This window comes from Uloborus diversus, chromosome 7 (genome assembly GCF_026930045.1).
Source record: "Uloborus diversus isolate 005 chromosome 7, Udiv.v.3.1, whole genome shotgun sequence".
In the NCBI taxonomy this organism is placed as follows: domain Eukaryota; kingdom Metazoa; phylum Arthropoda; class Arachnida; order Araneae; family Uloboridae; genus Uloborus; species Uloborus diversus.
In genome coordinates this window covers 92,877,659-92,949,747 of record NC_072737.1, presented here as the reverse complement: position 1 = coordinate 92,949,747, position 72,089 = coordinate 92,877,659, and the positions used below count along the sequence as shown (strand labels likewise).

At 33.2% G+C, this 72,089-nt stretch overlaps 1 protein-coding gene across 1 annotated transcript; it reads right to left on the bottom strand.

The window, feature by feature from the left end:
• Positions 1-18,367: 18,367 nt before the first annotated feature.
• Positions 18,368-62,501, bottom strand: LOC129226792 (bestrophin-2-like). Its single transcript, XM_054861421.1, has 14 exons — positions 62,429-62,501; positions 60,349-60,459; positions 56,609-56,780; positions 42,151-42,280; positions 39,538-39,692; positions 39,250-39,327; positions 36,943-37,095; positions 34,317-34,397; positions 32,117-32,268; positions 30,185-30,260; positions 29,040-29,211; positions 25,351-25,472; positions 21,402-21,758; positions 18,368-18,511 (listed from the first exon to the last, which is right to left on the bottom strand). Exons 1-14 carry the CDS (start codon positions 62,497-62,499, stop codon positions 18,368-18,370), a joined length of 1,974 nt encoding a protein of 657 aa, XP_054717396.1. The 5' UTR covers positions 62,500-62,501.
• Positions 62,502-72,089: the final 9,588 nt, after the last annotated feature.

Genomic DNA, 72,089 nt, shown 5'->3' with positions numbered 1-72,089 from the left:
ATCGTTAAAAAAGTAAAAAATAAAAATGATAATTAAATAAGTATTGAAAAACGAAAATTGGGAAACAGCGTAATAAGATGGGAAAATATGCCTATAAGTCTGTCGCCCTCAAATAACTTCGAGTACGTAGTTCCTTTTGATAGGGGTGCCCAGAGCTCACGCTCCCCTCCCCCCAGAGCGATGGTGCACTTTCTCAAATGCTACAAAGTATCCTCCAGAATGAGGCCCCTCCAAATGAAAAATATGCTCCCAAAAATTTAAAAAAAAAAAAAACCTAAAAATTTCAATAGCGCAGTATGCGCCATCGATCCCAACTCAAGGGGATCCCTGCACTTAATCAAACTTATTTTTTGTTCGAAAGATCTCGTGAAGAACACCTCATTCTATATCTTAATTTTTGATTCGAACATTTTTTCCATCAATTTTGAACACTTCAAAACTCAAATATTATTGCCAAACGGGAAAATTTAAGGCTGACAATCTAAATACTGAAGCAAAGGAAAGATTTACTTCAAAGAAACTCTTTGTTTGAAAAAGTACTTAACGAAGAATATGAACAAAAACATTTATTTTTTATTTGGCAATTTTTAGGGTATTTTTGGAACGGTTCAAAGTTTTTTTAACATAAAATCCTACGCGAGAATTTCAAAGATTTTTATCTGAAATACCAAAACAAAACTAAAAATATTTCTTAGAACCGAAAAGTAATGAAAATTGAAGAGATTCTAAATATTTTAGTTTCTTGTCTAAATAAATAAATGAAAAATTTAAACAGAAAAATAGATATAACCTTTTTCTCGTAGACTTAACATTGACGAAAGTTAGAGACGAATTGAATGAACCATAGTGAAGTTAATTCAATGCGTAAGAACCCTGCAAATTATCTTTTTTATTTGGACATAAATGATTATTGATGCATAACGTCTTTAGCAATTAACTCTACCATTACTGTTAATATTTTAATTTTTGGCAAAGATTAAAAAGTAAAAGTTATTATTATTTTTTTTTTTTGTTTTTTTTTTTTGAAACAAATGACTTAAGTTTTAAAATGTATTTTTTTAAATGGTAAGAAACTTTTGGGGAAAAATAATTTTGTTTCTCACATCGTCCCGTTCAAATTAAATTCCTGTGTAAATCGCTCTTTCTTTCTTTCTTTATTTATTTTCATGTAGGTACAGCTTGGAGATTTCATTTTGCAGGAAATATTTGGAATTTCATTTGCGTATTTGGTTTCCTATTTATGCTTAACAGTTTACGAGAAAGCATTAAAAACCCGTTTTATGTAAATTTAATTGCTTTCTTTCTTCTTTCCAGAAAAGCTTTAATTCTTAAAAAATATATTTGAAATAATTTGTAGTTTAGGATTATTTCGGCTAGTTTTAGGAAAGCGATACTGACATATGCGGAAAATTGGTATCCAGTTTCGTGATTTCGTATTTTTCCAAGGGGAACAAAGAGTGCACATTGCAAATTTTATCGGAAACCAACGAAAACACGCTCATTTATGTATAGAAACACTAATTTTTCAAAACCGGTCGTGGGGCGGGGCGGGGGGGGGGTGGAGGGGTCATTGGCACGACTGACGCTTTCTACATGACGTGCCAGGTAGGCTCGTTTAGTTCTGCACAAACCTCTTCTTGATTCGAAATCTTGTACAAGGAGAAACTCTTGTTGTTCAGCAGTTTTGTTATTTGTTTCTTACATTTGTAAATGCCGGGAAAAAAAGGGGCTTGGATTTTAATAAGTAGGTTTACCAGAAGAGTCGGTTTAACCGGAAACAGTCGGTTTTCAGACGAAATCCCGATGTTCTGGCCGGTTTACTTCACGTCCCGGAAAAAAGATAAATTTGATTACAAATGACCAAAAGGATCTAAAAATAATTAACTGTGAAGGATTATTTAGGACTAGTGGCACCCGCACGGCTTTTCCCGTAGTAGAAAATTAAAAGGTCTTTTATGTTCGCCTGTATATTTACAAATAATGTATGAGGAATTTCTCTCCAAGCGGCTTGCCCATGCTACGGTTCCACGTTATGATAACTTGGTAATTTACTCGTCCATCTTATGATAATTTTGCTCGGGAAAAGTTCTTAAAATTGGAATAGAAAAAGAACAAAATCGAATTTTTGAAAAATCGCTTTGAGGTGCACACCCCCATGCTACAAACTAATTCTGGGCCAAATTTCATGAAAATCGGCCGAACGGTCTAGGCGCTATGCGCGTCACAGAGATCCTGACAGACAGCGAGAGATCCGGAGAGAGAGATATCCAGACAGAGAGACTTTCAGCTTTATCATTAGTAAAGATAATTACTTTCTCATTTGCAGCATTGACTTGTAAAATTAATACCAGATTATCTTTTGAGGATTTTAACTAGATTAAATCCAAAAAAACACTGTTTAAGGGAATCCTATAAAATGAATAGCAAATCTAAATTTTTTTTCCATTTGTGTTTTCTAACTAAAATAAATTGTAAATATTTACGTCTAAGAAGTGAAATGCTCAAATTTTACCTACTGTGTCATTTTTTATATTTTATCCCCCCTGTTTTAGGTTCATAATAAATAACCATTTATTCATAGCATTGAGAGTAATCTGCCCTATAAAACACTTCAAAAATCAGTCACAAGTGTAAATTTTGGATACCAGCAACAGGGGAGGGGGGGCATTCCGGTGTCCCGGTTGAACCTTTCAGAAATGTGACAATCCTACTAATAAGTGTCCTTTAATGAGTTGAAATACTTATACATAACGACTGACAGTTTTAAAGAATTACTTTCATGGAGTATGTTCCTTTAGCTCTAGATGAACTTTTGTTACTTCTCGTTTTATTTTTTAAAGTCAGCTTTGTTGGTTCAAAACACGAATAATTCAGAAAACGTTCAATTAAATAAATTAATGTCCATATCCTTAAATGAAAGATTAGAAACTTTACAAGCATTTCAGCATACCATCTAACCACGCGAACAACTTTTATCCTTTAAACTTCATGGCTAAAAATGACTCTTACGCCATAGCAACAAATAATGGCTGAGAGGAAGAAATTAAACGTAAAAAAGTAGACTAATAAAAGGGGTGAGGCAAAATGCATGAGCGACAGCAACAAATTTTTGAAAAATATTAAGTCGTTGATGAAAGTGCTTTTGGCTAGACTCGAATTTTGGCACCTTTTAGAAAGTGTCAAAAGTCGTTTTGTCACCAGACTTGAAAAAGAAAAATTACAGTAAAGTAATTGATGCTAGAGAGTATTCGAATTTTTTGAAGAAGTGGAAGAAATATAATTCCCCACAGTTAATGATTTAACAGCGTTGCACTTCAAGGCAAAATAATCCATTTTTCACCAGAAAAAAAAGTTTAAATCGTGGCTACGATTACTTCAAGAAAGACACGCAACGTTTATTATTATTGTGTCTAGACATTGTTTAATTTGAAAACATAAAATTACAACAGCACATGCTTTAAACAGCCACTTTGGGCGTTAACAGTAAAACTATTTAAAATCAGTTGCAATTGTTGAGGACTTAGAGACCTAGCATGGCAGATGACATTTGAATTTCCGAATCAAGTAGTTACCTAATTGTTTTCCAAAAACGTTTATACATTTTTTTTTTTTAAGGACGTGGTTGAAAATATTGGATGCGATGGTTCCCCTCCCCCTGTTTTTTCGAGCTATTACTACTGCTTAATGTTTTCCCTTCACTGTAGTTGATGTTTCTTTCTTTCTTTATTTTTTCATGCTTATGATGCAAACTCCTCTGTTCAATGGTCCAAGGAGGGATCTAGAAATATTTTGAGGGAGCGGTTGAATTTTTAACTTAAGCTTTGTATGTGTGTGGGAAGGGGGGGGGGGGGGTTAGAGGTTGCCACAGCATTTTCACCAAAAGTTACTAATATATAGTGCTTTAGCAAAGGAGGTCCCTGAACCAATTTCTTTAATTTTCCGTTGAATGTGTATTCTAAAATTGCGTTTTAGAACTTCAATTTTGTAATATTTCCGTTGGTGAAATGCTTCAAAACCCCTTCCTCTTAACATCATCGAAGATAATCTACAATTACCTCCTTGTAACTTCAATTCCGAAAAGTTTCCGAGAGGGAGATTCGAACCCCATTCCTTTCCTTTATCGTCATCAAAGGTTTACAGTGGCGGATCATGGGATTGTGTGGCCCCAGGCGCAGCCTGATCCCGAGGCCCTCACAACAAAAACAATAGAGTCGTACTAATATTAACAATGCAGGAAATCATAACTTTTTTATTTTTTGGATAAACGAACAAGCTTGGGGGGGGGGGACAGTTACATTCTTATTTAAAAGGGGAAAAAACATTTCTGACAAAAAAAAAAAAAAAAAACACATTACAGTGAAAAATTTTCCTCCTATATTTGTTCGTAATTCAGTCAGTACAGGGGGAGAGATTCTCCGAGCCCCATTTACAGGGGTCGGAGTGGTGATTTCAAAAATTTTAGCACACAATTTTGATAAAAGTTTAGTAATTTTTAGGACAACAAATATCAAGTTTTTTTTTAACTTAAACGTAATTTATAAGCTTGATTTTCGCATTGGATGATAAAATGTTTCAAATTCAATCTTGAAAATTACAATACAATGCATTCAATCTTTTATTCTTTAACACAGTGACCAGTATGAAGTAAAAATAAATGTACATATGTCCAATTGCTTCTTTACTTGCTTTGTTGTTGTTGAAAAAATGTCCTTAATAAGGAGGGATTAAAAGTAGAGTGCGAGGTGCAAGTCCAAAATTTATTGCATACTTTTCTTTTTCTCAGATAATCTGATACTTTTTAGTATCTCAGAATCATCAAAAATATCCCTGTAAATTCCAGATAAATCATTTAAAGTTGCAAATGAATAATTGTTTTTTATGACCAACTAAAACTATAAGAAAACCTCCGCTTACGAAATTTTATCTTGGAGTGAATTCGATATAAAAACTTTGGATTGCTTCATCATAACCAATTTGTTTTCAGTAGAAGACAAAGAACATGGAATTTAAAATACAGTTTGATTTTTCAAGCTACTTGTCAACCTCTTATGTCTCGCCGCATCAGCATGAGACAATACCTGTGAAAATAAAATGCTTTAAATTCATCCCTTTCTGCATGGCACCATGTGCTAATTTTGCATCTATTTCTGCCTGCTTTTCAGCCACAAGGAAAAGAATTTCGTTTCCCATATCATTTTAATAAAACAAATCACTATTCACATTTTTAAAACAAAAAGTTAGTGACTAAATTTAAAAATTATATGTGCAAGGAATTATCCAACTTCACTGAATAGAAACACACAGCACCAAACTCTTTGTATTGGTAGAACAAGCTAATGCTCAGATTACAACACAAGATAAACACTAGAAAAATAAATATTACTTCCCAGTACACCTGAGGACAAACCATTTAACATTTGTTTTAAATATACTTTTTGAACCAAGTGCTTACATTTGAGTTCTTATATTATTTTATAGCTTTTTTGTAGAAGAGGAATGACTGCAAGATTTAGAAAGTATAGATAAAAGTTTTATACTGAGCATTTGTTTTTGTTAACTGCACCCCCCCCCCTCCCCCGGTCTTTCTCTAGAAAAAAAAATTAGCAGCAGCAAAGATTTTTCTCTCTTTCTCTCTAAAAAAAAAAAAAAAAAATCTTAAGTGTCTACGAAGTTTATTTTGTCCTAAAATACTGGCATAGTTTCATTTTTCTGCACAAGTTGGGAATATAGTGTGAACATTATAGACATTTTAGGACAAAACTCGAAATTTTAGGAATTTTAGGACAATTTCGACCCCTGGGCATTTAGCAAAATCCTAGCTTTCTCCAGTTTTCCAATGCAAGTATAATTTAGTGGTGCCATCAGAAAAAAGTCCAAGGAGGGTGAGGCACTTAGCAAAAAAAAAAAGAAATAAAGAGAGAGAAAAAAACTTCTGATCTGCTAAGGAAAGGGGGGTCCGGGGGCTCTCCCCCGTAAAAATTTTGAAACTTGAGAAGGTTTAAAAACGCTCTTTGCTGATGTTTGGGGACAAAAAGATGCAGTTGTCTCAGCGGAAAGTAGAGTAGAAATTGAAGCCTTAAAAACGCGATTATAGGCCATTCAACGTTAGGGGTAAGGGATGGAGCCCAGGGAGTGCCTCCAATCATTTTTTTAAAAAAATAGATCGAAATCAATTCTTTGCCCCTCCCCTCTTCCAATTTCGAAATTGAAATTTCAAAAACGGAATTGCAGACAAAATTTACATGATAAAAAATTGTACGGGAAAGAGGCTGGGCTCTTCCGTGAAATTTTTGTTTCAAAACTATATGGTCCTTAAAACTTCAGTAATATTTTATATTCAGAGGCCATACCATTATAATATATATATTTCATACCATTATAATATATATACCATTTAAATATTTTCTAACTGTAGTTTAAAAAACTTAATTTTTTTTATGATATTAAAGAAAAAGTGTGTTCCGGGACCATTGCTCGAGTATTTTCTGAAATTCAAAGAGTTCATCGGCCTTCGGAGCCCCCTCCCCCCCCGGATGGTAATCCTAAGCCGTACGCTAAGAAATGGGGTGCTGAGGAGAAAAGTATATAATGAGTTCGCAACTATGATGAATCCAAGTGAAATTCTTACTCTCATATTTTTACTTTTCTTGAAATATTTACCACGGACTAGGACGAGAAAATTAAGGACGAGATGTTTTTTTCAATATAACTTTGTACAAAAGCTTTCCAAATCAACACATTTAATACCGTAAGATCCCCAATACGTAAGGACATGTGTAATGTAAGCAACACTTACTAAAAGAGAAATCAGAGGGATAAAAAGAAGCTTTATTGAAAAAGTAGCATGGAGCTCAATGCGACTGAAGGCCGAAACATCCCTGTGATGGGTGTCCAGCAAGAAACGTCCGGTCTTTAGTAGGGGATATGGTCTCCTCCGACTGCTAGGCAGGTTTCACAGCGTTTGCCCATGCTGAAATGAGGGTGTCAATGAGTTGTTGAGGCATTGCTGCCCATTCGTCTTGCAGCGCCAATCAAAGCTCCCGAATCGTTACTGGTGGTAAGGTACGAGCTGCCAAGCGTCTGCCTAGAAAATCCCATACATGCTCGATGGGATTGAGATCCGGAGATCGTGCCAGCTAATCCATACGTTCAATATCTTCACTCTCTAAGAGCTGTTCGGCAGCTACTGTGCGATGACATGGTGCATTGTCGTCCATGAAAAGGAACTGTGGACAAATAGCGCCTCTAAAAAGACGCACATATGGAAGAAGAATCTCGTTACAATAACGGGTCCCGTTGACTGAACCTGCGTCGAAGATGTGAAGGTTTGTACGACTACCAAGCATGATGCCTCCCCAAACGAGAACACCGCGACCTCCATACCTATCCCTTTCAATGATCTTCGAGGGATGATTGCGGCTTCCCCGCTCTCTCCAGATGAGTATGCGATGAGATTCGCTACTCAGACTGAATCTGCTCTCTTCTGTAAAGAGTACACGTCCCCATTCATTGTCTCTCCAATTCCGGTGTTCCCGTCACCACAGAGAACGCCTTCTCCGATGGGCAGGCGTTAGAGGTACGCACCGTATAGGGCGTCGTGCAAACAGACCACCACCGTGCAGTCTTCTGGCCACGGTAAAACGCGATATCGGTCGTCCAGTCGCCTGTGTCGTGTGTCTAGCGATTTCTCCCGCTGTCTGCCGCCTGTTTCTTCTGGCCTGTAAGACAATATACCGGTCATCTGCGGGTGTGGTTCCTCGTGGACGACCACTACTGAACCCCCGGATAGCTATTCCTGTAGTTTGAAATTGTCTCCAAAGTCGTGAAACGATGCTGTGATCAATTCCGAACTCTGCAGCCACACTTGTCACACTGCGACCTTCCTCCAACTTCCCAATGATGCGACCTCGGGTAAAAGCATCCAGATGTCGTCTAACAGATTGATTATTTGCCATTTCTCGCTGAGGCAGCAACTCGGTGTGATTGTAACTGCTTTACGGCGTGCAATCTCTTTGCCAGAAATACTGATCTTACACCGACAACATGCTTTATACTACTCAGACACTCCCCCATTACGTCTGCCTGCATATCTGCGCATGTGCTACCGTACATCACCTTACTTAATCTCCTGGTTGGTCTTTCTGTCCGCTCTGCCTCTTCGTTCAGCTGATATGCTAATTTTTCGACTTCGTCCTTAATTTTTGCACACCAGTGTATATACTTCTGAAATTCAAAATTCATAATTTAATTTCCATCATTTTTTCATTTACCATCATTTTTTTTTCTTTTTTGAAGCAGTGAAATATGCTCTTTAGTACATGGCAAATGTTAATGTACACTCCTGAAAACAAAACTGAAACACTTCAATAGTTGGGGAGAGCCTAACCTCGCAGCATTAAGAAAGCTACGCAGATCTTAATTATTGCATTACGACGCTATCAGGTTAGGTTTGCCCCAACTACAGTTTTTATAGAAAACGTTTGTCTTTAATAAGTAAATCAAGAAGTATGAAGTTGAAATTGTAAAATATATTACAAACAAATGGCACCAGTGAAAGAAGGAGAACACTCAAAATCAACTACTTTCGCTGCAGAGGCATTTAAAAATTTTATAGTAATTTTATGAAGTGTATTTGTAATGAATTGACAAATGGTCCTTTTCTCTGTAATGGAAATATAACTTAAAGAAGAATTAACAGTATATTCTTCATTTCAAAAGCAGTAGCTTTGTACCACTTTAATTGTAGCCTATTATATTTCAAAATGTATCATTTAACACCAAGATTGCAGCATAATTCAAAAAATTAAATAGTTATTAAAACATATTAAACTTATCTCAAAAGGAATGGTCTTGTCGTTGATTGAAGACACAGAGCAAAAGCACGCTCACGAGCACAAGTGAATCAAAATAGCGAATAACATAGGTTCTTCGTTCTTCCTACAAAAAAAAAAAAAAAAAAAATTCCCGTCCTTTTCAAATTAACTTATTTAGTTAAATACGCCATAAAACTATCTTATTACGGGTTGGTCACTGGTGGCAAAGTGGGAAAATTAGCAAAAAGTAAAGAAAGAAAACACAGCTGTAAACGACTTCAATCTGGAACCCCCACAGATCTGTCTCTTCTCCCTTCAGCATTCTAGATAAGGAAAGGCAATGTAATTGTTCGTCAGGAAAAGTGACCATTCCAAGGTCGAGTTTTACACCCCATGTTGTAAATCCTGTTGCCTGCTCCCGGTATTTAAGATAAACACCTACTAGGGCATAAAATCGCACAAATCACGACTGGTATATTTTGAGGGACTGATATAATACTGACACAAAAATGACGACTGGTTATCATTTGCTTGGGAAGGGGGGGGGGGGGTGCCTCACCCCTCTCGACACTTCCTAACTAAACGACTATTCCAATTAAAGCAAATATCATGTTTATATCAATAGTGCTTTTTTTAAAAACAAGATGCATACTCCTTGTCCTTAAGTGGTCAAAGAACTACTTGGAACGGGAAAAGTTCTAGGAAGCAGGCTCGGATCTATAAATTTTGGGGCCCCCTGCAAAAACTCTGTAGGGCCACTCCCAGAGGCCAGCAGTGTACATTCGTACCATTAATAATAACTTAGTGCTTTTTTTTCTTTTCAATTTCTTGGGACGTTGAGCCCTTTCAGGACGTGTCCCCCCCCCTGCACTGCGGGGTTTGCGGGTACGCAGATCCGGGCCTGCTAACAAGACTAACTGTGCATTTTATCAGAATAACTTTGTCAAGCATTTACAAACACAATTTTATGCTGAAATTGTGGGAAGAAAGAGAAAAATCCAAACAAAGGCACCTGAAGCCAGGGGCCCCCCTAAGCCTCTGGGGGCCCTATTGGAAGCAATCAACCCGCACCTAAAATTCATGATTAAATATCAATTTTCATGAGTTTTGAGCATTTTCCACTCAAAATTATGGCTGTCAACGGCAAATCCTCAAAACAAAAAATTTTGGTTTTGAGGATAGGCCACTTCGCAGCTTCGAGGCCCCCTGCTTTTCTGGAGGCCCCAGCTATCGCCCCTTGCGCCTATGCGGTGATCCGCCACTGTACATTTACGTTTTACACCTTATTAGACAAAATGCGCATTGCACATCCAGTCCCTGGAATTTATCAGAATCTTGACATCTTGAATTCAAGTTATGTTCTCCGAAATTATGATTGCTACAGGGGCCATTGCGGCAGTGAGGAGCAAAGGGATGAAAGTGAACTATTTTAAGTTTTGAGTAAAACGCGTTTAAAGATCAGATCCTAGGTAGGCTTTCATTGAAATTTTTTTTTTTTTAATCATGCTATACAGCAGCACGTACCAGGGCTACTAGTACAATCTCTTGCCACAAGACAGAGAAGAGTTCACCTACCATTTGTACTGGTTATCTCCAAATTTTTAATTTTGCCACTTGCATCCCTTTGCTTCTGACTACCTCATTTGTAGAAACAATAAATCCAATGAGTAGGGTGTTATTGCTATTCGCGATTATGAAAAACATTATTTAAATGAATGCCAGGGGCTGAATGCTTATTATCATTTTTTAGTCGCTTATTAATTTTCTCCACTACTGTGCATTATCTCCAAACTGATGCCAGAGGTTCTTATAATTAATTTGCTCATTGAAAACAAATAAAATGATGACGAATAGCACTAATTATTTCGTGACATATGAATCAGTGAATTTTAAAATGATTCATAAATCATTCCACTTTTTAAAATTGAAAACGATCTTCGATGATATTTATAATATAATGTGCTTATCCCTTAGTAGAACTTACTAAAATAAAACCAGTTTAGCATTTATAGTTGGGTGAAACCTAACCTAGTAGCATTGTAAAGGTTACCCAGATCCCAACCACAGCATTATGACACTGTCATGTCAAGCAGCAACCAATTATATGTTAGTGCTTCTTCTGTAAGATATTCAGTAAATGTTCAAAGCATCTTGATTGATGGCAACATAGACTCATCTGAAAATGGAATTCATATACAGTATTACTTCGATGTAACAATTTCCTCCATTTAATGATACATTTCACTGGTTCGGATTTGACTGCATTGAATGTCCACGCTCTTCGATTCAACGATAACTTTTTCCAGCCCCTTGACAATTGTTAAATCAGAGTTATACAGTACAGTGAAATGTTGTTACAACCAATGCTGTTTCAACAAAATGAATTTTCAATCCCGATTTAATTCCTATTATATTGCTTGAATTCCATTACAAAAAACTTTCTGTTACAATGAACAAAATTTGCGGTCCCCCGTGCAGTTGGCTGCAACGGGATTTCACTGTATGTAGTGTGAAATTCAAATGAGGGTGTGAATGGTTTGGACTAAAAAAAGAAAGACAGCAATCACATAATAAAATATTTATTCCAGAAAAATGATTAACGGTGGGAAAACAATTGAAAGTATGATACAGTAAATGAGATCACTTTGAAATCAAAACAAATTCAAAATTAAAAAAAAAATCATCTCATGTACACCCTGGTGTAATTTAACCAAAACCTTAACGCAAACCTGTGTTATAGCTCTTGGGGAGGATGATTACCCCTGGACATAGTTATCCTTTTGAAATACAGAATAAAATTCAGATTTCTTACTCTGTTTCAGTTCATTTACACGAGGGTGTATAAACAAAAAGTTTTACAAATGGTGATAATAGTAAGCACCCGTTAAGATTATGGCAAGATTCAGAGCAAAATACAACATTTGTTATCACAGAGGTGCTCAAATTATGAATCAACAAAGCTTCTAATGTTTCAAACAAGAAATATTTGTACTAAATTAGTTTTCAAACTTTCAATAGAAATAGTCAACAAGGATAAAATATTTTGCTTTAGGACAAACAACAAAACTATAGTTATCACAGGCAATAAAAACACTAACATAACTTATAAAATTGTAAACTGAAGAACCAAGCACTCCGATTTCTTTTCAAGCTGCATTAGCTTATATAAGTGGTATAAAATATAAATTTCAATTCACATACAGAAAATAGACTAGATCAATGTCTTTGGCTGAAATCCAAAGTACACAATTTACAAGAATAACAAATATTAATATTGCTATAGTAGATTCTGATGCTAGCCAGATTGATGTCAGTATTGCTAACATATTTTTGATGAGAGTATCAAGTTATTATTTGCCATTTCTGTAAACATAGGCAGAGTTATAAAACGCTGACCAACATTTAACATCTTTTTTAGAACACTTGCAAAAGGATGTTATTCTAAATTTAAAAAGCAACAATGAGCTAAAAAACTAATAGCAACAAACATAAGCAGACATAAAATGGTTTACTACTTTTTACACCCAACAGGACCACAAAAAACATCTAAGGAATTAATGCAAATATTTAGATAAGAAGTTCACACAATAAACATTTCTTTAGGAATGTAGGTGAAGATTTTCTATAGAGATTATACTAGAAATGTAAGTATCATCTAGTAATTTTGTTGAAGTTGCAACTACCATGATGTACGTAACACACAGGAAAAACACACAAAGACAGTGTTAAAAGCATTAAACAAGAAAAATTGCTCAAAAAATAGTAGTATTTGCTGAACACTATGAGCAAATGCAACCAGGAGCTAAAGAACAGAAAAGCACCAGTAATATGGATGTCAAATGCACTAAGTGGCCAAAGTTCATGCTATATTATGTTTAATGGTCAGTAAAATATTGCACACTGTGTTTGTTCTCAGACAATGAGAAAAGCCTGATTGCAAACTAACTAAATAAATAAAAGGCATTTTTAAATAATTGAATATTCATAATTATTCATTTTGATTAAATAAAATTAAGATTTTTCATTCACACATATTCAAATTTCCTCCTCTAAGAGAGCAAGTTTTCTCATAATAAAATAAGCAGATACAAAGAGCTCATTAGGCAAAGCAATGAAAATAACTCGAGTGTTGTTTTTAATAATCAAACATAAACAGTAAAATCCGTTACAGTTAATACCAGTGCAACAAAATATCTGTTTCAACAAATTAAATCTTATGTTCCATTTTCATTGCCTGAAATCCATTATAACAAAATTCCCCCTCACAATAAACAAAACTTACAGTCCCTTGAAATTTGTTGTAATGAGTTTTTACTCTATTACATTATTCTCTGTATCCAATACAATGCTCATTAATTGAGCCAAATTATCATACAATAAAACTTTCGGAAAACTCTAGCAAAAGAATTTTATTTGTCTTTTGGTAACAATGTTTCCTGTCACCAAGTGCAACAATGGAGCGCTATTTACAAAGACAAGGTCAGGAGTAAGTAAAAACTAAAAAGTAAATAGTTCGTTTCATAAGAAAAGTTAAGAAAACAATTAACATTGAATGCTAATATACATTCATATGATTGTTCCAGAGCTACAAGGAGTTTACTTTAACGTAAGAAATAGAGTCATGGGAGAAAAATAAGTATTTTCTCCACATAGTTCTATAACTCTGAAACACAATGTATGTAATCTTCATTGAAAATATGTAAAAAGCATAGACAGATTTCACCAAAATAACTAGTAAAAGATCATTGTATTCTCAATTGAATGCATCAAATTAAGTTTGCCATGGTTTCAAGCAAAGAAGTTTCAAAAATAAGAATTGAAACTTAAAGGAAAGAAAATAATGAAAAAGCCTAATGTTAGTTTGAAACAGAGTACAGGGTCTGTATAATAAGTCATGAGACTGAGCTGTGTTCTAAGACTTTATTGCAGATATTAATACTCACACTAAAAATTCTTCAAAATAAAACCCTTGGCCTAGCACACACTTATCCCAGCTAGTCTTCTAAGCTTTGAAGGCTGCTCTGCAGCCTGATTCCAGGATATCCTTTAAAAGTCTTGTACTAGCATTTTCAGGGCATCCAGAGTTTCATGGTGATGCCCTTTCAGTGATGTTTTCATCTTCGGGAATAAATAGAAGTCTGCTGGGGCTAAATGGAGGCTGTTGGCAGGCTGGGAAAGCATAGAGATACCATTATGGACCAGGAAGTCTTGGGGGATGCTTCTAGCATTTCTCAAGTTTTTGCCGATGATGCTGTGAACTGTCCTTTTATCAAGTTCAACTTCATCTGTAATCATTCTTACACTTAACCGGCAATCTGAATTTAGCACAACATGCACACGATCCACATTTGGGTCAGTTCTGCTGGTTGACAGACACCCTGTTTCAGATTCATTCTCAACACTCTCCCGGCCATCTTTGAAACACTTGTGCCATCGAAACACATGCGCCCTTTGACAGAAAATAATTTCAGAACACTTGCTTACACATCTCTAAAGTCTCTGAGGCCAATTTACCAAGTTTTACACAAAACTTGATCGCGTAACGCTGCTCAAATGTTCTCAACATTTTGGAGCTGGAACCGACGTTAGCAACAGAGGTACACTATAACGACGATACTGCCCAAACCAAGACTTCTAGGAGACTGCGTACCGGAGTGAGTCCTGCCAGTTACCCCCACTACCGACCTAACCAATTTGTTTGTAATAGGGAGGTACAGTTGCATCAGGAAAAAATGAGTCTCATTTTTTACACAGACCCTGTATGTCAAAAAAGTTTGAAAACTACATTAAAATAGTCCAGAAAACTATGCAATCATTCTCAGAAATCTTTAAACCAATGCTAAGTACAAAAGTACAAGCTCTTATTATTAATTTTTTCACCAAAGTATTACTTTCATAGATTTGAAAGTTCACCAATGATGTCTTGCTTCAAAATTGGACAGACAGCATGAAAGACATTCAATGAATGAGATTAAACAAATTGTAAATGTGGGTCCTTGATCCTTGACTATATCATAATGCTGCATATTACAACTCAGCAACACAAATGTGCTGATAAATTCAATAGATTCAGTGACTACCGGGAATTGGTACCTAAAATTCCTTTGCTTTTGAAATAAATTAACTTTGAAAATAATTCTTGTAGTGGCACTTGGGTCTTGTTACAAGCGATTTTAGTACACTTTTATGAACAAAGCATTAAGTAACACAATAAAGATGATGAAAGTGGACAAACAGATTTAATAGGAGAGATCTAGCATCGAAAAGTTTGCTTGTCTACGGGGCAATTCAGAACTTTTTGCTAATAATCTGCGTACCGGTCAAGCACAGGATAACACGCAAAAATCATACAATCCAGGTATTCACTGCTGCAGGCAGCAAATTTTAACAGCTGGTTCAAACCTTAAATTTTTACCTTTGATAAACCTAAAATTAAATTAAAATACCTAAAATTTTGTATAATACGTTCAATTGTATAATTAATTTGTGCCGTGCTTTGCACATTTCAGTCATTAGTTATGTAATGACATATTAATTGAATAATGTGGCATGTCAGTGTTGCATTTGTGACCAACTGTTTCTATATGATTTTTGTTTGTTATTATGTGCCTGACCTATGTTTAGATAATTGACACATAGCTCTAAATCATTCCGTACAATCTTGTGGTTATCTTGCAAATTGAGAATTAAAACTATTAATCATATAAAGTTTTTAACAATTAAGTAGCACCTTTCAATAAAAGGCACGAAATTTAGTTATTTGTGCTGAGACATACTTTTTAAGCAATTGCATTATAACAGAATTATCTTATGAAAATGTGCATAAAGATTCAAACAAACATTGACATATATATCAAGTGTAAGCAGGTTCAGAAGAGAAGAAATTTAAATATAAATGGCACAAACATTTAAAGTGTTCTTTCTTAGGAACCGAAAGCAACTAATTGACGCCTAAATATAGAAATAAGCATTTTTGAGATGGTTGAATTCTAATTTTCCCTTGCTTTTTACTTCATTTAAATGTCTTTTAAATGTTAAATACAAACAATATTTTGGCAATAAGAAAGAATAAAATCTTTGATTGAAGTTTTCTTTTTGGTGGAAAAAAAATGAAAACTCGATTGATTTTTTTGTTGGGAAGATAACTAAATAAGCAATGAATTACTTTCAGATGTAATAAACAAAGTACTTGGAAGTTCTCAAGGTGGTGAAGAAAAAATATTAGAGTTTAAAAAAATTCTAGAAAGTGAATGAATACTCTGTAAGAGTAAAATGAACAAACTTTACTTCTTTTCCGAAAGAAAAAGTAAAATGATAGTTAAAAAAATCACGGAAATATTCTCTGCATAATAGCCTGTATGCATGCTTCTGGTGTAATAAATTGCAATGACTAATACGACAGTTAGAAGATAAAACTAATTTTTAAGACCCAACAGCTATTCAATATTTATCATATTTATACCTTCAAACAAATGCTGTACACCTCAGAATCAGCACTAATTAAAACTAGAGTTAAGAAATATCTAGTTTGGGACAGCCAGAAAAGTCAATAAATAAATAAAATAAATAAATTAATGAATTAAAAAAAGCCTCAGGCTCAGGCAGTAGAAAACATGAAATATACAACACAAAAAACTGAATATAATGTACCTAACACTGGATCATGTTTGAAAGGACTTATTCAAGTTCAACACAACAATGAAAGAACATAAAACAAAATAATACAACTCTAGTAAAATATAACACGCTTTCTTAAAGGTTTTGGAAAATATTTTCCTCATTATAACACATGGGAATAGGCCTAAAAGGGTTAACATCATAAACAACAAAAGATTTAGTACCAGCATTCATCCATCTCTTTTTCAAAAGACAAATTAGACATCGGAAGATTTGCTTGAGTTCTTGAGATTCTTTTCCAAGACAAGATTATGGTGGGAATCGGTTGAGTCTGGCATCGTATCCCCTCGGCTGGATCTGCGACTAAAGAAACCTGAGAAAGCTCGACTCGGGCGTCGACTAAACAGACCTCCCTTTGACAAGGCCAGGGACTCAGTCGGACTCACCGGTTGGCTGATGGTTCGGAAAAATGGGGCTCGACGTTCACGAAATCTCTGTCTCTCAGATAGACTAGATGTTTCGGTATCATGTAATGTGTTGATGTGGAGGCTGACAGCTCGCTTTGGACGCAGTCTCGAGAACATTCCTTTTGAACTTGATTTGGGGACGGCGACAGGAGGCAGGCGACAAAGTTTGGGGGAACGATTTGGTGATGAACTAGTCTCTGCAGCCCAGACTTGAACTTGTGGATTTGCAATCCTAATCACATCTTCAGTGGCAGAAAGTATGACCGTAGGGCTTTCCTTCAGCTTCGCATGTTTGTCTTGAGCAGTACTGACAGGAGAATTTCGATTTGATTTCACATCTGGATTCCAAAAAGAATCAGTAGGACTTTGGTTCAACTTCGAATCTTTATCTGTTATGCAAAAAGAATTATGGTCAGTCAGCAGGTCGACATCACTGTCTGTCAGTTTCTCTTTTATAGAAGGAGACGTATCTTCAAGAGAGCCATTCACTGGCACCAGGGTAGAGGTGCTAGGCTCTTTGGCCATTTTCCCAAGATTACCATTTGAAGCATGGATTGCTTTGCATCCATCCTTTGGTGATCCCTCAAAAGACAATGGTTCAGATATCTCATGATCATTTACATCTGCAACAGACATTGTTTTCTATCATTAAAAGCTACAATCCAACTGTAGATAAAATGTGATTATTTACTACTCACATATTATTTTTGAGATACAGAGTTTGTGCATTTTGATAAAAAATTAAATTTAACTACAAAAGTAATAAACAGGTCATTTTCAAGCATAAAAATAACCATACATTTAAAACTGATTAAAATATTTTCTGTACAACTTTTAAAACGGCCTAGAGAACTGGGTAAGCAAAATATTTATTTTTTATTTATTTATTTTTTTCACATGGCAAAGAATTCATAAAATTTAAAATTATTGGAATGCAAATGATTTTAAGTTATGCAAATGATTTTAAGTAAGTCTTGAAATCATCATGTAATTTAACATTATTGCAGTTGTGTATTGTCAAAAACTGCTTTTAAAACATATGTGTATAAATTCCAATGGCAAAACAGGTCTTTAAAATGAAAAATTAATAAAAGGTATACAAAAGTAAGCATGAAAGAATGAAAGCTTTGACATGGCCACAGAAAAGCATAGGTCAAAACTAACTATGGCGAGACTTAATCAAATTTATATTTATGTAAACAGAACAAGAACTAAAAGGAAAACCATTTCTATTTTTTTAAAGAAATATTAAATATTCATAATAACTTTTTTTTTCAATCATAAACTCCTACTATCAGATTTAACTACAAATTTCTTTGACCATATCTCAAATCTTCTGCAGATTTTAGACATGTGATTTAGACTGATGAGAGAGTTGACTTCAATGCATAAATAAATTCAAGGCGTCTGTTTCCGTTGCACAAGAAAAATACATAAATGAACAACTAAATTCAAGTATTTTACAAAATTTTACGAACTACCTTTGTCAAAATCTTTCTCTTTTTTCAAATTCGGGAAAGATTCCAGGATTGTGATATCTTCATCTGAGTTTGCAGGTGAAACTTCATTTCCTTTCTCTGTGTCCAATCCATTGTTGGGATTATTTTGCAAATACTAATAAGAAAAGAGAAAATAAAGATTACAAATCTCATACAAAGATAAAAAGAAAACAGAACAGAATACAGAAAAATCTTTTGGAGGGGGCACAGGAAATTGAGTAGCCCCCCCCCTGCCTTTGATGTTTTATAATGAAGTTTTAATGACTTTATTTTTAAATGTGCATGTTTTTTAATTTTTTTTAGGATTTCTTCAGGTAAATGAATCTACTTCTAAATACACGAATATTATGCACTAATATACATTGAATGTGGATGGAAAACATCTTTAACATTTCAAGCCATTTAAATATTAAACCCACACCGAGCATTGTTATAATGATTATAACATGAGGGCAAGGTTATTAAATAAACCCATACGTCACTTGAGTTTTTTTAAATTAATTAATAAAGAAAATCATTACTTCATAACATATAAGTTTTACTGAAGAATTCAGAAACTATTCTTGTGTGAATTTCAAAACAGTTACAAATTTGTTCTTAAAGCCATGATACAGTTGAGGTAACATATTGATAATACATGCCGTTTCCATTAAAAATCATGTTTTTCCAAGAAACTACCATAGGATTTTTTTTTCATTTTGCATTTTTTATAAGCTGAAAAAGAAATCTATTATTTCACAAATAGGTTCCTGGATTAAAACGACTCTTTTAGGTGCTCCTAAACATTTCTTTAAAAAAACGTTAATTATTGATTCCATCAAAGAAGAATTAGTGGATGAATCACGATAATACGATCCCTTGAATTCAAAACCAGAGAGTTAAATATATTCTGCAACTCTGGGCCTCTGACACCAGTAATACTTCTTTAGGAAACAAAAATGCTTTTATTCAAAATATGCTGTGTGTGTTTTGTGTTCTTTTAAATTAACTACGTAAAAAAATGCAAAAGAAAGGTTAATGAAAAAGTAATAAATAAAATAGTGAAATTAATTCATCCTTTTGGGGAAGGGGCATGGGCCCCCTGGGCCCCCCAAAAATTTGCTACTGCCTAGGTATTTACAGGGTGACCATTAATTAATGTGCCAATGTTAAAAAATAATTTCTCGAAAGCTACTGATTCAAAACATTATATTTAAATTCTAACACAAAGTACAATACATGGGAATTTGTTTGATACATGTTCGATGTGTCTTTCATCTCTAGCTATAATATGGCATCACTCGCTGAAGGGTAGAAGTTTCAATGCTTTCAATAACAGTCTGAATCACAGTTTTCAGGTCTTCGATGTGCTTGAGGTTTCTAGCGTAAACTTAGTCTTTGATATAATTCCCCAAAAATGAATCACAGGGGTTCAAGTCAGGAGAATAGGATGCCAAATTAATTTCATTTTTAGATTTTAGGTACCCTAAAGCCAAAATCCATTAAAGTGCACTTCAAGCCAATCAAGAACTTCATTGGAATGATGAGCTGTTGCGCCGTCTTGCATGAGCTATGTGTTTTCGAAATCCAGCTCACTTTGAATTGCAGGAATGAACTGGTTTTCCAAAATGTAGACATATCATTTAGAAGTGAGTTTGTTCGTTGTCTTAAGGTTCAACTCTGTCACGAACTTTCTTTGATTCACAATTGGGCTGTTGTTATTTGGATAATACGTTCGAACCATGAAAATGCGCTCAGAAATGCCATATCTCAACATTTTCACTAAAAAATAAACAGCAAAAGCTAACTCAATAACACTGCGCAAAAAAAAAAAAAAAAAAAAAAAAAAAAATGCTAACACACTAAATCTAACCGCCTAGTTTGGACTTGATACGTCTAACAGTTTGAGAAATTGAGATTTCTTTTCAATGCGTTAATTACTGGTCACCCTGTATTTCACTTACTCAGTATGCATTGAACACCTGTGTTTTGCTCTTTACTTGGTTAATTTAAATAACTTTAATGCATGCAATTCATTTCAGAGCTATAGTTGTGTTATTTTTTTCTGTTCATTATGTTTCATACATTTATTTTTAAGAGCTAATTTGCTGCCTGTAAAATTAACAGATCATACTAACAAAATATTTATATTGAATGGGGATTTTAATCATCTAGTGAATGTTCAATTTCTAAGAGAGCCATTTATAAATAGAACAAGCAAACTTACCTAGTGTTACATGGAAAAATAGTCACATGGATTCATGTCCCACCTCTCCCCTTACCCAAGGGAAGGATGGGACTTTTTTTTTGTTTTGTTATTTTAATTGTTTTTCAAAACTATTATTGTAAAAATTACCTCCAATTTTATTTTTTTTAAGAGTGTCAAAATGTCTTAATTTGTAGTTCTAAATTTACAATGATTAAGCAGCAGAAAATAATTTTAAAGAAACATTATGTTAAAATATAGTTCCATCCCTTTTTACTCTCCCCTATGTGGCATTTTGTAAAGCATTCTCATAGAGTTGATTTTTCATTAGTTTTCTTGAGGAATAAAATGTGGATTTTTAGGATTTGTTTCTAAAATTCAGCTTTACTATTTTTGTATTCATTTTCTCTGAAGACACCAAGAACGATGTAAGAAAGTAATCATAACTATTTTTTTTTGCAAGTTTTTACCTAACAAAATCATATATGCAATCATTTATCATCAAAATCTTTGTATATGCCAGTAAATTTTAAGGATTAAAAAATTGCAAAGAAACTGTTTTACATGCTATGAGGTACCAACTGAAAAAAAAAAAAAAAAAAGAAACACTAAGTATACAACCATTTTCAATAAAAACAAATCCTCTTATTAAAATCCATTGTGAATAGTATACCAATGTAAATGGGTTGCTATAGTGTATAGTACAATTTACGAAAGAAAAAACATTTATTCTATGTATTGAGTATTCAAATTATTGAATACCTAAGCAATTTTAATAAGCATAAACTAAGCATAACCATAATAGAAAATCAAAATAAACCTCAGAATCCTCATCAGTTAGTCGCCTGCTTGATCCAGAATTCAGATGCATAGGATCTATCAGGGATTTCTGCGATCCATGGTATTTCCCAGAATGAAAAAACTGCTTGAGGCTTCCTGCTCTTTGCTTTTTCAGGATACCGGGAGTTCTGACGTTTTCATCATCTGGAGCCTCACTACCAAGAGTACGAGCGCCAGGTGTTGATACATGACCAGATGCTCGATGACTGGACCTGTCTGAACGTAGACGGCCGAAAAAATCTGCAATTTGCAGGTTGCCCAAGATTCCAGGACTCTGAGCAATGCCTGTGCCACGGGAGTCAGCCAGAGACAAGTCAGACAAACGAAAGATGTCATCCTGGACATGGTGTAAAAGAGACATATTTTGAAATTAAAAAAAAAGAAATGTAATTTAAGCATTGCACATTTGTTTATTTTTTTCATTTAATTCAGATTTCCTGCTGGCTAATAAAAATACAGACAAGCTCTCCAGTCCATCCAATGTTTTCTTTTAGTTCTATATACAATATAAAGTGATGTTAAAATTCATTTTTGCCTCCTTAACTGCAAAATGTATGCATAAGTAAGTGAGCTTAGAAATTCAATTTGAGTCAAAGCACAAAATAACTTGATACTTTCAAATTTTGATAGCTTAACTCTGGGGTGTAAAATTAAGTATGAAACATAAAAATTTGTTTGATAAAAGTATTTCCATTTGAAAAAGAAAAATGTTGATCTCTGCCTGGGTTATTGTAGACTACAATATATTTTGATCACCAGTTCACATCATTCCATTCAATATTAAAAAATATTTTTCCAGAACTTCAATAAAATTCCAGTACAATTTCAGCATTTCCAAACATCAGTATATATCATCTACGAGACAGACAACTTCAACAATCAGGGCTGTGGAGCCGGAGTCAGACTGATTTTGGAATAAAGGAGTCGGAGTCGTTAGAAAACATTCTGACTCTAACTCTGGGCTTCTTTTTTTCTTTCATTTTCACATATTCTCCTTGCATTCTTCTAAAACTGACTACCAATTGGTTCGATTACATGTATAAAAAGCTACTAATGAGAAAATAACTGCCATTATACAATCAACTGGCTTGAGTGTTTACCGAACTTTCTATATCCGTCCCCTAGTTTGCTTGCTTTTTAACTTAACTAACAGCAACTGTCAGCAAACAGTTTTGTTGCATAACATTTTCAAGTAATCACTTTCAAATAAAAATATAGTGTTTTGTTCGATCGCAGTTACAAAATAGTAAAAGGAATGTTACAATTTAGTAAGTCAAGGCCCGTAGCTCAAGTGAAAAGTTTTGAGGGTGTTTGGCAAATTCAAATAAGTTCTGGCGCAAAAGCACGAATCCAAAAGATCCGATGAAATATATCTAATGTTTTTTTTTTTTACTAAGACTAAGACTATTTCTATAAACTTTGTTCTCACTAAAAAGTATGGAACAAAATATGTGTAAATGATTTCTTGGTAAAAACACTCAATAATTGCAGTTCATCTTAAAATCTTCATATTAAGGTTAATACTAAAGCAGCCAACTAAATTTAAATTAAAAATTTAGAGAAGAAGAAATATAGATATAGCAAAAGCTATTCGTACAAAGTTGTATAACACAACATTTTGAGTAAAATTCGCTCCTGACGTGTATGTACCTGGCCTCTTTCCGCAATGAAGTGCTCTATTTTCGCTGAAAATTTATTGATGAAATATCGTTTGAAATGTAATGGGGAAAATTTACAGAATTGAAATATTTATTTTTCTTATAAACTCTGAAATTAGCTTGGGGTGTCATCCACCAGATGGGTGTCACCCGGAGCAAACCACCAGCTCTCAAGAACATAAGACTTAAAAAAAAAGCTTTTTTTTCTCTCAAGTTACAGCTTTCAAGAATTGAAAGCACATGATTGGCTCAATATCTATTTGTTAAACATTAACGGGGGGGGGGGGGGGGGCAAATTAAAAGTAATCCTATTCAATTTTTTTTTTTAATGAGATTTTTAAGTCATCTCACTTTTAACATTGTAACTATTGGAAAATTTGATTTTCAAATTGACTTTCTAACGTTGTATGCATCTTAGGTTTATAATAAAATTCAAAATGCAGAATTTTCATAAAAAGGAATTAATATTCCAATCTCTGTTTAGAGGTTTCCCCCTTTCCCCTGAAGGAAGAGAGGGAATTGAAAAAAAAAAAAAAAACAATAAAATAAAAATAAATGAATCCAGAGTCGGAGTCTGGCGTTTCAAAATCCAGTAGTGGGAGTCGGCCATTTTCCTACCGACTCCGCAGCCCTGTCAACGATAAACATTTTTCAATTTTTCTAACCAGAAATAAAATTTATGCATTGGATGCTCTCAAACTTAGATTATGTTGGATATTTAATAAGGACTACTACGAAACTCATATATGGAAGTGAATGTATATCAAACGCTAAGGTTATAGGATGAATTTCTCTTTTAAATTTTAAATTTTTATGTTGACTTCTAGTGTGAGTGGAATGTTTTAGCACATTTTATTCACCAGCCACTCATGTTAAAAGCTAAATTTGAATGTATGAAACCACAATCAGGGTTCATACTCTATTCGGATGAAAAAATTCCATGACTTTTCCAAGACTTTTTCATGACTCCATAAAAATTTTCATGACCTTGTTACATAATGAGAATAGCACTATTTAACGTCAAACTTGCCATTTTTGGAAATGACTATTAGCAAAACTGCTATGTGAATGATACTACCTCTTAGAAGCTTGCGATGGAAAAAGTATAAGCGTTCACCTAAAAAACTAAACTATTCTTATTTCTCTGCATCATATAAATTTAAGTAAAGTAAAAATAGAGTGAATTGAATATAATGATGCTTAAATGTCTCATATTTTTTTTTTATTAACAGGCAGAATAAAAATGAATGGGACAAAAATTGAATGAGTAATAAGTTTCAATAAATTTGCTTCAAAGGTTGTCTTTTAGTGTCAACAGTGCATTTAATCATCCACATAACTTGACAGCTTTTTGGTTCTTTAAAGTAAAGCTGCATTCTTTCGAAATTCATGTTTCTAAATCAGATATTTATTTAAACAAAAAATTCAGAAGTTAATAAATCTTTTCATTCAAGTGTACTTGTTTGTTTATTTGCACATTTTCAAATGCATATAAATTAATCGGTTCAGGAATTCCAGAACATAGTGTTTGATTCCTGATATTGAACGCAGCAGTGGGTCACATGGATTATTTTTGCGAACCGTATGTAGGGGACTACCGTTTTAGAGTATTAGAATTCCCCTATTTCTGTATTCTATCGCCTAACTAAAGATCTTTATTTTCTAAAACCTTCAACAAATTAAGATAAACGCTGACAAATTTAATAGTAAAGTTTCACGAGTGATGGAAATGAATTCGGATGCAATTGAATTGCGTTTTTTGAGTGGGCGTAGCAAAATCAAGAACGTGCAAGTTTTCTGCTACAGAATATAAAATATTAGAAGTGTTGAAAATAATGGTAAATTCAAGATGAGTGATGTCCAAGCAGTAAAATCACATTGCAAAAAAAGACAAGAGGCTGCTACAGAAATGGATGGAATGAGATTTCAAAATTCAAATTTGTTTTTAAGATTGTTCAATTTTCCAGTTTTATTAGCTTTTATATGATCAATACTGTTAAATAACTCCAAGTTTCTAATGCTCTTTTAGCTACTGTTACTTTCTCTTTGACCAGGACATTTTTCCCTCACTTTAAATAAATTTCCATGACTTTAAATGAAAATTTCAATTTTCCATGACTTTTCCAGGTCTGAAATTTGCTTATTTTTTTTCCATGACTTTCCAGGATTTCCATGACCCGTACGAACCCTGCACAATTTAAATTTGAATTTTATAAACTAATTTTAAAATATTTCAAACAGATGCTGAATATTTATTACTTTTACACTTACATTGAAATCTCGCTGTGTCTTGAGTTCCAGTGGTGTAGGAGGGCCAGAAGTATCACATGAAAGCGAAGGGTCAATGGTGCTCTCTTTAGAAGGAGCCTTCCAGATTCTCTTTTTCCTTCGCACTGAAAGTTATCATGTCAGTTAACAATTTTTCAATAAATTTTCCTAAGCACTTGAATTGTGTTATCAAGGACCAACTATTTTCTAAGATTTTACTGCATCTACTAATTTAAATAAGTTACATGCTAAACTAAAATAGGCAAACTATTTGCCTATCACTATAGAATTTCTTTAATAATTTGCCAAAGAATTTCTTCATGATTACAAACCTGCAAGTTGTTTCACACAAAGCATTTAATACACAGTAAGTACACAAAAACTTAGCATACATTTCTATTAATAATTAAAAAAAAAAAAAAAAAAAAAAACACACACACACACACACAAATATGAGGAAAAAGTTTGTACATTTCTAATCATTTTTAAAACACATTTATTGTATTTAAATTAATTCTTTTCAACTAATTTTCCAAAAAAGTGGCTAAACTTTTCAATTTTTGCCTTAATTTCTACCAGCTGATTCCCCCCTCCCCCCCCAAAAAAAACAGAACAAGAATTTGATTCAAAAGATGGTCAGTATCCATCAATAGAAATATATTCAATAATTCAAATCATTAAAGGGAAACAAAATCAAGCAAAAAAAAAAAGCAAAGGAGTATTTGTCTCAACTATATATCAGATTAAATTCGATAAAGATGCAGTAACAGCTAATTTTAACAGCAAGCACTATGTACTCTTTTTTTTTCTTTCATATATTTATTCCATCTTGCTCCTAGACTAGTGTAAATGCTATCCAAGTTCACTGGCAAGAAGACTATTTGTCAGAAAAATCATTGACAGCAATTAAACTACAGAACTGAAATATTTTAAACTGAATATATGTTTTTTTTTTTTGTAGGAAGTGGATTTTACAGTGAAGATTCAGAGGTTGAATTTTCTCATGCTACAAAAAACAAGAGCATTTAAAAACATCTCAGACTGAACATCATAAAACTACACTATTTGTGACTATGATTTAAAGCAGAACGGACAGAACACTGCGCCATTTTTGAGTGGGGAAATCACAGAAAATTATAGGGCAGAAGGTTGGCATGGCAGCTATTGCAGGGTCGGCTCTAGAAGTTCTGCCGCCCTAGGCGAGATTGAAAAGTGCCGTCTCCCCCCCCCCCATTGAATAATAATAATCTCTACATAGTATAAAATGAAGTCTCCAAAAAGCATCTGTGTAAACACGCAAAACTCGAGAACCACACGGCCGATTTCGCTGAAATTTTCAGTATCTTTCTTTCAGCCCCGGAAAGGTTTGCAAACTGGTTAAAAAAAAAATTGAACTAGTAGTTTTTTTAAATTCTAATTTAGGCTCAATTTTCACATAAATTGCCGAATATGGGGTGTGAAAAATTACTTTCACACATTAATATTACATATCGTTGGAAAGAATAGAATTTTCCGTGTTGTACGCAATTTGTTTCAATGCTCTAACTTAATTAGAGTGGGAGTTATTTGCGTTTTTAGCTTGAATTTTTTTAGGCTTAGCTAAAATTTAGGCACTACTTTCTTCATTAAAAAAACAATAAAAAGTGAAGGAATTGTCCAACAGTTGACACCATTGAATAGAGCGACATTTTTTTCTCTCTAAATCTACCGCGACCTATGGTTCAAAAACTAAGCTTCTATCTTAAAAGGATAAAAAATTACAAGTCTTTTCAAACAAAATTTGAAACATCTCATTTGCATTCAAGTTGTTAACCATTTTATTTCCACATTTCCACAGTTACGCTTTTTCAATCCATTGTTTCTTTCCAACTTAATCACTTTTCTTAAACTTATTTTATTTTGCGTTTCCATGGTTATGCTTTTTAATCCATCTTTCTCATTTTTAAGAGAAATTTTGCATGATTTTTTTTCTTTTATTTAAGCCTGATTGCTGAATATACCTCACTTGACACAATATTTATTTTCAAGGTAGATCGGGCAAAACCGAGAAATGCAGCTAGTAATAATATAAAATAATATATAATATTTGTTAAAATAAAATAAAAATAATTGTAATGTGCTTAAAATTAAAGTGATTTCTAATTAAATTTCAAACTCGGTTTTGCATGTCCTAGAACTGGTACACACTTTAAATTATCTTTTTTAACATTAAAGTACTGTCTCTTATGGTACTGAAACAAACAATAATTTCAAAAGACTTTTAAATCACGCAATTTGCCACCTCTAAAATTAAATTGAATTTCTTGCAGAGTTGGCAGGTTTCTGCCGAGGCGGTAAAAACCACTGGTAGAAACCGGTTAAAACCGGCATGGCAAAAACCCCTTTCTGCCACATTTATGGCAGAAACTGGCAGAAACTCAAAAAATGACATAAATGCAACTCCTGACATACAATAGAAAATGTATAAGAAAAATAATTAAATATTAACCCAAATACAATTTATTTACAACACTATCACCATTCAAAATCAAATTTTACATTGTTTTCCCACTGCAGCAGCCTGTAACAAAATAAAAGTTTTGACGCTGTTTCTAAACCTAACCAATTTCCCAATTTGTTGTGCACAATGGAGAAATTTGAGAAAATTCTTTCAATCCCAGCAGAACTAGCTGGCATTATCCTCAAAGAACAAGCAAGATTCACATAACTTTCATCTATAGAACATTTTTTCAAACTAGACTACCATGCGGTATTTGGAGTAGTTGTTAAAACGTGAATGGAAAAATAGGTTTTGGGGAAAAGGGGTCAATTTGTTTTGTAAAGCATTGGTATAAGGTACATAATCAGGGTTAATATTTGTGAGTAAAGTGCTGGCACTTTCTTCTTGATTACATGATAAATTTACTCCCAAGTACTTTGGATATAGGCGAGTAAATGATTATCAGTAACTGCTTGATTAAGCTCTTTGAGAATAGCTTTATTCAGTTATATTAAGTGTAAAATGAGAAGTTCTTGAATTTTAGAGTTTAATGAAATAAAACAAATTTGTATTTATTTAAATATTTGATCTATATATATATATATATATATATATAACACTTTATATTAAATGCAAACAAGATAATTATACACAACAAACTGAAAAATTTATTACTTACAACATTACAAGGCTAAAATTTCTAACACATAGCAATTTCAACTATGATAAATTTTACTTTGCTTTGGAAATGTCAGTCTTGTTATTTAACATATTTTTACACAAATTATTAAATAACTATTATATTAAGTTTTTGCAATGACGAAATGGAGTTATATTTTTTATTTTACTTAATTTGCCTGTCATTAAGTAATTACTAGAGCTATTAAAAACGTTTTCTAGTTTTTGCCAGTTTCTGCCGGTTTTTGCCGGTTATAACCAGTTTCTGCCATTGGCAGGGCAAAAACCAGTTTCTGCCGGCAAAAAGCCAACCCTGATTTCTTGTTAAAATTCTGAACTACATTTTGCATACCCAAGCACTGGTACACACTAGAAATTATTATTATTTTTAAGCACTGAAGCAGTGAACCTCATGGTGCTAAAACATATATTCATACTTTAAAAAACAAACATTTAAACTTTGAAATTTGTAGCCCCTAAAATCTGCCGCCTTAGGCGGCACCCCAGGTGCTGGGGGTGAGTTAATGAATTTTACCGGAAGGTTCTCTGCTAAATAAATCCTGCATCATGGTGAAGATGCCTTTCTTTTCATAAGATCTGGGGTGGAAGGAATGGCCCAGCTTGGAGAGACCACTGTATGAGCTGCCAGACAGATTGTGAGAGAGAAGGCTAGATGCTTTCGTCCCTTTACAAGGAATCCCATTCACCTGCAAATAAAACAAGTTCTATGTATTTCCAGGTTTTTTGAGCATTTTGTGTTCATCATTATGCTTACTTTGATAGTTGAATTTTAATTTGTGTATTGTTTTTCATTGCTCTCCATGGGGAAGACGAGAAGGCACCACAGCAATGGGACCAAAAAAGGAGAAAGGGTAATTAAATAAAATTATTTTCTTTGTATGTTTCACAGCTTGAAGAAACTGGATTGCAGCATGATTTGGCCAGGGAGTTCAGTAATAAATGCATTTAAATCATTTCAAAGCATTTAAGTTTAAAAAAAAAAAATAAAAAAAAAAAAACTAATGCTTAGGTATAATTACTTTAAGAAAATAGCTTTAATTTGAAATACAACTATGCATGTTTCAAAAACATATTCCTGGCATTTTGGAAAAGGTCACAAGAAATTTGACGAATCACTGTAATGAATCAGACTTAACCAGTTATATCATAATGCAAACCAGTAGTACCCAACCAATGATCCATGGGCTATATGCCTTCCAGGAAGCTGATCTGCATGGCCCGCTAAAAATCTTTTAAAAGCCTTATTTTAAGCCATGTAACAAAATCTCACTCCCGACTCCCATTTTTAACTTTTAATTGTGGAAACTACTGGCATAAAAATAGTTTTCTTAAGAGGGGGAGGGGGGGGGGGGTAAAAGAAGAAGGAACATTAACAGCTGAATTCATAAACGTTGCAAAGCATTTATGTTAGAAATAATTAGAAGCTTATTGCTTGCTATAATTAATTAGCCTTTGAGTTGAAATAAAATTACAAAATATAAGAGATTCTTCAGCTTCTTTCTCATTCAGCATGTTCGGTAATTCTAAATACAAATCGCCATTTAAGAAGAATAATATTCATAATCAGATGTAACAGTTTTCATCAGTATATGATACCTGATACAACTAATCAAAAATGAAAAAAAAAAAAAAAAAAAAGAGAAGCAAAACAAAACATACTTTGACAACCTCCAATTCATCATCATCCTCTATTACTGTTTCTAGAGGAACAAATTCAGCTTCATGAGGAGGTATTCTGAAAAGAAAAAAAATTATCAGATTACAAGAATATAAATCAATAAACATAATATCTAGATAAATTAACTATCCTATTGAAACACAACGGCTTCTGCTGAAACATTATTCAACCTTCTTTCTTTTTTTAATATCACTCTAAAAATAGGCACCCAATATTAAAAATTATCTCTTTTCATTCAAAAAAATCTACATTTTCTTCTGATACAAGTTGCAAAGATTATTGCCAGTCCTTCAGGTAATTTGAAAATTATGCCATCATAATTTAACATTGCAATTTAACTTTTCGATCATTTCATTCAATTTCAAGTAAGAGATTGTTTTCGGTTTTGAAAAACTTGACTGATTCAAGCTCTAATAGAACACAATGTAGAAAAATTTCCCCTCAAAACAATACCAAAGACAAGTAATTATAAATATTCCTTAATAACATAACTAACTATATATTTTTTTATTTCTCAAGGTTAATTGAAAGCAATGGTAAATCTTTAAATTCAGCAAAACTTCTGACATGGTTTTATTCATATGTTCTTAATGAACTACTTAGACAGTTAATCCATTTTTATAATATTTATATTAAATTTAGATAATGTTACTTATATACATGTAATCCTCAATGAATAGTGACTATAGGCTTTGAGTATTTGCCCCAGAAATGAAAATTGAAACAAGACAAATGCAAAACTCATATCTACCTGCCCATATGCAACTTTGAACTTTTTACTTACTTCAGTCACATTTTGAAACGTTCCGGTGAACTTTAATTCAGAGTGCTTCAAACTTCTAAATGTTTCCTGATTTATCCTTGAATTTTTGTTTGCTTGGTGACAAGTCTGATTTTCATAGATTTATTTCCAAATTACTATTAAACTACAATGACTTACGCTTTACAAATTTTTTGTTCCTCAGTGAGAAAAAAGCTCAACAAAATTCAACAGCTATTATCTGAATGCTCTGCAGTATATAGTTCACAAAGCAAACCAAACAAAGGAATCATCAAGAGAGTGGGGTGAAAGTGAGCGAAATTCTTTAATAAATTAATGAAAATAAATGTATGGGAGACATAATATTTTCAAAATGCAATAAAATTATACATCACAAATGTAGATGAGCAATGTCACAGCTCAAAACCATGGCTGAGGAATTAGAGTCGCTAAAACACACGCCAACTCACGGTTTCTTTTTTTCTTTAATTTTTGCCAACTCTCCTCACATTAAAAAAAAGAAAAAGAAAAACTGACGGCCAATTGTTTTGATTGCAGGCAAAAAAAGCCAACTAATAAGAAAATAACTGTCATAAGCAACCAGCTGGTTGATTGTTTATCAAACTTTTTGTAATAGCTACCTATGCAGTTACACTTGCTTGCATCTTTTTGTAACTTTCTTTAACTGATTGCAACTGTCAGCAAACTGTTTCGTTACCTAATTTTCTATGTATAGAAGTAGTTTTTCAATCTAAAGTTTACTTTCAAACAAAATAACAATATATTTTTCACTCCAATCTCATTCATAAAACAGTAAAAAAAATGTATCCCTAGAAACAAAATAACTGATTAAAATATGAAGTAAAACATAAATTTGCAAGTTGTAAATGAAAAAAAAAACAAAAAAAAAAAAAAAAACATCTTGTTCTTTAAAATATATTTAAACAGCCATTCGGTTTCAGTAATAACTCAGAAAAATAAAATGTTATAAAAAGTTAACTTAGAAAAAATTAAAACTAACATACAAAAATTTCATAAAAATCTCCCCTGCTTGTTAAAGAAATGATGTTATCAGTTAGAAATAATGATTTTTATGTAAGCAATAGCTTTAATCTGGCTGATTAACTTACACAAAGCTGTGATTTTTACTCACACAAGGTTTGCAGCAGATCCCATAGGTGGTTCTGTGTAGAAGGGCATTGCCGCTGCAGTGTAGGGAAGATCTGGCAGCACCTCATCCCAGTATTGGTCCTTCAACAACTCTGGGTGTTCCTGGTGCATCTCATCCACTATCAAGTATGACACCTATAATAAGAGAAAAAATATATACAGTGAAACCTCTGTATAACGATACTGTCTACAACGATAACCTGTCGATAACGATTTTTTTTTTGGCCCCAGCAAAATGTCAGCATGAATAATCAAACTGTCTATAACGATAACCTGTCTATTACAATATTTTTTTAGGTTCCAACAGTATCGTTGTAGACAGGTTTTACTGTAATTTATAATAATGCATTTGCTTGATAAAAGATAAAAGTCCAACGTTAATATGCACAAATATGCTAGAAAAAGCAAACAGGTGCTTTGGGATAACAAGGAACCCCTGTTCCAGTGCAAAAGAAGTCAGTTTATGGATGAAAAGACACTCAACAAAAGCAAACTTTTGCCTGCACACTATTTCTGATTTTTTCTTTTTTTTTGCTTTGTGCAAAAACTTTTTGAATTTAGAGTAGAAAAAGTTTTCAGATTAAAAAAGATAGAAAAAGTAAAACAAAAAAGGTGCGTAAATCTATGCAGGAGTCTTCCCTCATTGACTGAGAGGTCAAAACACTTGCTATGGCAGCTACCTGCACTTCAGTAAGCTAAGCAGCTCATTTGTTTTTAAATTCAGCATTTTGTTTCAGACACTCCATAGTGATGATTTATAAAAAGGGAAATATTAGTTATGTAAGTATTTAGAATAATTTAATGTTAATTTACCTTACAGATTATTTTTGTGTTTTATTTATTCTGCATTGTAAACTGTTGAAATAAAAAAGTCTGCTACAGGGAGTGTGAATATAAGTTAGGTGAACCAATGTAAGAAAAAATAAACAATTTTTCGCAAATACATTTAGAAATTGAAATTTCCTCACAAAAAAATCTCTAGCTAACCTCAAACAAATCACAAAAATGTGCAGGACAGGTTACAAAATCTATAAACCAATAATCCACGCAAGGTCAATCCTACTGCAATCAAGTTGCAGATTCTTTACTGCAATGTAAATATTTATTACACAATTACATGTTGTTGTTTGATAAGAAACAAAATTTGTACTTGCGGCAAGGTTAAATGAATAGTTTAGGTAATAAAAAGGAGATTTTCCTGTACATTGTTTTCAATGCATTTGTATGTAAAAAACAACTTTATTTTGATCAGACATCAGGAATTTTTCAAGCACTTTAAAAAATGTTCAGATTTAATGACGATTGAAACACCCATGATCTTTGCTGTAATTTCTATTACTTCATCAGCCACTTTTGACGACTTTTGTTTCTGTTCTTTGCATGAGATAATCAGTACAATAATTTCCTAAGATCTTTAACTCATTGCAGTTTAATTTGGATTGAAACTCAGGAAAACAATAAAAATACATTACATAAAAAATATTGAACAAAAGATAAATTATGGCACACAAATTATACTGTCTAGCACAAATGCAATTTTTAGCAAAATAATAATAAACTAAACGAAAAATAATCATATAAGCTTTGTGCTACAATATGATTAAAGTGAAAAACCAACGCAAATAAAGCACAAATTTTGAAGAAAATACAGCATATAGCTATTTGAAGGCTACAATGGAGTCTCTTCATCAGAGCAAAAAGCTCACCAACGCAACCGAAAGTCGTGAGAGAACTGACAACGACCACATGGACACTGGTATTTATACCAAAGAGGACCAACCAATAGGAATTCAGGACACAAGACAACAAACAACCAATCAGCAAACGACATGTCAACCCCGGGCTCAGAACAAGTCTGAGTCTCTGAGCCCCGGGCTCAGAGGGGTTGTCTCTCCCCTTGCTAACCACAATAATATTTTAGAAGAGTGTTGAAATAAACTTAAAAACATTGGCGATAACAATCTTTACATTTCAACATCTTATTTGGAACATTCGCAGATTCATTAATTCTGCATGTATGTTTACCTTAAAAGCCTTTCCATTTTTGTCAGATTAAGTATAAATAATATCATGATTAGCAAAATCATTCAAACATAGCTGAGTCATTGTTAAAAAGATCATATTTCATGTCCCCATTTTATATTTAAAGGAAATTAATTTTTATCAAATGCATGAGAACTTGCCTGTATATCTCGATCAATAATCCAGTTGACTTCAAAATCATCATCATCTTCACCAAAAGGGTTCACTAAAGTTTCTGCAACCTAAGAAAAAGGGAAAAACTGAGGCACAGCAAAATAAAATTTAAAAAAATAACAAAAACTAGGACAATGTCTGAAGTCTATTTAAATTACATACATGGTACGATCCAAAAGTAATGAGCCTCACGTTATACTGATACATGCACACCTTGCAGCTCGCTCCACTTGATAGCGACAGCGGTGGGGGTTGTTGGCTTTACAGTGCAACGCAGGTCAGTTACCTCCCAGCTTTTGGAGCGGTACCATCAGCTTTAACAGTAACCCCTATATGGTGGTGCGTGACACGGCGATATGGAAAGTTCGTCAGAGCAAAGCAAAGAGATCAAATTTTGCTTCCAGTTTCCTTCCCAAACATTTGCAAAGCTTTAACAGGCATTTGGAGCTGAGTGTCTGTTCTATTCGCAAGTAGAAAAGTGGTACAAGGCCTTTCATAAGGCGGGGAAACGGTGACCGACGAATCCCCGTCTGGACACCCCCCTTCCTCAGCCCATACTGACGTGAATGTACAACGAGAGTGAATTTTTAAACACGGACTGGCGTTTGAGTCTCTACTAAGCAGCAAAATCCCTGGACTTATTGGAGACAACGGTGCAATTCATTGTTACAGAGAAGTTGCACATGCAGAAAGTCTGCCCCTAACTTGTGCTGAAAATTCTGACTGAAGAAGGTCTGAGTCGATGCTCCTGTGGTGTCCTAACCTTCCTACAGTCTGGGCTTGTGGCCTCCTGACGTCTCATTTCCACCATTAAAATCAGCGCTGGAAAGGAAACGTTTCAACTCCGTCGAGGACATCCAAGCACGTCAAGGCAGCCCTTGCAAATATCTCAGAACAGGACTTTAGGGATGCCTTTGAATCATGGAAAAGCCGCCTACATAGATACATTGTTGCAGGAGGTGCCTGTTTTTAAAACTATTAATTAGTTGTACGGATTAGCTCAAAAAATTTGTCTTTTTAAACAAAGGCTCATTACGTTTAGATCTCACCATGTATATCTCAGGGCTGTCAAATTGAAAAGAGCCCATAGGCCAGAATTCCGGTCACTCATCACATGGAGGGCCGCAGTTTGAAAAAGTTGAACAATAACCTCTTACACAATAACAATTAATAGCTGAATTATTAATTATAAAACAATGAAATAGAAGGATTATAAAACAATTTGCTTACATTTTAATGATAAAACTGAGACCGATCTGCCTTCTTTACAAGGGCAGGAGCTTAAGCTGCAAGCTTATCTGAGAACCTAACATGTGTCGCAACCAGTCAGAGCAATATCATCAACTTAAAAGAGTAGACAGTTGACAAGAGCAAGTTCTCAATTTCTTTTTCGAAATCAACAAATTTCTCTCTTCCCTCCCTCTCTCCCTGCCAACACGAGGCAATACTATTTCTAGGAATTAGTTTGCACCAGTGCGCAGGGTAGGACTGCTGGACCTTGACCTGTAGATGTCCTGTACCTTTTTTTCCCAATACAATGAAAGGAGTAAAAGAGCCATCAAGAGGAAATTTCGGGGAACCCGGCTTGACCAAGAATGGATGTCTCGGATGCTTCTTGACACCATAAAACGTCAAAAAAAGAAATAGGCTGAATAAGAAGTTTGCGGGCCGCACAATATGTGTTGTTGAGCCCCCAGTTGGACAGCCCTGATATAACTTATTAATATTACTTCCTTGTCTTCTTAAGCACAATGTGTCTAGAACAGCAACTCCCAAAGTGGGTTCTGCCAAACCCTCAGATTTGCATGAAAGTCATAAAGAAAATAAGGCTTCCGCCACGAGTTTGCTGTTGTATAAATTTAATATTTTCCACGAGTTTAAAGGGAAAAAAAAATCAATACCAGGGACATGGATCAAATGGACAAATACTTTCTAAAAATGCAAAAATAGGTTCAGTGTGACTTAAAATGTGTCAATTAGTCAAAATACGAAAAATTTCACAAAACCAGTAGTTTTTATACATAGAAGAAACTGACAGGCCGTGGTGGCATGATCGGTAGAGCATCGAACTTATGACTGGAGGGTCTCTGGTTCGATCCTAGCCAATCGAAGATCCACCATTTCATTAAAGTTAATTGGGAGATTTAAAATATATTTGTAGTCACAAAGTCCTCCAAGTGAAACGATACCTCTGGGTCGGTTTCTGGTTTGGTTCGAAATTATTGAACTGCCCATAGATGGTGCTGTCATCAATCGTTTGCTGTTTGAGCCAGATCAGGCTTCCACCTAAATAGGTGATCCATTAAAACGGAAGCTGTAACTCTCTGCCTTAAATCGAGCAGCCTCGCCACTCGAGCTCGGGTTCCCGAGTGGCATAACAACAAGTAACCGAAATTGACTCCTATATTGTAAACATTCTGTCTCTTATTCATAAATAAAAATGAGGTTCCTTGAAGTAAAAGTATATCAGAAAGGATTCCGTGGTCTAAAAAGTTTGGGAACCACTGGTCTAAAACACTGTACAAAAAAAAAAAAAAAAAAGAAAAGAAAGAAAGAAAAAGGAAAAACATTAATATTCTTAGTTTTGCATAATCAAATTGAGAAAGGACTCACCTTCAACCATCCCATGTAAAAAAAGAATTGCAAGAAGTTGAAGACTGGAATATACAGATCCACATCATAACCAGGATATCCTTGAACAGGATCCAAATATTGCCGACCCATCAGAGTAGATAGGAAGTAGGTGTACACCACAAGGGTCACCACCTGACATATATTCAGAGAATGTGTTAGAGTAAATGCAAGAGAAGCTTGTAAAATATTTATTTTGCATCAACTGTGGGTGGTAAAAAAACATCTTAAGACAAATGAATATTGTATGAGGTCAGGTGATGTAAAGTGGACATATATGAAATAAAAGGCTATAATCTTTGAAATAAATAGAGGAATTAAGGTAAAATTTTTATTTCAGATTTTAACAAATAGGAATTAAGTTTTGAGTTCAACTGGAAATACAGAGAAATCCTGTTACCAAGAACGTCCACATAGGGGGGCAAGGAGGGGCTCGAGCCCCCCTCTGAAATTAGAATTTCCTTGCTTTTAGTAGCTTTCTTTGCAAAAAATGTAAAAACATTACTTCTTCAGCCATTAATAAATAAGTTATTAAAAATGTCAAATTTTAATGACTCTAATCTGTCCTGAAATCAGTTTCCATGGGGAAAATATCCAGTTAAACCTTGGGGGAAATATTTGAGCCCCCCCTTGCAACTTTGCATATGGGCGTCCATGCCCGTTACATTGAACTTCAACAGCCTGCAAAGTTTAATTGTTGTAATAGAATTCAAGCAATGTACTACAGATTAAATCAGGACAGAAAATTTAATTTGTTGAAATGGATATTTCGTTTTATCGGTATTTGTTGTAATAGGAGCACAGTTTAAAACTTAAATAGACTAATTCATGAGCTTAGGGGTTATTCATTAATTACGTAAGGATGATTTTAGCAATTTTCGATCCCCCTCCCCCTATGTAAGGAAATGTAAGATTTTTGAAAACCCTCCTCCCTATTCTTATGTAAGATTCTATTTCACTTCTCAAAATAATAAAATAACAAATCTTACATCACTTGAATTGTTATTAAATTCATTAAATCTTTTTTTGTAAAGAAATATTTATTAAAAAAGTTAAAATCTAGATTGATTTTTTTTCGACATTTTTTTTTTTGTGTGTGTGATGCGATACTAATTTAAAAAAAACATGATTTACATAGTGCAATTCTTTTTTTCACTTAATACTAACTATTCATTCTTTGTAAAGCGAATAAAAAACACCTCATCCAAATACGTTTTACCTTCTAGGCACAGATGAAATATCCTCCCTGCCAAATTACTTGAACGCGCGATTTCTTATGTAAAATACAGACTTGGAGAATCTTATGTAAGAATGGGTTTGATCCCCACCGCCCTCCCCCAAGTAAGGGTATGTAGAGATTTTTCCAACTCCCCTCTCGGTTGCGATCCTTACTTAATTAATGCATGGCCCTTAATAGATGAAAAGACATCTAACAAAAGCTCTTTTGTTGAATGTCTTTTTATCCATAAGCAAATTTCTTTTGCATTGAAAAAGGAGTCCCTTGTAAACCCTGAAACAGTTGTCTGCAGTACTCTGCAATTAGTGCTTTTTGACTATGTTATTTTATATTTTAATAAAAACATATTCATTCAAAATATATGCTGGTATTTCTACTCAATATGCTTTATATTGTGTACTACTGAAGAAATAATAAGAAATATTGTAGACCGGAAACAGATGCTAAAAGATTGTTGCAGAGTTAGAACAAATAGCTAATATTTCACGTGAAAAGTGGCATCAAAATAACACGAAAATAAGCCAAAAATAAAGATTTCAGCATGTAAAAGTAATGTGGATGATTTTGGACATTTCAATTCAAAACAACTGCCTGAACTATTGAAAATAAATACCAAGTATTTCCAAATTGGAACAATTTATTGGGTTTTGTTTCTTTGTAGTGGTGGTTATTCCAAGAGCAATTATTACTTTTGGGTTTAAAAGTTTTTTAAGTGAAAGCTAAACGAATTAGTTACAACTTTTTTTTATGATTATAAATTATTCAATTGTCCTGTGAAGTAATTCATGAATATTTCAAATTTTTTATTGTTATATTATTTTTTCAGTTTAAAGATACCACTTAAAAAGTTAGTTTGTTTATGGCCTGAAATCCGTGAAACCCCGAAATTTCGCACATCCACTTTTCCCAAGTTGTGCATATTTTTGACTTTCAACTTTATATGTATTCACTATATATGCATAGATACACCAATATTACATAAAATTTCACATACAGCAATACATGGTTAACAAAAGGACCCGGAAAGAAACATAAAATATTATTTAGTTAACCTGTGTGTATACTAAAGGTATGCTGATCCAATCATAGTTGTAGAGGCCACCACATAGGGATCGATAGTTTGCTATAGCCTGAAGAAAAAATACTTGAATCAGAAAAGCAACAAATCTAAAAAAAATTCTGTGAACATATGAAAGTTACAATACATAAAACCATTTCACAAACCAATGTATAGAAGAAAGCAAACACAAGTAAGGAATTTAAAAGCAGTTGAAATTTTTTTTTTTTTTTTGGATTATGTTATTATTGCTTTGAAAAGCATAGATAATTCATACACTGACCTCTACTAGAGTATTGAGTGCAAAGTCATCCCGAATGCGTCCCTCCTTGCGTGCTCGGATGGCAATGCTGGATGCCCACACCAGAGGCATCCAGTATGTCGAGTGGGATGTCTTGAGGTGTTCCATGATCTTTTTCTCATTGGGTAGGAGTATGCCTGAAATGAAAACGACTTGTACAAAAATTTTCTGAAGTGCTAATCTTAATAGCAGTTTGAAATAAATTGATAGTAAAATCAATAGATAAGGGGCTGTCTACAAATGATTTTTTGTTTAAAAGGGGAGAGGAGTTCATGAAATTGTGAGTTTGTGACGAGGAGGAAAAGGGTGACATCAAATGCTTTTTATAACAATCTTCTTTTGAAAAAGGTGACATGTGTCAAGTGGAGGGGAGAGGTAAGGTGAAGCATGATACTTTGTTATAAAAAGGAAAGGGATTCAAATTTTTTGAAAAAAATGTTACATTATTTATGTGGACAGCCCCTAAACTGGATATTCAAGTACAACTGAGCATGAATCACCATTATGAATGTTATTTGAAAATAAGTTGAAAATTCAAAACCAACGCTAAAAAAGCAAATAGAAATAAATGTCAGAAGTCTTTTCATTCATAAGTTTGCTTTCTTTTGCATTGAAGTTTTCCTGCAAGACTTAAAACATGTATGTATGTATGTATATATATATATGTATTGCTATTTGGGTTTTTTTTACATAGTTTTTAAAGTTTTAAACATACTTCATGTTTTGAAACTTTCAAATACTTTGGCATTGTAGTTGGAAGATGTTTGATTTTGTTCATGTTCAAATAGAGCAACCAGTTAAGTTGGGCTCACTGAGCACTGACTAGAAGCGTTAATAGAGTAACCGGTCAGCCATCGAAACAGACACTTACTAAATCAGCAATGACCAACCTTTTCTTGTCTGTGGGTTGCATCTCTTATTAAGATGAATCTTGCAAGTCCAGAACATAAACAATATTTAAAGTTATTCTGGAAAATATGGAAAACGGTGAAAAATTACAAATCAAGAATTGCTCTGATCCATACTTGATGGTTATTTAATTAATAAAAAAATTGCTATCTGTCTTCTAGAAACAAATTCCTGAATATTAGTCAACAAATTTAAAATTTTGACAAATCACATGCGACTATGAAAACAAAATATAGAAAAGAAAAAGATAAAGTTCTGTTGCAATTTTGTGGAGATGTATTTTGAATCCGGCAATCTTTGAATCCTATCCAAGAAGGTTTTTTAGTTCTTTTGGGAAGTTCAAGAAAGTGGTTTTCAATTTTTAACATTAAACAAAACAATGGGGCACACATATTTGCTTTGTGGGCCATAGGTAGGGCATCACAGCGCTAAACTAACCTATGATGTCATCAAACAACATTTGTGATCAACCAGTCTGGTTAACTAGCAACCCCATTTGAACAAGGCCATATTTTGTACATTGAGTATCATTTAAACAGCTGTTATTGGGGAATGTGGAGCAAAGTAAAATGGTTAATTTGACCAAGTTTTTTCAAAATGAACAAATCGGAAACTTGTTTTGACAATTGCAGCACATAAAGAAGGAACATTGTATTTTATAATAAAACTTGCATAGAAACAGTATTTTAAATTTTTGGCAGTAAATTTGAGTCTTCAAAAAAAAAAAAAAACGGAAATTTTTTACTTATTTTTTCACGGAACAAAGTGAAAAATAAAATATTTTTCCAATGAAATATTTTCTATTCGATTATAAAACATATTTTTGATCAAAAGAATCAGTAAATAAAAGGTTGAATGAATAAATAAAAAGATAATGAAATAATTAAACGAATACTTAAATAAACCAATTAATATATGAAAAAAAAATGAGCGAGTAAAAAAATGAATGTATAATATAATAAGTGAATGAATGAATAAATACAATTAATAAATGAAGGATTGTAAATGAATTAATCAATAATTGAAAACGAAAGTGATTTATATTAAATGGTTGAGTGAGTAAATTAAAAACTATTTCGCTTTTCCCCATCCACTTTGCCCCTTATGTACTTGACTAACTGTACAATTTTTTTTAAATACAAAAAAGCTTAACATTAACTAAATTAATACTGCATTGAATATTAGAAGGTCTCAATTAATATTTAAAATGTTAATAACAAGAACTTTATCATTTTATTGTAAAAAAAAATTTAATTTACAACAAAATATTACAATATGAGTATCAATTTTTTAAAATTGCCTGTATTACGAACTACTTTAATCTTTGGCGGTATTTTTTTCTTTATTGGAATAGACTACGTATAGTACTAAATAGTTAAAATAATACCTGATAGGTGGAGCTAAAAGCAGAGTAAATATTTCACTATTTCATTTTGCCCCATGTTCCCCTACTTAAACAACCAGAAATGTATGGATTGTAAGCTATGATAATAAAACAATATCTACATGTTTATATTTTACCTTTAAACAATGAAAAATGTACAGGACAAAAAAAAAGGGTTATATCCAATTGTACACTTCACATGTGCAAAAGAATAAAACCTTTACATATACTTCAAAAAAAAAAAAAAAAAAAAATCTTGTTCCAGCATAAAAGAGAACAAAATTTCCGGACTATTTACTAACCAGCTTCAACAAGGTGGTCCATGGTGGGAAATCGTTTTTTGACACAGGGGCTGATGCATGTAAGGGTGATGACAAAGGCTAGATTTGCATAGCGCATGATGCCCCTTCTCATCAGGCGTCCTCTTTCATCCTGAGAGAGAAAGAAAAAAATAGATCAATTTTTTTAATAATAAAATACATTTAATACATAGTTACAGAGTACATTTCTATGGCAGAAATGTTTCAAAATCTCATACTACCGAACAAAGAAAAGCATAGTTATAGAACAGGGTAAATCATATTAAATTTGAATGGAACAAAAAGAAAGCACACATGTGAAAGCTGTGATTACTTCATTTTAATAAATTAAACTTAAAGTGAAACTAAAGTTATCTAAGTTTCAACAGAAGCTCCTTCAATTTCCTCCTTAAAGGGAGGACCAGAGTTCCAGAGGCATCATCATTTTCTCTGATTGCAGATCATCATTGCAGGCGATCCAGAAGGGCAAATGTCAACTTAACCATCAAATCAATGAACTCACAAACAAAATCATTGATGCTCAAAGATCCTGCATTTTACAATGGATACCGGCTCATGTAAATATTTTTGATAACAAGAAGGCCAATGAGCTTGCAAAGGCTCGTAATTCTCCTCAGCCATCCAACTCCCTGACCCTCGTTGACGCCAACGCTGTTGCTGACCGAAGACTAATCGGTCAACAAGCTAAAAGAAACTCCATTCCGGATTTGGACTGTGACAGAGCCATATCGACTACCATAACCAGACTTAGGACAAATCACTTAAAGGGGATGAGGATTTCTGCGGATGGACAGTGTAGTTACACCAACTTTTGTCCTCATTGTCCTGATGACATCCCACGGTCTCGTCAACACATCTTCAGCTCTCCATTAACCCAGGCCAAACTTTTTAACATCGGCTTAGAAGACCCAGTGGACCTACTTTATACAAATAAGGCTGTCGAAGTTGCAAAGGCTGTCTACGACAGCTTCAGACCCATATAAATACATATTATCATAGACACATCATCATCATCAACAGAAGCTCCATCTTCGGCCCTTTGGTCACCTGGCAAATATGTATACGGCATTCTAGTTCCTGCCACACTAGGGATAGAATACGTGTTATTAAAGATTTCTGAACCTCAATTATTGGCTGCTTCAGGATATTGCCTCCATTTCTCCAGGGCTTACAGGAGTAAACCTTGGAGAAGGAGGCAAGAACAATTCGTCTTTAATGAAATCTTACAGGAAAAATATCACAAGAGATCTGGGGATCCCAACGGCCAACACAGCAATGGCATATTCTTTGCTTCAGCATAACAAATCTAGAGATTGGTTAGGCTACTGACTGACTTCAAATTGCTTCCCCTACTGCTTGATGCTGTAACTGTGCAGTAGTTCTTTACGAAATTGTATCCAAAAATGTTTTTGGATAGTAATAAGCTATGATACTATGGAGTATTCCAAAACACAGTTGTGATGGTGGTGCTTAGAAGAAGGTTGAGGAAAAATATATAAAACCTCTTCTACTGAATTGATTGGATCTTAAAAAAGCAATAATAAAATATATATGATATGATTTTGCTGTAATAATAGATTAGTTGGTTATCAAAAGAATTACTACATGCACTAAAATAACACATGAAGCATAAATTACAGACAAATATTTAATATGAATATAGACTTATTATTACAATATTTATGGCCAAGTTGATATTTTGTATTCTGAACTTAAAGTGGAAGTACATTGCGTTAATAGCCGCTCGAAAATATAAACAATGGAAACAGTTGAAATGTATCAAAAATTGATTTAAATCATTCGTATCTTTTATCTTACATTAATCATAAAACAACATAATTGAAGATATAAATTTATCTATTTGTAATTATTGGGTACCCATATTGAATTTAAACAAGACGCTACTGGATAAGCGGGCCTGCTGCAGTACTGGGGAATATGTACTGTGATTAAAACATTATTGTTGTAGTCATCGTATTTGTAGGAGTCCAGATATAGATGATTCAGAACTTTAAAACATTGCTCATGATGAAGTTAAATATTTAATTGGCTGGAGATTTCTTGTTGGTAGGCTTCTTAGATCTTTCACAGATATAAGATTTTTTTTGTTAAAGTTCCGGCATGGAGATTCAGTGTTTTAGACAGTTCTCATAATGAAGTTAAATATTGATATGCTGGATAATTCTTGTTGGTAGTTTTCCTTGATCTTCCACAGATATGGGATTGGATTCTCGTACTCATAAATGAGATTGAAGACATGACGTCTACTTCAGGCATTAATTGATGTTTCCATAGATGTATAGACTTAAAATTTGTTATTGAAGACAAGACGTTCACAAAAAACTACAGACATAACGAAAAACTAAAAATATATATACATTTTACTTTCCTTTTATACCCGCGCGTGGACAGCAAGTCCAGCCCCGGGTTGTTAACACTTCATCACTACATTGCTAACCGACGAAACTTTTTAAACTCTGCTGAAACCGTTAGGGGTTTCTCTATATAACCTCTCTCTTAAGGCAAACCTTGCGAACACCGCTAGACTCAGGCAAACAGAGCTTTGAACTCATAAAGCAAATTTCTGACGTGTTCCCTCTTTCGATTCAGTGCTGGAGATTAGTAAGCGTCATGAAAGAGTTCCAGATCTCCTTGGTTCTATTTCTTTTATACATCTGCCATCCATGATAAAAATCAAAGCCAAAATTAAAATTGGGCTAGATTATATATTTTGTATGTAAAGGAAAATGGTATAGTGTCTTCCGACCGCGGCGCATTATTATAACGGCAGATCAGGCAGGGACGCTCTCTGAGTGTAATAGGGTGTATTCATGCGCAGTCAATGAACCTAGTTGGCGCGAAGAGAAGAAGGGTGAAATACTATCTTCTTTGAAAAGGCTAGCGTTGTGTGAAAACATGAAAAAATAGATTCGGGAATGGCAGGAATATAAGGATATTAAAAGTGTGGCAGTGTGATTCTTATCGCACTGTCACATTATCCCCCCCCTGAACAAGAAAAATTGTAGGGGAACACATCAGGAGTTAAAATGTATATTATACAAAATATCAAAAAATTTCATGAGTTAATGAGCATCATGTATAAAAATATGGCAAACAATTCAGCAATATCATCACTGAGAGAACGAAAATCAAACATTTACATCAATTGACATCATAATTTCCTGAGTCGGTAATCAATACTGAAATGACTCGTGTGTGTTAAATCTTGTGTAAGCAAACATTATTTCAAACTTCAAAGTACAGTGTAATTATATGATGTTTATCTGAAATTTGTATTTATCGACATGTACATGACCTAGTCAACCGTATATAGGACATTTCTCATTTTTTCACATATAATTCATTTTTTAAATCATGTTAAACTGTGACAAAAATTTTCTGGGACACAAAAAGTAAGATATACCTAACAGATTACTAGAGAGTGTCAAGAATGAAGAAGAAATCTGACATAGGTGTCGGGCACCCATTTTTTCAATTATTCCTCCCCATTTTGTTTGAATAGATGAATTAAGGGCACTTCCCCCTCAGCTAAATACGGAACCAGCCTGCTATGAAACCGGGAATGCTATCAGAGGCGCCAAATAACAAGTGATAGAAGAAACCCAAAATCAGGCTCAAAGTCCTGTCTCAAAATTTACTCCTAGATGGAAATTTTGTCAAAAATCTCTCAAGAAATCAAAGTATTAATCTTGACTTGAAACACCCATTAAATTTACTGTCATATGAACCCTTTATAACACCTCTCACTTCTTCCTTTCCTTAATTTTTTCTTTCTTTCTCTTTCCTTCTTTCTTTTCTCTTTTTTTTTTTTTGAATTAATTATAGTCAACATCTTTTTGTTGGAATAATTTACTAACATGTAGTTTCATAATTTTTCCTTCATTGTGCACATCTTTAATCAAATAATTATCATTTCTGAATTTTTTGAGAATTTCATACGGTCCATTATACTTCGGTTGCAAGGCATTGGATCTTTGAAAAGCAGAGATAAAAACTTTGTCCCCTATCTGAAAATTTGGTGGTTTTCTACCCTTGACATATTTTTTCCTGGAAGCGAGGTATGCATCCTCATGTTTATCGAAATTGTCTTTGGTCTCCGATATTTCCTTGGAAATTCTGTCTAGGTATTCTTTGTAGTCCTCAATATAATTTGGATCATTGTTTAGGTTCAATGGGATGTTAAGTTCTCTACCAAAAAATAATTTAGCCGGTGAAAAACCAGTGGCGGTGTGAACTGAGTTGTTGTAATAAAGTTTGAAAATCAGTAGCTTTTGTGTCCATTCGAATGTCTTATTGCATAAAGCAGCAATAGAACTTTCTAAAAATTTGTGACATCTTTCGACGCAGCCATTGCTTCTCGGTAGGTACACTGAAGTTTTTCTGTGTTGAATATTTAATTGTTTTAAGAAATTGTTAAATTGACCCCAACGAAAACTGGGACCGTTGTCCGAAGTACAATCCTAGGTATACCAAAATTTGAAAAATGAGCATTTAAAGCTTTAATAATGGTAGGACTCGTAATGTCGGAAAGAGGAATTGCTTCTAAAAATCTGGAATAGTGGTCAATAATTGTCAACACAAAACATTTGTTATCTAAGCTACGTGGTAATTTTCCAACTACATCAATTTTAATACATTCATTAACTCCCAAGAATTTTTTTGGAATCATCTCATAAGTGGTTGAAGACTGCTTAGGTTTGTGGCTCAAACATTTTCTACAATTTGTACAAAATTGTTTAGTCACTTTGAACATACCTTTCCAAAAATAATGTTTCCTCAAGAAATTATATGTTTTGTATGCACCAGAATGAGGAGTGTGAGCTTCAGTTAAACAAATTTTAAAAAGAGTGTTGGGAATGAGAATTTTGTTTTGAATACTTTTTTTTTCTGGACTTTTTGTTGTGGTTGACAAATTTAAACATAACTAAATCTGACTGAGAGTCGATGAAACATTTTGAACAAACTTTTGGGTCATTATTTTCAATGGCCTGAATGATTTTCTGAATTTTGTTATCCTGTCTTTGGAACAATTTTATAGATTCGTTACTAAGTTGTTCACAAGCTTGGAATAATTGTAAGTTATTTACATTCTCATTGTTTTCTGAAACTACCCTCGATAAATAATCACTTGGGTTTGAAAATCCAGGGATATAATTTGGAACAAAATCAAAAATTGTAAGTATAATATCCATCTAGCTACGATTTCAGGTTGTTTATCTAGTTTCATGGGATACGTAAGACTTTTAGCATCAGTTAGTATTTCAAATCTTCTGCCATATAATTTGTCATGAAAAAATTTTACAGTAGAAAAAATAGCAAACAGCTCTCTTTTAATAGAAGGGTATCTTGACTCGGAAAGAGTTAACTGTTTGGAAAAAAATTCAACAGGGAAGTAATTACTACCAATCTTTTTCAACAAAATATCACACACTGCAATTTTGGATGCATCTGTAGCCAAATAAACATTGTCGTCAAGTTTTAAATTTTTTAAAGTTGGATTATTAAGCATGATATCCTGAATTTTATCAAATGCTTGTTGGCATTCCTGTGACCAAACAAATGGAATGTTTTTTCTGGTTAAATTAACTATAGGGTAAGTAAGTTCAGAAAAATTGTGTACCATATGTCGGAAATAATTCACCATACCTAAATAAGCTTAAACCTGTTTGACATTTCTAGGAATAGGAAACTTAGTGACTTTCTGAATGTTTTCCTCAGAAGGAGAAAAACTATTGTTATCCAATTTGTATCCTAAGTAGGTTATGCTGTGTCTACATATTTGAAGTTTTGCCGGATCTAATGTTAGGTTGAATTTCTTCAATCTATCGAAAACTAATTGCAAATTTTGTTTCATTTCCTGAATACTGTTGCCTGCGATGATTATATCATCCAGAAAAGATTTAATGTTACTCCCCTTTAGGTCATTCAAAGCTTTAGAAATCAAAATATGGAAAAATTGACACGAGACCTTAGAACCGAATGGTAATCTAAGAGGTTCAAAATTCCCTAGTTCCATACAAAAAGCTAGTTTCTCCCTATCAGACTCCTTTAATTGAATTTGAAAAAATGCGGACTTTAAATCTAACACACTATAAAATTGGCGACCAGAAATACAATGCATAATTTCAATAACAATAACCATCCGAAATTTCTATTTTTCAGGATCATTGTTCTTGTTTGTTTTTTTTTTTTCTAATGAAAATAGCAGGGAATGCATATGATGATGATGATTCTCGTATAATTTCTGCCTCAAGTAATTTAGCAATTTCTTGTTGTGCGAATTCTTAAGCGATTTTGGGAATAGGGTATGGTTTTGTTTGTAACGGAAAGTTATGAAGTAATTTAATTTCAGGAACAACTTCGCTAGTTGAACCCAAAGTCAAATAAGATTTTGAAAAGACTTCGGTATTTCTCATTAACATATCCAAAATGTCCCTTCTTTGTGTATGGTCTAAATGTTCGAGATCGAAATCAGATTCTTTAATTTCCTCTTTCCTTAATTTTCTGACCACAGATAAAGACAAGGTGTTAACCTGAAATGGTTTGCTATTGCTAGGTAATATGCAATCAGATTGATCAAAATTTTTGACTGAACCAAAAATTGACTTTTTCCTCAAAATGATAGGTTGATCAGTGTTATTTTCAACAATTGTTTGAATTGTGTTATTAAATGAAACTTGGCGAATAGAATCAGAAGTCAAAATTTTAGATTTTCCTTTCTTTGGGATAAAGAGAACTTCAAAAAATCAGTATGGTGGATTCCTTGACTTTTGTGACAATATTAGGCTCAAGTAATGATAAAGAAGCTCCGCTGTCAATTAATGCATCAACAATTAATGAACCGAATTTTAATTGAATGATTGGTAAACTGTTTTCTGCGGAACTGTTGCATGAGAGTACAAATTCCTCGACTTCTTCGGTAGGAGTATTAATTCTCTCAGGTGTGGATTTAATTTTTTCATTCTTAGCTTGTTCTCTATAATAGTGGGTACCTGTCTGAGAACAAGAATTTTGCTTTGGTTTGATCCAAGCACCCACCATTAGTTGAAATTGCTTCGTCTCCCAAAATTTCCTCTGTTGTTTCTATACGGGTGAGTGTATCTGCCTCGGAAATTTCTACCTCTGTTGCTCTGAGAACCACGACCTCTGTTGAAATTTTGACCTGAACTGGGAAAAAACCAACAATCAGTTGTTAGATGGCTTTTCTGACATATGTGGCAAGAAATTGGTTGATTCTGAAAATTTCAATGACTTTGAAATTGGCAAGAATTCCCCCCCCCCCTTAATTGGAAATTGTTAACCTGACTGTCCCTATTGTTTGTTAATTCAGAGAGTTGGGAAGTTAGTTTAGAAATCAATTTGTTATTTTCCATTTGACTCCTCATCAATGTGCTAATTTGGAAGTCCCAAGAATTATTAGATGTGGCACAAGACGCAGACTGCTCAAGAGCCTTCTCAACATTTATAGCACATTTAAGGGCAGATTTAAAATCTTTAGGTCTGGTTTTCTTTACCTCCAACCTAATGTCCCTCCTAAGAACTTTTAAAAATTTTGTCAATTTAATGTTTTCCGCTAAATCAATAAGTTCCTGGTTGCTAGAGCTATTAATCCCAACATAGAGTGATGCCTGTCTTGATATTTCCTCCACTAATTCTCTGACTGACTGACCTGGTTTGTGTGTAATTTTCGAAAATGTTGACAGAATATCAGAAAAAGATTTAGTTTTCCTGAATTTCGCGATAAGCAGTTCTTGTAATTAAAATGTCAAAATGTCAGTAATCCAACGTTATTAAGCACAAAACTTGCAAATGATTGCAGACACGTGTTTCGGTGTTACAAGGAACACCTTTTTCAATGCAAAGAAGTGTGAGCTTTTGGATGAAAAGTCATCCGAGAAAAGCAACACGGTGGAACAGGAGGTAGTATGAATATCAAAAAATAGAAATTAAACAAAACAAAAAAGATAAAATGACACATGGAGACAAAATTTATTATATAATTCCATCAGGAAAAAACCGTTAAGTAATAAATTTTAAAAGAAAACCCATAAACAATGCAAAAAGTCCAAAAATGAAACCACTCTGAATAAATTAGCAATAAATTTACCAGCGGGAAAAACTATGTATGGAAGCAATGTATCAAATGGAGAAATGCAGAAAAAACAGAGTGAAGGATAAACATATTGGAATTAGTTAATCAGAAAACGAAATAAGAAAGCAAAAAATGAAAAAATAAAAGTAAGAAATGTACGACGTTTACATAAAAATAATAGAAAATCTAAACCAATTTTAACAAAGGAGTCCACACAGAAGAAAAATAGGGAATTGCAGTAAGATCGTTAACTAAATTAGAACGGTTCCTCAGGATGTGAAAAGATTCCCAAAAATCAAGATCCAACGAATTGGGGCATTTTTGGATAATTTGATAAGAGTTAAAATCAAAAGAGTGATTCGATTCCCAACAGTGTTGAGCAATACTGGATTTATTCAGCTGTTGTTTTCTCACATAGCTTTGATGTTCTTTTAACCGAAATTTCAAAGAACGGCGGGTCTGTCCGATGTATCCGAGTCCGCAATTGCAAACAATTTTATAGATCCCACAGCAATTAAGAGGGTGAATAGAATCTTTAAGAGAAGAGAAAGAAAGTTTATTAATAGGAGAAAATACCACTTGGAATTGGAATCGCTTCAGAATCTTAGCAACCTGAAAACTGATACCAGGGAAGAAAGGCAGAACAACCAAATTCTTAGTGTTAAAAGTTCTATTAAGAACAACATTTTGAGATTTTTTGCAAAGTTTTTTATAAATGGAATCAACTAAGGTGGGCGGATAGTCTCTATCAACAGCCACAGCTCTTATATAGTTAAGTTCCGCATTAAGAAGCTCAGGTGAAGAACAAATATTCATTGCACGATAAACATATGTGTTGAAAGCTGAATATTTTTGATTAGGAGGGTGAGACGATAATCTATGTGGGGGTAAGGAAACAGCAAAAGGTTTACGATAAACCGTAGTTTCAAAACCGGACTCAGTTCGAGAAACGAGAACATCCAGAAATGGAAGGCAATTATTCTGTTCTTTTTCACAAGAGAATTGAATATGAGGATCAATGGAATTTAAAATGGATAAAGTATCATCAATGCTTAGTTGACCGTGGGTCATAAGAACAAAACAGTCATCAACATAGCGAACATAGAATTGAAACTGTAGTTTCTGAAACAACTTGACCTCAAAGTAATGCATGTAAATATCACTAAGGATGGGGCTAAGTGGTTTTCCCATTGCCAAACCATCCAACATAGTATAAAATTTACCATTAAAAACAAAGGAACTTTGCCTTAGACAAGTATGAGTAAGGAAAACTAAATCCTCAATTTCCTTAGAGGTAAAATGAAATTCAGACAGTCTACTCTGAAGGCATAACAATGAACCCTCGACCGGAACGTTCGTAAATAATGAGTTCACATCAAAAGAAACCATAAAAGAATTATTTGGAACGCAATTCTGAATTTTTTTTGACAAACTCGATAGAGTTTTTTACAGTGAATACATTATTACTCATAAGAGGAGAAAACACAGAGACTAAATATTTTGCAAGTTTATAAGAAGCCGTACCAATATTGGAAACAATCGGTCTGAAAGGAATGCCAGCTTTATGTACCTTGGGTAAAGCATAAAATCTAGCGCAATTAGCAATAGAAGGAATAACAGAGCGTTTAACATTTATTGGAATAGACTGAACAGACTTGACAGCCGAAGAAATAGTCTTTAACTCATTTTCACTAGGATCTTTAGAAATCTCTAAGTATGGACCAGAAGAAATCAAATCATTAGTTTTGTCAACATAAGATGATTTGTCAAGAACAACAATTTGACCACCCTTGTCAGCTTTAGTAACAACAATATCTGAATTAGAAGTTAAATTCTTTACAGTACGCCGAACAGTATTAGTAAAGACGGGATTGGAAATTCTAGAATTAAAGTCCACATTAGAAGCAATAAGATGCCTAACGCAATCTTTTTGATTGGATGATAAGGCACTAAATTTAAAAGCTTTCTCAATAGGAGCAATAAGCTTAGAAAAAGAAGGTTTGCTGGCCAGAGCAAAGTTATCATTGCATTTTAGAGCATTAATTTGAGAACTATTTAAAGGAACACTTGAAATATTAACGACAACATATTTATTTCCCACTGGTAAATTTTCCGAAGGAACAACTTTCGAATTTCTACAAAGTTTAGCTAATTTCTTTTTCAAAACAACTTGATGATTCTCCGTAGAACGAAGGGTTCTAGACCAAGAAGTTCTATCAACATAATCAAAATCAGAAATAGAATTTGAAATAGAGAGATGCAAATCATAGAGCTCACGTTCAATAAACGAGAGGCGTTTCCTAGTTTCTTGGATCGAAGCTCTAAGTAGAGCCAATTTCGACCGAAAAATAACTTTATCAATTTTTACAGAACGTGGTAAGTTACATTTCAAAGAAATAAAATTCGGAATAACTTTCCTGCGCCTACATTCTTGAAGAAATTTTAAGTGGTTCAAAAAGCGAAACTTCTTAATACGAAGATTGCAAAACCTATTGATTTGAGACATTCCAAAAACAAAATAACAAAGTACATAAGAACAAATTATTATCAAAAATACAAATCAAATTAAAGCAGTAACAAGGCAAAAATGAAGCAAAATTCAAAACTACCAAATACAACAAATACAACCAAAATTCAAGGCAAGAAGAAAGAAAAAAGAAAGTAGAATGCAAACGTACGGCCCGTTTAAGCCAACTAAATAAAGAATAAATACCTTTGTGCTGAAAAATTAAAATGTCAGTAATCCAACGTTATTAAGCACAAAACTTGCAAATGATTGCAGACACGTGTTTCGGTGTTACAAGGAACACCTTTTTCAATGCAAAGAAGTGTGAGCTTTTGGATGAAAAGTCATCCGAGAAAAGCAACACGGTGGAACAGGAGGTAGTATAAATATCAAAAAATAGAAATTAAACAAAACAAAAAAGATAAAATGACACATGGAGACAAAATTTATTATATAATTCCATCAGGAAAAAACCGTTAAGTAATAAATTTTAAAAGAAAACCCATAAACAATGCAAAAAGTCCAAAAATGAAACCACTCTGAATAAATTAGCAATAAATTTACCAGCGGGAAAAACTATGTATGGAAGCAATGTATCAAATGGAGAAATGCAGAAAAAACAGAGTGAAGGATAAACATATTGGAATTAGTTAATCAGAAAACGAAATAAGAAAGCAAAAAATGAAAAAATAAAAGTAAGAAATGTACGACATTTACATAAAAATAATAGAAAATCTAAACCAATTTTAACAAAGGAGTCCACACAGAAGAAAAATAGGGAATTGCAGTAAGATCGTTAACTAAATTAGAACGGTTCCTCAGGATGTGAAAAGATTCCCAAAAATCAAGATCCAACGAATTGGGGCATTTTTGGATAATTTGATAAGAGTTAAAATCAAAAGAGTGATTCGATTCCCAACAGTGTTGAGCAATACTGGATTTATTCAGCTGTTGTTTTCTCACATAGCTTTGATGTTCTTTTAACCGAAATTTCAAAGAACGGCGGGTCTGTCCGATGTATCCGAGTCCGTAATTGCAAACAATTTTATAGATCCCACAGCAATTAAGAGGGTGAATAGAATCTTTAAGAGAAGAGAAAGAAAGTTTATTAATAGGAGAAAATACCACTTGGAATTGGAATCGCTTCAGAATCTTAGCAACCTGAAAACTGATACCAGGGAAGAAAGGCAGAACAACTAAATTCTTAGTGTTAAAAGTTCTATTAAGAACAACATTTTGAGATTTTTTGCAAAGTTTTTTATAAATGGAATCAACTAAGGTGGGCGGATAGTCTCTATCAACAGTCTCATCAATATTCTTGTAATGCCTCAATGGTGTTACATTGGGATGCCGCACAGTCATTTATAAGGTATTCTAATGCCCTATCTCCTAAATTCAGTTTGAAAATAATTAGTCTCTTTTCAGGGGTCCATTTTTCTAGATTAGCAATGCTGTTAAATTGCTTTATATAGAAATCAATATCTTCCTCACTTTTTCCGTAGAAAATTGGTAATGATGAGGCTAGACTCTGTTCTATCATTGTTGTACCCTTTGGCATTGCAATTGAATTATCAAAATTAAAATAAATTCCTCGACTTGTTTAGTTTGAAAAATACTGAAAATGGTCTTACACAATCCTATTAACATATAATAAACAATAACAAACTCACATATAATAGATCAAAAAATATACTGCTCAAACCTTATTATAATGTAAAAATGAATTTGAAATACAATACAATCAAAAATTTGAACCATATTAGAATAGATCCCGTTACGAAAATATCAAATGTAATTCTGACTTTTCCAAAAAAATTTTAACATATAACACAATTAAACCATTTGTCATTCAGATAAATAAATGCATATGCAATATAATATTCACCAGAAATTTTTTTTATAATTGACTTTGTCTCTCACAGTGATGGTTTAGTTTACATTTTCAAAATAACCCTGTTCTCAACCTTAAAAAATTCTTTTAGCACGGCACCATTTTTTTTTACAGACAAATATTTAATATGAATATAGACTTATTATTACAATATTTATGGCCAAGTTGATATTTTATACTCTGAATTTAAAGTGGAAGTACATTGCGTTAATAGCCGCTCGAAAATATAAACAATGGAAACAGTTGAAATGTATCAAAAATTGATTTAAATCATTCTTATCTTTTATCTTTCATTAATCATAAAATAACATAATTGAAGATATAAATTTATCTATTTGTAATTATTGGGTACCCATATTGAATTTAAACAAGACGCTACTGGATAAGCGGGCCTGCTGCAGTACTGGGGAATATGTACTGTGATTAAAACATTATTGTTGTAGTCATCGTATTTGTAGGAGTCCAGATATAGATGATTCAGAACTTTAAAACATTGCTCAAGATGAAGCTAAATATTTAATTGGCTGGAGATTTCTTGTTTGTAGTCTTCTTAGATCTTTCACAGATATAAGATTTTTTTGTTAAAGTTCCGGCATGGAGCTTCAGTGTTTTAGACAGTTCTCATAATGAAGTTAAATATTGATATGCTGGATAATTCTTGTTGGTAGTTTTCCTTGATCTTCCACAGATATGGGATTGGATTATTATAACGGCAGATCAGGCAGGGACGCTCTCTGAGTGAAATAGGGTGTATTCATGCACAATCAATGAACCTAGTTGGCGCGAAGGGAAGAAGGGTGAAATACTATCTTCTTCGAAAAGGCTAGCGTTGTATGAAAACATGTGAAAGCATGAAAAAATAGATTCGGGAATGGCAGGAATATAAGGATATTAAAAGTGTGGCAGTGTGATTCTTATCGCACTGTCACAACAGTAAGCTTTCCTCAATCTCCCTTGTGGATGAAAACAATTCAATTAACAGGGCCCCTAGTGGTGATTTCGTAACCAGCAGAGTTTTTTCTGTTTCAATGTAACTTCTGTAAGATTGTAGCATCAGAATCAATTTGTTTTGGTTAAATAGCTCAATTGCAAAATTTGTGTTATGCTATTCTTTTTGCCCCATTCAACATGAAAAACCCTGTACTTCAAGACATGGATCTCTAATCTTTTCTACTCAAGGGCCATATTATAGACGTTTTTTTTTTTTTTGAGCCGAAGCGGGCCAACAATATTTCAGTTCAAATGGTCTATCCAGACAGCCCATCTTCTTTTCAATCAAGAACTCATTGGTGCTTTTTGAGATTTTTTTGCCTCAGTTCTATTTAAAAATGTTTTAAATGAATTATATTACTAAATTAAAAAATGTTTTTTTCAGCTTGTAAGCATCCTGTAGGGCAGGCAAAATCTGTTTGCGAGCCAGATGTGGCCGTAAGTTGGAGACACTGCTTTAAGCAATTAAGAATGAGATATTACATAATGGAGGGCAATCTCACTGTTACAATGATTTCAGTTTTCAACTGTTTCCTAAATGGTTTTGCAGCAGCCCACCACCAGGTGCTGCGAGGAGAAGCCAAGTCCAGCGAACTTCTGCCATTCTACCAGCAGTTGGCGGCAAAGACAAAAGAGCACCAAAAATTAAACACAAAAAGAAAATGATTTCAAGTCAGTGCATTCCCTGATGTGATCGCTACCAGCTGCTCTGTAATTGTGATGGACTGGGTCACATTTAGATTTTACAAGCTTTAAATTTAATCTTTTAAATTGTATTTTAGAATTGAGAATGTTATCAAAAATTGTTTCATTTTAACTTGCCATATAATTGGATTGCAACAGTTTTATATTTAAGGTTATCAGATTGACACATACGTTGTCACATGAATTGAGCCAAATGTAGACAAGTGATGAAGAAACTAATTGAGCGGAAACAAACCTGTCCATGCACATAAGCGCTGACGAAGAAGGCAAGGGTGTCCGGCCATGGGATACAGTTGAAAGAGTCCCACCATCGTTTAACTACAATGGACACATAGAAGCCCAGGATGAATGAAACAGGAATCAAGTCCCCATACACCTTGCAGTACAGAGAAACCTTTTCAAAGTACCTGCAAAAGAAAAGACAGAGACAGTAGGGGATTTTTCTCATTTTTCTGACTGATTGCTTCACTTCCCAATCAAACTTTTAACTTCTTGATTCCTCAACCGATATAAAAATTAAAGTCAATCCATAATTCTTTCTTACTTTTGAAAGGAAAATATTAATTTTGTACTGAAAATTCATTTTCTAATTTTCTTTGCAGTAATTTTTTTAAACATTAATAATAATTAATTTTTATTTAAAAACTAGAAAGTTGCCCGTCAAGGCAAGGTATGATGGGTGAAAATTGCTTCAACATTTGGACGAAGTCATTGCCTGTTTGGTGATATTCTGATAGTTGAAATTGTAACCCTAACTTCAGTGGATTAACCCTAAACTCTAGCAGGTAGCATTCATTGTTGACCCTTTTTTCCTTTCTTCCTTCCCCTGAAATGAGACTTACTAGTAAAACAGTTAAGTTACCAGACTGAGTTCAACTTTGTCACGATAAAGCCTTTCCCTGCATGTTAAACATTACCAAAACATATTATCAAATTATCATGACCTGGAGCAAGTTTTATTCTTGAAACATGTGCGTTAGTCGATCATCAGCTATATAATATAAGAGGATAAGTTCAGTGACCATGCAGTCTTAAGTCAGGTGAACAGAACATGTGATTTTGCTGTCACAGCAGTACCAAGCTGTATTATCAGTAGGATTGGAGAGGTTCTATGGTTAGCACAATTCCCAGATCTCAGCTCTTTTGAACACTTTTTACGGCGATATCTCAAGAAGGAGGTTTATACAGGGCCAGATTTGGAAGTGTGGAGGCCCCGGGGCAACAAAGGAGTGGAGGCCCCTAATCAGGGTTTGAAAAAATCATCATATTTTCGAAAATATCCGATACTTTAATATATATCCGATATTTTGATATAAATATATATATCCGATATTTTGGACCCGAGAAAGTTAGGATATTTTAAAAATTTCATTGTGGGGGCCCCTTTGTTGTGGAGGTCCTGGGGCAGTTGCCCCGCCTGCCCTCCCCTAAATCCGGCCCTGGTTTATAAGACTTATTCAGCAACACCTAAGGAGCCTAAAGTGAGGACTCCAGATAAATTGCTGCAGTAACACAGACACTAGTGGGACGCTCCAGTGAGAATATAGTAATCTATGTATGTGAGAGGGGGGGGAGGGGAGTCAAATATCATTTACTCACATAGTAAAATACCAAAACTCATTATCGTGAAGTGGTATGACTTGTCTCCAAAAATTTTTCATGAAAACAAAACATTAAACTATTTTTTTAAAAAAATCTGTGTGATGGAACATTCAGCATCAATAATTTTGTCTGCTTTCAGCTTGTCAGAATATGAAAGGTTTTTGTTATTAGGATGAGGCAAACATACAGGCCCACTTACAAGGACTGCAAGTAACCTGATGGTGGAAAAGGGATAAAATTTTGGAAAGGGGAATAAAACCCATCAAACAAAATAGTTTTTTTCACTGTCCCCAGAAATTAGTTCACTCTCTGACATCACTCGTAGACAGAAACACCCCCCTGGGAGGTCAATGTGACCTTCCAAAAGCTTTCCTTAGTCTGCAAATTTCGTCTCGCAATTCAGCAAATTTGGAGACATAGTTGCAATATTGAAATTATTAAATGTTCAAATATTCATTTTCATTAGATCAGGGGTCTGTCCAGGATTTTTCACAGGGTCTGTTTTTTGTGAAAAATCAAATAATTTTGTGAAAAATGAATTAATTTTGTGAAAAATCAAAAAATTTCGCAAAAAATTTTTTTTTGTTAAAACGAAATTTTAGAATTTAGAGATGGCACAAACTGCATCAATTAAACTTAAAGTTGAGTGTTTTCCTCTTCTATGATGTGAAAATCATTCTGGATTTTTTTCCTGATATTTGGCGGGGGGGGGGGGGGGGCATCGCTCTTTCAAGTATCATTATTTATCTACCATTCTGCATTATGTTAAATTATACTAGATATATTTCTGTACAGTATTTAAAATAATTGTAACAAAAATATAAATAAATAAAACAAAATTCAGAATAGGGTTCAGCATTCAACTTTTTGACCCAAGACACTCTTAAAAAGCACAGAATTTCGTTTAAAACTTATAAATTCCGTGATTTTAACAAAAATAAAAAGATATTTCACTTGTTTACCTCTTAACAAAGCGTAATGATCATCAAAAATTCGAAAAATCGGATTCCCATAGTGGATGCAAAGAGATTCGCAATTCTCAAAGTGAAGGCATCAAAAGTATAAAAACGGCGTGTAAAAGAAATATTTTTGATAAAATTATTTCAAAATTGCATTTTAGAGTCCTTTGATAACATATCATTAATATCTGAACACAGTTGACCCCCCCCCCAAAAAAAATAATAATAATAAAATAAAATAAACCATCTATTCAGCATTTTAATTTTTGACTCATAACAGAAAATGGAATTTTGCTTTAAAAACTTGATATGAGAGTTCTAACAGAAATAAAGAGACTTTTCATTTATTTGAATCCTAATAAAGCGAAGTTAGCTTGAAAAAAGAACAAAATATGATTCTCATATCGGATGTTAAAAGATTGCATTTTTCAAAATGTAGACATGTAAAGAAAAAAAAACGGTAGTTTAAAGAGTTTATTTAAAGTTAATCATCCTTGTTAGCATCGAAAAATCAAAACCCATATAATTTTCTCCCAAAATAACAATTAAACATCGCAGCACTGTAAAAATGCAAATATTGACAAGCCAACAAAATGATGAAAATATTTTCTAATCAAGTCATTATAAAGGTTCAACGTCAGACACTAAGTGGTGATAGTTTTAAAGTTGGTAACCCTATCTGAAGCGATCATATTTTTTCCTCACCCTTACTATCCCTTTGCAGTTCTAAGTTCATTTCGCAGATATATATTATTATTGTTTGTTAAATTATGAGCAGAGAAAAGTGCTTACCTATGCCTTTTCAGAAAAGTTTACAACAACACCGCTGCTAATTAGCCGTGATAAAACAAACAATCATTATATTTATTTGACAGTAGCAATTATTTATGGCTTGCAGGAGCATCGCAAGAGTGCCGATTTTTTCCTTCTTTTTTTTTCAAAATTAGCCGAATTTGTATAAGCTGATCCCTCTAATTTGACTTAAAAAAAAGTACCAAAAATTATCGGTTTATACACAGAAATATGCGTTATTTTGCTTTCAGATTTGCTCTTTCAATAAACAATTTGTGACAGATCCGATCTTGTTTATCAGAATTTTGTGAAGGGTCCGTTTTGTTTAATCGGGATTTTGTGAAAGGTCCGTTTTGTTTGATCGGGATTTTGTGAAAGGTCCGTTTTGGTTGATCGGATTTTTGTGAAGGGTCCGTTAACGGACCCAAATATCTTCTGGCCAGACCCCTGTAGATGTACGATAAAACTCTCTTGGGCCCTTTATTTTTTAGTTAAGAAATTGAGCCTGCGTATATTCATAAATTTTCACCAAAACAAGAGCTCAAGGAAATCCTGATACAAAAATTTCTCAAACTTGAAGTTTTAAAATGCAAATTAAGAGAACTAAATATTCTCGGCATACCTGCGTTGTGACTCTCCAAGGAGAAATCTATATGTAATACTCAGGGAATAGTAGAAGAATACATACAGGCCAAGATCTGGCCACAGCAACTTGTAAATGCTACCTCTCCACCTAAAAACCAAGGAGAAAATAAGCAGCATTCATGAAATGGAAACACAAGGACTTAACAAAATTATTTCCATATTTATCACTAGTTAACTATTACAAATATACTTTTATGAAACATTTTACCTCATTATATTCTCACATACACATCAATTATATATCTGTATAAATTGTTTTTATTTTTAAATTGAGGATTATTAATTCCTTCATCAACAGTTTTAAAAACCCTTGTTTGGCAGTCATTTTTACATCATGCCTGAACTACAATTAAGATAGCTACTTTTCAATTATTTTCAACTATAGTAGGACCTCTATGTACCATAGAAATCGGGATGGGACTGATCAAAAATTTCAGATAAAAGAGGATTCTTGAAAATAGAGAGGTAGGATACCACAGAAGCTCGACTCTGGACAGTAAAGACAAGGGCAGATTTACCATGTTTGCAAATATCACCATTACGAGGACGCAACGAAGGGAATACAAAATTGCACATAATAAAAGTTTTAGGTAATTATATAATAGATATAGAGTCTAAAAATCTATAAAACTACCACTGCTGAAACAATCACACATTTACAAAATAACTATACTTAAAGTGATGTATTACTATTATTATAAACAATAACTTATTTTAAACAAATGTTATACAAGACAGAAAATGCAAGTTAAATGTCATAAGACGAAATATGATACATTTTAATTGTTAGGTATAATGCTACTAATAATTCAGTTAAACATTTCTTCGTTCTTTTATATTAAAGTAAACACCTTCAAAAAATAAATCAATGCATAAAACTACTAATTTCTTTCAGATTCAACTGCTTTCAAATATACAAATACAAATTCAAAAGTGACGACCAACAACAGGCTCTGGGCTCAGCTAAACTGGTCCTATTCAAATTACTATTTCCAGTAAAGATCAATGGCCCTCTTAAAACTATCTACTCCCCTTGCTCATTACCACCTCTTCCGGTAAGCTGTTCCACTACCCTGCTAAAATAATAATTTTTCCTAATATCCATGTTAGCCTGAGATTTAAATAGCTTAAAACAATGACCCCTTGTCCTGTTTTCAGTGCTTAACGTTAGCCCTGTAACATCTTTCGTTCTAATAAATTTAAACAACTGAATCATGTCTCCTCAGTTTCTTCTTTGAAATATGTAAAATAACATTTTAAAACTCATTTATGTTCTAAAAATTAGCTAGTGGGCGTAGAAAAAAAGTTAGAAGTGTACATGCATACACATAATTTGATGACTGCAAAAGAATTGCTGCATTTGGAGACCATTAAGTGAGAAAATTTCAGTAATATTGAAGATTAACGACTTTGTCAGAACAAGATTTCAGTATATTTTCTGAAGATTCTGGTTTCTGGTAAAAAGAGCTTTATATAATCAAGGTTCTACTGCATGTTCAAATCACAACTTTCATCACCAGGTCAGAAGAGGAAATAGACATTTGTTAATAATGTTTAATCACAAACTCACAACAAGTGCTGAAAAAAAATAGCTAAGTAGTGAAAATAAAATCTTGGTAGAATTACCATTTAGAATAAGTTTTGGGGGACACCTAATGAAAAGATCTTAAATTTTCAGTAGCCAGTCTAAAGCATAATGGAGCCCATTGTAAAGGTTCAACACATCAGAAATTCAGGTTCAGGCCTAAATCAGCATACCTGCAGATGCAGATCCCACAGTGCGAGGGAGGGGGGGGGGACTGATTGAAAAACCTGCACTAAGATGTATAACGTTGCAAATATACACTGTTATGCTAGTTATGGAGGGGTCCGTCCAACAGATTTCGTTGCACGAGGACCCAAAATTTATAGATCCAGCCCTGTTCTGCTTAAATTTGTAATAATAATTACATTCCACTATTCTTACAACTGTGGCTTCATTTATACAAAAAAATAAATTCATGTGTAAAAGTACAGATTGATTTTGAGAAAAGTAATGAAAACAAAAGAAGAAATACCTAAAGAGAAGCTTCCAGAAGCACCCAAAACCTCTGCTGGTGGCAACCTCAGCACTGTATGTTACAGTCATCACTCATGACAGGTTTGCAAACCTGCTTTTCTTCACATTGCCATAGGTGAAATGGTAAATGCTGACAAAAAATAAAAAGAACGATTAAACCTAGCCTGGTTGTAATATTATTTCAAAATGATTAGACTACTATTTTTTGTTTTATAGAATGAATGAATATTTATGAGTCATAAGATAAAGCAAACTATGCTGGACACTTAAGGTCCCAATAATGATTTTAGTGCAGGTAAAATAATGTTAAAAAAATCATGAAAAGTCAGGTAAAACTTTCTTGTTTTCGTAACATTTTAACACATCAACAGATTTTATGATTCAAAAATGTACCATAATATATTTTAGGATAAAAATTATACAAAAAAAAAGTAAATTAATTTGAATTTTGACCTCTTGAATTCAAATTATGTTTTTCGCAATTACGATTGAGTGTATGTAGGTGTGTGTGTGTGTGTGGGGGGGGGGGTATGTGTGTTTGTGTGTAGGGGGTATGTGTATGTATGTGTAGGCATGTGTGTTTGTGTCTGTGTGCTGGCATAAGTGTGTGGGTAGTTGTGTATATGAATGTGTGTGTGTGGGAGGGGGGTATGGGTGTATGTGTGTGTAGGCATATGTGTTTGTGTCTGTGTGCAGGCATGGATGTGTGGGTAGTTGTATGTATGTGTTTGTGTATGTGTTTGTGTGTGTGTTTGTGTGTGTGTGCATACGTGTGTGTGTAGTTGTGTATGTATGCACGTGTGTGTAGGACATGGATGCAACCTGGAGACGGCTTTCGCTATAGGAGCAACATCGTGAGGAGCGGGTCGACGGTGATGGTGCGGAGGGTGGCGGTGGGAAAATAAAATGATAGGAACATCAAAACAGTCAAATGAGAACAATAAGCAATCGTGATTGCTCAAAAAAAAAAATGCATATAACGAAAACTTTTATGGAAATCAGGGTTGGTAAAAAAAACCGTTTTTTAAAAAAAAAAACGGTTTTTTTTGGTTTAAACCAGGTTTTTTTGGTTTAAACCGTTTTTTTTTGGTTAAAATACTATTTGCGAGAAAAACAATTAATTTTCAGAAGGTAATTAAGGTTCCATGTAATTAACAGTTATTCAATAGTCACCTTATACCTAATTTCTTGATTAATTAAAGAGATAAGAACAAAATCTTGTAACTAAATTAAATAATTAAAATAGCTTTCTGCGGGGGAAATATTGATTGAAATGTTTGACTTGATTAACATATTAGTATGCATCTATATATAGACCCTTTATGATACGACAAGAAGTGGTGTTGATGCGGGTTAAGATAAAATATAATGAAGATCCAAGAAAAAAACTTTATAAAACCAACATAATATGAATAATTATCGAATAAAGGTAAAAGTTATATTTTTAAGCATAATCTTTTCAAAAGAACAATTTTCATATTTTTTCTTTCTGATCTTACATAATGCTGATTTTTATATACACAATGTCACAAATATTGAAGTAAAGCAAAATGTACAACAGTACATGATTGAACAGTCAAAAAATCGATTGCTGTTGTACTGACAAAGTTTTTAAAAAAAGTGCTGCTCTATATTCGACTCCGTTCTTATTTTGGAAAGACTTGGAAAAGATATCGACTATCGCTAAAACAAAGAACCAAATCAAAAATACAAAAATTGGTGTAACATGGCTTAAATTACAGCTTATTTACTGGCATACATGTTGCATCCAGCATTGAAATTTAAAAAATATTAAATTCAAACTCTTTAGAACAAATAAATGTGTAGCAAATTCTATTTCAAGAATTTTTTTTTGCCAAAAACGTTATATCTTCTGCAACAGTGACTGAGTGGTGGAAAAGCCAGGAAAAAGAATTTGAAAAATGCAACGCAACCGTCTTTAAAAGTCTTCAACATTACTAAAACCAGCTTCAGAAGAATGCAGTGCATATATTTTCATCATTTAGATATCATTCATAACTCAAAAATTGATTAGGCTCTGGAAAAGCTTCTAAACTTGCTTTTCGTTCAAAGTACTAAATAACATAAAAATAATATTAATTTATAATGTAAAAGTTGCTATGTATTTATGCATATGTTATTGTGGTGTAAAGTTGATTTTATGTAATTGTAAAAAGATTTAGACACATATTTATGAAATGAGTTGAATACATTACATATACAGGGTGTCCGAAAAGTCCTCGACACATAACAATGATTTTTAGGTTAAATGTGTCAAGGACTTTTCGGACACCCTGTATATTTATTTATAAATGTAATTTTACAGTTTTTGTTTGTAACAGATTAAAAATATTTTGCTTTAAACCAAAAGAACCGTTGTTTTCTCCAACAGTCTTTAGAAAAAATTCATTTAGTTGAAAGCCTTGAACAAAAAGACTAGCTTTGAAGCTTTTTCCAATCCTAATTTGTTTCTTATTTTTGATTATACGAATCCAAATGTCGAAAAAATTCTTTCGAAACTGGCAAACAAATGGGCAAAAATGTCACGCCCCTGCAACAGGAGTGAGCAATATAATGGATTGCATCTACAATAAAAGATTCAATCCTTAGTAAATCTTAACTAATCATGCAAATTAAGCATAATGATGGAAGTTGACTGAAATCTGCTTTATGGCACATATATGAAATAAAATTAATATTTTTTTTTCGATTAAAACTTGTAATACATTTTGAAGAAGCAACTTTACAATTTTAGTATTTATCTCTGCAACTTAGCTAGGAACTTAGCATAAATGGAATTTTACATTTTTCAATATGTGTGGGAAAATCAATGTAAACCTGTAAAATGGATTTTTTTTTACAAAATCCTTTTTTGGCTTTTTGATCTTTTTTTTTTTTTTTGATCTTTTGATCTTTTTTTTGGCTTTTAAAAAAAAAAAAAACATTTTTTAAAAAAACCGCATGGTTTTTTAAAAAAAAATAATTGGTTTAAACCAAACAACCGTGATGGAAATACCTATCAAGCATTTAGTATTTTGCATAAAATGCAAAAATGATGACTAACAACAAGAGTAGGTGCTGATTTGAATAAAATCTGTGGTTATTTATCAAAGGTTGATACGTTAAATTTGATCATTTTCTACTTTACCAATCATGATATGTGCTTAGAGTGGAAATTTTCCGTACCAGAATTTGATATCTCTAAATAAGATAAAAATAAGGAGAAAAAAATATGAAATGTTTACCATAATATGATGTGTCAGTTAACCCCTTGTTCAGGATAAAATTCTTAAAATTAAATCATAATCTGAGTGCAAGTAAGGTCTGATCTACTCTGTTTAAGATTTCATCAAAAAATAATACAAATTGAGTGAGTTATGAATAAAATAAAATTGTCAGGATAACCTTTAATTTTGTTTTTACTCTCCTGAATAGTTGACGTATCAACTTTTGGCAAACAACCATAGAAATTTACATGCCACCAATCACTATTATACTTGATGCATTTGTTCTGCAATCTTTCTGCATCTACAAAAAGAATTAGAATATTTAAACTTCAACTATTTGTTGTACTCCATTACAAAGTAATTAAATAAAATTTACTTCTGTTTTTATAACAAATGATTATAATATATAACGAAGCTCCTGATAATGTTTTTTGATGAGAGTTCAAATGCTGTGGAATTCAACTTTGTATCATCAAGTTTTAATAGTTTTTTTTAATTCTAATGAGCTTTATAATCTATAGCTTAGTAGTTATAAAAATTGAAAAATATGAAAATAAAAGCAATGAAATTTGTAAAGCTTTTATTTTGAGAGCCCAAAAATGAAATCTCATCAAGTTTAGTCAACAGTGCAGTATTGCTAGTAACAAAGCCAACAAAATGCTTGGGTTCATCAATAGATCTATTTCAAACAAATCTAAGAAAGTTCTTCTGCCTTTATATAGGAGTTTAGTAAGACCTCATTTGGAGTATGCTGTTCAGTTTTGGTCGCCTTATCTGAAGAAAGATATTTTTGTATTGGAAAGGGTTCAAAGAAGGCTAACTAAATTAGTAAGGGGACTCTCAGATTTAGATTATGATACCAGACTTAATAGGCTTAACATGTATAGCCTGGAGCAAAGGAGAGTCAGAGGGGACATGATTCAGTTATTTAAATTTATCAAAATGAAAGATGTAAATGGATTAAATTTTTGCTGGAAGAGCAGGACGAGGGGTCATTGTTTTAAGCTATTTAAACCTCAGGCTAACTTGGAAATCAGGAAAAACTACTACTTTAGCAGGGTCATGGGCACTTGGAATAGCTTACCGGAAGAGGCGGTAATGAGCAAGGGAGTGGATAGCTTTAAGAGGGCCATTGATCTTCATTGGGGACTAATTAATTGACTAGGACCAGCCTAGCTGGGCCCAGAGCCTGTTGCTGGTCGTCACATTTGTATTTGTATTTGTATACAAGTTAAAAAATTTTCATCAGAATCAGTGTTGTAGGAGTAAAACAAATATTTCGGGGGAGTGATCAACAAAAGGGTGGCTTAAAACCAATTTACATTATTTTTACAAGAAGCAAACAAATATTTCTGTGGTTGGTGTCCCATTCCCTCTCCCTCTAGCAATGATCATAATCTCAAAAAAAGTCATGCTTTTGAAGAAATGGAGCTTTATGTGGCACATAACGTTCACTAAGAATTTCCTTGGCCCACTTTAATTACATCAGTTTTAAATAATAATCTGAGTTTCAAGAAAAGGTTTTTGAAGAGAACATTTATGAGCACTTTGTGTATCTATATTAGGTTATGAATTATTTCTTGAAGAAGAGCTGCTTTAAGTCAATTTCAGTTTTTAAGCAAGGAAAGAATGCTCTTGCTAATGTCATAACAATCGGTGTTATAAAAAGGTCACTATATTTAATCTACTTTTTAAAGGTTGTGAAAACATTTTACTGTTTTTGAAAGACTACTCCTTTCCTAAACCTACATGACTTAAATATATATATATATAGATTTATATATATTAGGGTGGTCCTTATTTATATGGGAAAAAAAAATTTCGGAATTCAACAAGTGACGCCCCCTAGTTTTGTGACACTATAATAAAAAGTAATCGGTACAAAATTTGAACTTGATCGGTCGATAATAACACGTGCCCCTGGGACGTTGAACTTTAACACTTCTGATAATTTTTCCCCAAATCTTCCCCATTTTTACTTCAGACCCCGTACATCGTTTCTCCTATGTTTGCAAAATATTTTTACAGCGAGGTAGCACTAAAATCAATCTTTTTAATTACTTCATGTCGTCTAAAGATTTTACATTGAATAAGAATGAAATAGTGCTTTAGAAACTTTACCTTAATCGTACGCTTTTCTCAACGTATCTCAATCGTGTGCATTTTTTTCCAATAATCTTGGACTGTCTGTAAAATACTAAATTGCTTTTGTGACTCATATTTGGTAAATGATTGTGAAATTCTTCGATTCATTGTGCTCCTCTTTCAGTTGTATCATTCACAACTTTCAGCATTTTAACGATATCTCTTCCCTTTAAATAGCTTCCTTCATTTTGCCATGAATCAGGATCAAATAGGAAAACATCTTTACGTGTTTATAACTTATCTAACAGTGTTATTGACTGTAATTGATTCTATGCAAAGGAAGATCTTTACTAAGAAAGTATTCCAAATCATCTACTGTTATCTGAAATTTTTTATACAGTCATCAGACACGTCTTCCTATTCAGCAAGCATTTTTTTGAAGTAGTCTTTTCCTATCTTCAAAGTTAATTCCTTCATCCAATAGGGAAAAAGCTACTAGTTCATCCCCTAAGTACCATAAGTGATTTATGAATTTTTCAATCACTGCTTCTGCTGCATGTTTGTCATTATTTTGTATGCTGCAGGTTTTTTAGACACTAGACTTTATATTAATTTAAAAGGCCTAGAATGGGTTGCTGCGAAAAACTATATCTTCATATAACATTTAACTGTAAATCAGCATTTACGGGCATTCTCTTCATGTAAGGTCAATTTAAATTGTTTCTTAAATATATAAATATTCAAACAATAAATTCCTTTTGCCACCCATCTGGCTCACAGATGAGCTCCAAGTTGCCGAAAACTTATCCCGGTAGGAGGGAGGACTTCACCAAGAAATATTATTACACGTTATGAGAATTCTCTGTAATATTTCTTAATTCCGCTTTCTACGAACAATAATATGTCATCAAATTCTTCTAACAGAATTTAAGTGGTATGTGTACTTTTTGAATTTTGAAGCATATATCACCGTTCAGCTTTTGCTCGAAAAAATTACATGCACAATTTATACGGCCGGTATTGTAAGCCGCTGTATAAAACACTATAGCTTAAACAATGAACAGTAATAAAGAACAATCATCTAAGATATCATATACAACTGAAGAAATATCTCAGAAATTCTGAGTAGCTGTTCAACATTGAGACCTGAAGCTATCATGGTAAGCCTATCGACGTGTTTTTTCAGTTACATCTGGATGTAACTTTGTATCCCAGGGAATAACTAAAAAATCTAAATTTAAATTCACGAAATCTGATTTTACCTCTCGAAGATTTTCTCTTGCTCTCTTAAGGGATGCACGATTGATCATAAGGTAATTTGGATCTAAGTTTACTGAATCTACATAGGCTGTTAATAAATGAGAAGCATCTTTGTCCCTAATATGACATTTGTCTAACACTGATGAAATGCGAGCAGATATCAATAGTTGTCAAGCTTTTTTGCGTTGTGGTAAACCAGATATAGAAAAAAGGTTCAACAGGTTAGGATAGATACCCATTTCGGTTTCTAAATCTTGTGACTTGCAAAAGGAATTTGATGATAATAAAGGACTATGTACTGAAATAAAAGACAGTTTAAAGTATAAATTTTTACATTATTCCCATCTGGAATTCTTTTAAATTTATATTTTAGGTATGGAAAATAGAGTTTATTTTTATGGTAGGGTAATCGAGGATTTTTCAAAATTTAAATTATAAGAATGCATAAACATTTAAGTATAGGGCAGTTCTCAAAAGGTGGGAACAAAAAAGTTAACTTTGAGCAATTTCAAAAATTTTCGAATTTGACATCAATTTTGATTTTATTCTATAGTATGCATACCTAGAACACAATATATGAACATGAAAAGACAGCAGGTATTTGTAAAAATTGTTAATTAGCAAATTAAATCAGCAATCTGTAGGTAACAGATTTTGGACATTGTTTTCCTGTAGGTAACGGATTTTGGACATCATCATAACGTAAGTTTCACCATTTTTGACAATTGTTAATCTGATTTTTAACTTTTCCAATGAAAATTTTATTTACTACTTTTTAAATTTTGCAATTTAATAATAAAGAGGATATTAATGAAATACTTGAATGGCTATACATGCTGCTCCTTACATTTAATAAAGTTTTGGAATGATTTTGAAGAAATTGATGCAAGGTTAAAAAAAAGCTTCAAATTAAAAATAATACAATTGTAAAAAGTGACATCAGTTTTAATAATGAATATTTTTTCTAATGTCATAAGAATTAAAATGATGTCTAAAAAAATTATTGAAGAAAGAAATTCGTATTTCTATTTGGAGATCGTTAAATTATGTTTCCAAAAGAAAGAAGAGAAAAAGAATTCTAAAATAATAAAAGCGGAAAAAAAAAAAAAAAAATTGCTGGCGCAAGTGATAAAGACGCCAAAACTGGTACAGCTGACGATAAACTACATTTGTCAAACTGGAATCCCCCTCTGGTAACCTTTAGCTTATCGTATACTGTGTTGTCGCCAACGGAGGTTTGCTTGGCGATTTTAGCGCAAAATGGCTTTCGGTTCGATCATAAGCAGCCATGTTTCTACTGTAATTTATGTATTGTTCAATGTGTAACATATTAATTATGCAAAATACTAATGGATTAAAGAAGATAACATTATAATAACGTTTTTTATTGAGGTTAGAAGACAGTAGATCATCAAAAATTATGAATAAATGGACAGAATTATCGGCGTCAAGATCGTAACGCCATTTGGACATCTCACATGTACGTTTAAAAAAAATTATTTTTCTTCTAAGATACTGCATAAAAGCTTATAAAAACACTTTTAAACAATTAAAAATTGATTCCGAGACTCGATAAACACCTTTAAAATGAAAACATCATATACTTAGTTCTCAAAAAAAAACATTGTAAAGATCGTAAATTTTGGACATGCATCAAATTTCAAACTTACTATTTTCTAAAATCGTTTACAAAGTGAATAATCTGTCTTTACTTTTGTTATTTGTGTAAAATATTAACAAAAAATTATTCAGTGTAAGATTCATACCTTTAAATTTTTTTTGAAACGTATGGAAATAATTTAAAAATTTTTTTCTTTAATGGTACATTTGCTCAGTTAACGTTTTGGTATGTCCAAAATTGCGCCTTTTAGCAAAGAAAATATTTTTTAAGGGCATTTAAAGAGCATTTTTTCCATAATTTATGTCAATTCTTGTCTCTATACAGTATTATAATTTAACTCAAAAATTTTTGATTTAATTAAAATGAAAGTTATTTGGTGTTGAAGCTTCAAAGTTGAGGTCTGTGTTTGCTCCCACCTTTTGAGAACTGCCCTATATAACTAAAGAACAGCGAATTAAAATATAATTGTCATTACTTATATTTATAGCATGGAAACCTAGTGACCCTATTGGCCACACCTATTACATACACAGAAAACTTTCTAAATCAACACCCCCAAAGCGTGGAGGAGGCAATTTGTTGTTGTCAAAAATCATTCATTAATGGCCTTTAGAATATCTTGTGTCCATCTTGGTGGAAAGAAATGTTCCCCTGCCGCTTGGTTTGAAACGAGCGTGAATAGCGGTGGGCCTGTCCTAAGGTCATTGGTGTACATGTACCCTATGTAATATGTAAAATTTTACAGAATGAAAGTGAGAGAATGGTTGGTCTCGAAGTAGCAACATCTATTGAGGTTCAAAATTACTTTAAATATAAAACCTAGGAATATTTTTACATAAAAATGAGAAAATCCGCAATTTTTTCTTCGAAATTCAAAAAAGGGGACCCTTAGGGGCGCGTGTTAATATTCATGGATTGACTTAAAATTTTGCATGGATCATTTATTTGTATAATATAACAAATTGAGGGGGTGTCGTGTAAAATATCTAGAACTTCAAAAATAAGGACCACCCTAATATATATATATATGTTACGGCCAAAGCCCGAAATCGGCCAGTTCGCGAATTGGGCAGCCAATTCGCGAACTGGCCAACATTGCTGAAAACTTACCGGCCAAAGCCCGAAATGTTCTTGATTTCGGGCTTTGGCCGGCCAATTCGCGAAATGGCTAGGGACGATCGGCCAAAGTACGAAGAAAGAAATCAAGAGCAGCTTGTTTTACACACTTATAAAAATGAAGTATTTTGAAATGAGTACTTCGGTGTATTATTTTTTTTTCTTATGTACACTTGTTTCAGAAACAAGTTTAAATATAAGTGATACCTCTGTGTTAAAATAAGCTTGTAATGCATAAAAATATGATCTCGTTTTATTCTATTTGCATATTTAAGCCATATATTACTCAGGGAGCATATATGATGTAACATGCGTGATATAGCTGAAGATGAGAAAGAAGATGAGATTTG

What these genes read in the sequence shown, in the direction of transcription:
- LOC129226792 (XM_054861421.1), bottom strand. Translation starts at nt 62,499, where the DNA reads ATGACTGTAACATACAGTGCTGAGGTTGCCACCAGCAGAGGTTTTGGG. An exon ending in TTCTGGAAGCTTCTCTTTAG is followed by an intron (nt 60,460 to 62,428) that starts GTATTTCTTCTT and finishes CTTGGTTTTTAG; the next exon opens with GTGGAGAGGTAGCATTTACA. An exon ending in CACTCAATACTCTAGTAGAG is followed by an intron (nt 39,328 to 39,537) that starts GTCAGTGTATGA and finishes TTTTTTCTTCAG; the next exon opens with GCTATAGCAAACTATCGATC.